This window comes from Oncorhynchus gorbuscha, linkage group LG13 (genome assembly GCF_021184085.1).
Source record: "Oncorhynchus gorbuscha isolate QuinsamMale2020 ecotype Even-year linkage group LG13, OgorEven_v1.0, whole genome shotgun sequence".
Lineage (NCBI taxonomy): Eukaryota > Metazoa > Chordata > Actinopteri > Salmoniformes > Salmonidae > Oncorhynchus > Oncorhynchus gorbuscha.
In genome coordinates, this window is record NC_060185.1 from 47,456,073 (window position 1) to 47,528,161 (window position 72,089).

Consider the following 72,089-nt stretch of genomic DNA (forward strand, 5'->3'; position numbering starts at 1 on the left):
GTAAGTCTCTAACAACTTTGCACAACTGGATAGTACAATATTTGCACATTTTTATTTTTAAAAGTCTAAGTTTTGTCAAGTTGGTTGTTGATCATTGCTAAACAGCCATAGATTTTCAAGACGATTTGAGTCGGTAACTAGACCACTCAGGAACATTCAATGTCGTCTCGATAAGCAACTCCACTTTATATTTGGCCTTGTGTTTTCAGTTATTGTCTTGTTGAAAGGGGTATTTGTCTACCAGTGTCTGTTGGAAAGCAGACTGAACCAGCTTTTATGCTAGGATTCTGCCTGTGCTTAGCTCTATTCTATTTATTTTGATCCAAAAAAAGCTCCCTAGTCCTTGCCGATGACGAGCATACCTATAACATGATGTAACCCAGTGATGTGTTGTGTTTGCCCAAAACATAACACTTTGTATTCAGGACATGAAGTTCATTTCTTTGCCATATCTTTTGCAGTTTTACTCTAGTTCCTTATTGTAAACAGGATGCATGTTTTGGGATATTGATATTCTGTACAAGGCTTCCTTCTTTTCACACTGACATTAAGATTAATATTGTGGAGTAAATACAATGTTGTTGATCCATCCTCAGTTTTCTCCTATCACAGCCATTAAACTCTGTAATTGTTTTATAGTCACCATTGGCCTCATGGTGAAATTGCTGAGTGGATTCTTTTCTCTCCAACAAATTAGTTAGGAAGGACGCCTGTATCTTTGTAGTGACTGGATGTATTGATACATCATCCAAAGTGTAATTAATAAGTTCACCATGGGATATTCAGTACCTGCTTTTTTTTCTTCATTTGTACCCATCTACCAATAAGTACCCTTCTTTGCGAGGCATTGTAAAAAATTCCTGGTCTTTGTGGTTGAATCTGTATTTGAAATTCCTGCTCGACTGAGGGACCTTGCAGATATTGTTTTTGTGGGGTACAGAAAGAGGTAGTCATTCAAAAATCATGTTAAAGACTTTTATTGCACACAGTGAACTTATTTAGGTTTACCCAAACAAAGGGGTTGAATACTTATTGACACCAGACATTTCATTTGAATTCATTTGTAAACATTTATAAAAAACATAATTCCACTTTGACATTATGGGGTATTGAGTGTCCAGTGACACAAAATTAATGTTTTATTAATTTTAAATTCACAACCAAATGTGGCACGGTGTGTGTATACTTTCTGAAGCATGACAGCCATGATATTGTTACTCATTGTGTATGTATTATTATGTTTTAATTGTCTATTATTTCTCTATAAGGCCCCCGTAAGTAAGCATTTCACTTTTAGTCCACACCTGTTGTTTACAAAGCATGTGACAAATACATTTGATTTGAGTTTGATTTGAGGTGGAACCTAAATGAGAACTTCCCCTATAGGTCAGAAATTATGTCGAAATAGGGCTGTCATTGCCCTCTGGTGGGGGCCTTTAAAGACTTGTCACTTAGCGCTCATAGAGTTGATTACTTTCAGTTGACCTGAGTTTAGACTATGTTTCCTGTCAGTCTGTCCTGTTAGTTCATTTAGTTGTTAATAGATGTACATATTGCAGGCTACATACTTGTGGTGCATTAACACCACTTTGCCCTCATCCTCACCCTGGGTATTGCATTGAATTCTCTGACCTTCGCCACCGCCTCAGAGTGCCACTTTACAATGAGGTAGGACCATTCTTGAGATAATATGATTAGTAGGGGTTCCATTGAATGTTGTTCTGAAAGTTAAGTTGAGGAGTGTTTTTCTGCTGAGTCAGATATCTACCTAAGTATACGTCCAGCCATACGAGCAGATAAATGTGCAAATCTGAAATGTACGTAATGCTGCGCTACCAGTGTACTTTGCATCTTTTATAGCAAACATTCATTAAAGCCAACACCATTTCTCAAGTCGCAACAATACCCTAATTATTGTGTTATACAACATACTAAAAAGCTATTTTTTCCACACCATTAATCTTAAAAAGTGGACAGTTTTCAGATGAGTAAGATATTGAGTCCACATGAAGCAGTGCAACAGACAAGACTCGAATGGCGATCATCTGTTGGTTTACTCAGTGGATATTGATTACTCTGGTCTACAGACCCTCAGGGAATTTGGTGGATCACGAATACCAGATGACACCTAAAGCATAGATCAAGGCATAAGCACATGAATTCCGTAGCAAAGATCATTTGCCTGCTACTTGGACCGTCTATAACATCTGCAGGCCTGCCTCCCCTCATCACACACCTCTGGCAACAACCTAATATAACTACTTGTCAATATACAACATGGTCTCAGGTTTTGGCATAGCATATACAAATATGTGTAAAACATTCCAAATGTGGCCTTCCTCTTGTACAAGTCCCTAGATGTAGCTTGCATGAAATAGCAGGTGCAGAAGTGTCTGAAGAAAAAAAAAGCCCAGCACCGAGAGTTAATCGTGTTTATGGCTTCTTCTAGAAATCAATGCACATCAGTAAAAGACCATCTGTGTTGGGAGGCTTATACTGTAAATATAAGATAACAAGACCCTCCGTTAGCACGAGGGCCTAAGAGAAGCATCCAGGAAATGCATTGGAAATACACACAAGAACATGCATATTGGGTGGTGTTTTGATAAGGCATGGTGGTAGTTGTTCTGTGAAGCCTGTGACATCTTTAGCCGTGAATTATAATGTCTGATTGTGCCTTTGTTCTCTGTGAGAGCAGCTATTCCCCTGTGGGCTTAGAGAATCTGACACATGTCTTTTCGCTCCTTCTCTATAAGACTTCCTATTACCTTGGGGTTTCAGAGGTGTCAAAAGCAGACACTGGCAGTCTGGTTGTGTGCCCCATTTAGTCTTATTTTAAGTATAAGGCCAGGCTAAGACAGAATGCTACTGTAGTTTCTTTCTTTGTCTTCTCCATAATACAGTTGAGAATCAAAATCTCAAAGTCTGCAAACCAATGCAAAACAAGGAATTATAATGTATAAAGAATAGTAATTAGTTGTTAAAAAAAAATATCTGAATTCAAGTGTGCGTTTTTTTATGGTTATTCATGACTCTATCTAGTATTAAAAAGCGAAACCATTTGGACGATCTGTTTTGTGGGGATACAATGTATATTGTTTTTTATTGTTGCCATCATTTTCAGGCTTTTAATAGGTATGTCGTGAACAGATGATTTAGGCCTGCGTGTGGTCGCCTCAGTCCTACTTCAAGAAAAAAGCAACAAACGAACATCAAAACAGGCGAGCAAGTGCAATGTACTCATTTTAGTTCAATACCGCATTGTTCTCTCAGACACATAATCAGTGTTGACTCTTTTAAAAAGTTTGACAACCAATAAAGCTCAAATTACTGCATAGTAGCAGATTTGAGACACGATGCTGCTATGCCTCCGAGAAATATTGCTGCGTTTGTGCTCGCGCATAGAACCCAGTGGTGTAGTATACATCAAAATGCATGGATAATTTAATGTATGTGTCAACATGAGTAGAAATCTGTAACCTTTAAGTCATCAATTCCAAGACATAATGTCTGCCAACGGAGCACTCTGCAACCTGAGTAACAGACACACACTCGATTTCGGGGGGTTCTTCATAACGTGATGGATGTCAACAGAATGTCTTCATCAGAGACTAACACCGACTCCCCTTTGGCCATCTCTCTTCAACACAGCCAGGGGGGCTCAGATCTGGGATTAGACTCCAGAGCATCGGGGCTGTAAGTGTTTGTATTATCTGGAGGGCTCCGTATGTCACTCAGCTGCTCTGAGAACAGTCTCCCCACCCATAGGGAGCAGAACGTGATTAAAACCAGAAAACTGAACCTGTCACTGGGGGTGGGGGGGGGGGGGGTCTGCAGGCGGAGGGCGAGGAGGCGAGACTGGGGAGTGTGGTACCCCTGGTGGAGTGCTGATTAACGATCATTATAAGGATTTTAAAATGATATTATTGTTGGAGGCTGCCTCTGCTCTGTTGCCTGGCATTGCCATTTGCAGGAGTGTGCTTCAAAGGGTTCAGCGGCACATAGGCTTTTGATAAGGGTAGCCCCTGCGCTTGTCTCATCGCAACCGCTCACAGTGTCTCATCCCCCACTCTCTTCTTCCCTCCCCTAACCCCCTGTAGCTGACAGGAAGCTGTCCTAAAAAAAAGATGCTATGAAAAAACTCTAATCACCACCAGGCTTTCTATTGGCCTGTAATTTCATACGTACAGTGGGGAGAACAAGTATTTGATACACTGCCGATTTAGCAGGGTTTCCTACTTACAAAGCATGTAGAGGTCTGTAATTGTTATCGTAGGTACACTTCAACTGTGAGAGACGGAATCTAAAACAAAAATCCAGAAAATCACATTGTATGATTTTTAAGTAATTCATTTGCATTTTATTGCATGACATAAGTATTTGATACATCAGAAAAGCAGAACCTAATATTTGGTACAGAAACCTTTGTTTGCAATTACAGACATCATATGTTTCCTGTAGTTCTTGACCAGGTTTGCACACACTGCAGCAGGGATTTTGGCCCACTCCTACATACAGACCTTATCCAGATCCTTCAGGTTTCGGGGCTGTCGCTGGGCAATACGGACTTTCAGCTCCCTCCAAAGATTTTCTATTAGGTTCAGGTCTGGAGACTGGCGAGGCCACTCCAGGACCTTGAGATTCTTCTTATGGAGCCACTCCTTAGTTGCCCTGGCTGTGTGTTTCGGGTCGTTGTCATGCTGGAAGACCCAGTCACAACCCATCTTCAATGCTCTTACTGAGGGAAGGTTGTTTGCCAAGATCTCGCGATACATGGCCCCATCCATCCTCCCCTCAATACGGTGCAGTCGTCCTGTCCCCTTTGCAGAAAATCATCCCCAAAGAATGATGTTTCCACCTCCTTGCTTCACGGTTGGGATAGTGTTCTTGGGGTTGTACTCATCCTTCTTCTTCCTCCAAACACAGCGAGTGGAGTTTAGACCAAAAAGCTCTATTTCAGTCTCATCAGACCACATGACCTTCTCCCATTCCTCCTCTGATCATCCAGATGGTCATTGGCAAATTTCAGACGGGCCTGGACATGCACTCGCTTGAGCAGGGGGACCTTGCGTGCGCTGCAGGATTTTAATCCATGACGGCGTAGTATGTTACTAATGGTTTTCTTTGAGACTGTGGTCCCAGCTCTCTTCAGGTCATTGACCTGGTCCTGCCGTCTAGTTCTGGGTTGATCCCTCACCTTCCTCATGATCATTGATGCCCCACGAGGTGAGAACTTGCATGGAGCCCCAGACCGAGCATGATTGACCATCATCTTGAACTTCTTCCATTTTCTAATAATTGCATCAACAGTTGTTGCCTTCTCACCAAGCTGCTTGCCTTTTGTCCTGTAACCCATCCCAGCCTTGTGCAGGTCTAAAATTTTATACCTGATGTCCTTACACAGCTCCCTGGTCTTGGCTATTATGGAGAGGTTGGAGTCTGTTTGATTGAGTGTGTGGACAGGTGTCTTTTATACAGGTAACGAGTTCAAACAGGTGCAGTTAATACAGGTAATGAGTGGAGAACAGGAGGGCATCTTAAAGAAAAACGAATAGGTCCGTGAGAGCCGGAATTCGTACTGGTTGGGAGGTGATCAAATACTTATGTCATGCAATAAAATGCAAATGAATTACTTATACAATGTGATTTTGTGGATTTTTGTTTTAGATTCTGTCTCTCACTGTTGTAGTGTACCTATGATAACAATTACATACCTATACATGCTTTGTAAGTAGGAAAACCTGCAAAACCGGCAGTGTATCAAATACTTGTTCTCCCCACTGTATTTGTCAGACAATATGGGGAGTGAATGATTAGTGTGCATCATCACATCCTAACAGAGATTTGCTGGGTTTGTTCCTGTGTCTTTTCAGGTTACGTTAGATCAGGTAAACAGGTTAGGATAGGTCGAATCCCCGAGCTGACGAGGTAAAAACCTGTCGTTCTGCCCCTGAGCAAGGCAGTTAACCCACTGTTCCTCGGGCGCAGAAGACGTGGATGTCGACTAGAGTGGTTGGGTTAAATGCGGAAGACACATTTCAGTTGTACGCATTCAGTTGTACAACTGACGAGGTACCCCTCTTTCCCTTTCCCTTTAACAAGAATGCGGGGGTGGGCAGGGGTTGGAGATGGGCGGGCATGTGGGAAGGATGGGGAGGGCTCAGGGGACAATTAACAGGTTTGGGGTACTCGGAGTGGCTTCACTTTTGTATAAAATAAAATGTTTTCAATTGTAATAAAAAGAAAATAACAAGTTTAGGAAGTGGTGGCGGTGACATATGTGACACCACCCCGCCGTGCACCATAGCTGTGGTGATAATTAGCAGGTGACTCAACACTAACATGCAGCAATGACGTGGGACTCGCAGAGTGTTGGATATATGGGGGCTTTCTTTCATTTTCCCTTCACTTTAATAGACCTGTAGAAAAGTTCCTCAATACTTTTCTAGACATTAGCAGACTATGTATGAGTACGCATAGGGATTCTGTGAGTGACAAAGCCTGAGCCACAGTAGACTACGCCGAAGTATTTATGTACAGGTGCTGTGGTTCCGAGTCTGCCCCTGGGATAATATTGTTACGTACAATTTCAGGAACAGTATGTTTCTCAGGGTCTGGGGGACTAGAGAATGTTCATGAGGCACTGGCAACTTCTCAACATGGAAATTGATCCACAGCTGTAGGTAGTAGACTGGAAGCTCCCAATAGATTTGGCTCCCCATTGTGACAGAGTCTATATATGTCTTCTCTCGCTCGCTTTTCTGTCTTTCGCCCCTTTTTCTACTTCTTCCTCTTTCCCTTTTTCCATCTGTTTGCAGGAATCGGTACCGTGGCCGATTTCTATATTGAATCATGTAGTTAGGAGTTACATTTCAAAACCTCTGTATCTTGCTGCGGGGCACCGACTTGACATCAGTAAGTCGTGTAAGTCCAATGTGTTTGGGGTTTTAGGCTGGGTTTCTGTATAAGCACTTTGTGACTGATGTAAAACAGGCTTTATAAATATGTTTGATTTGACATCTGTCCCATGGTAACCTCTCAGTTCTTTGTTTATGTCGATTTATGAATAATGCTTTCGCGATTGACCTTTCTCTGCTCACAAACACATTTTCTTCGAAGACAGTCTGCACGACTAACTATCATTATCTTCTGGTCCATGGAATGTTTTGGTCTTCAATAAACCTCATTGTGGTGTTATTCAGCAGGAGCTTGATACAAATGCCTGCATACATGCCTGCTGTTTTCCACATTGTACAAGTGAACACACGTGCAGGCATATTACCTCCATTGCAGGCGAGTTCATTAGAATGATTTAGTTCAAGCAGCAGGTTGAAGTAGAAAGGAAAATAACACAACACAGAATTGTATAGAGATCAACATGCTTTAGTTCTGGGTAAACTCATTACCATCTCTGCACCTTGAGGGGACTAAATGTTTTGCAGCACAACAAAAGCAGACTGCATTCAATGTGACAGCGTCAGATATGACGAGGCATCCGATAAGTGACGGATTTATGTAAACGTACCATACTCCCCTCACGGCGGCAGGTAGCCTAGCGTTTAATGGCGTTGGGCCAGTAACTGAAAGGTCGCTGGTTTTAATCCCTGAGCATACTAGGTGAAAAATCTGTCCGTGCCACTGAGCAAGACACATAACCCTAATTGCACCTATATGTTGCTCTGGATAAGAGTGTCTGCTAAATGACTAAAATGTCAGAATACAATCTCTATAGGCTCACGTTGAAGAATACAAGGTATAAATGTGTAATCCTACTTTGACATGAATATATGAATGACTGACCCTGGGCCTCTCTTACTGTATGTCACCTCCTCTCATGCATATTGCCAGCTCAATGAACACCTTGTCTGACCTCAGCCTGCCATTTCCTGATGTGCTGATCATTCTAATCTTTTAGTGTGGCCCTCTTATAGGGGGAGAGGAGGGGACGCATGAGGATCAGTCCGACAAGGTGAGGCGGGGAACGGCAAGGGTCGCCAGGTCGCAATTGTAAATGAGAACTTGTTCTCAACTTGCCTACCTGGTTAAATAAAGGTGAAATAAAATAAATAAAAGGGAGTGGATCCAGATCTACACCAGATGGATCCTGACAGTATATCTCCATACTGTGACCTGTTTGTGCCGGAGGTAAGGCAGCACAGGCGAAAAGGTACTGAAAATCCCTTGCCTTCCTTTCAGGGGAATCCTTTACAGTACCAAATATGGGAAGGCTTCGGTTGAAGGTGACCCCTTTAGATGGGTTATAAGTGAGGCTGACACCGGGTTAAGTGGGTTTGGTCAGTGAAAATGGCCAGTGCAATTGCTGTTTTTGTCCAAGATGTTGAATTCTAACACTTTAATCTGGGAAAGGAATATTAGGCCCAAGAGGTTAAAAACGTCAGATATTTTCTTTGTAATACACAGTTTTGTGATGTTACGAAGAGGGAAAATTGCTAATTTCTGAGTGCATCCACTGAATTAAATGAAAAATGTGTGATAGAATGGTATCTCGCTTGCTTTCCAAATGGCAACACTTTTCAATGTAGCAAGGGAATGTAAGAGCATCAGCCATCTGCTATCCAAGTAAGTGTGCCTTCGAGGTTGTGCCTGAAGCCTGCAGAGTACTGACATTTTGCCTCGGTAGCAGCATACCGTGTGGAAGTCTGGCGCCAGAGTCGATGCCGTCTGTACAGTGGAGCACAGTGCCATAAGCCATCACTGTGTCCTATAACGAGGGAAATGGACAGGGCAAATGGACTCCTCATTAGCCCATGTCCTGCATCATTAATTTGGGCTGTTTGCCAGACTGAGATGAATGGCACAAATTAGCGTCATTAAAGCGTTGCTGTTATTCTCCGTGTCTATGTCACTCGGACCCCTAATTGAATCTAAAGGGGACTTCTCGGCCCATTGTGGGGAGATGTTAAGAGAGGGTTGTCACCAAACAGGTCTACATTTGTTTTTTATCTTAGTCTTTTTTCAAAAGAGTGATTATGCTGAGGCTTACTGTGTCACTGCTTTAAAGTCAAGCAATCTCAGGGTGATGAATGACTAGACTGATTTGAATGGCGATATGGACCATCAAACATGAACAGAATTGATGGGCTTGCATTCTAAATGATATGTTTTTTCTTCTTTTCAGTGGGTACACTGTGCCCGTGATTTAAACTCTTGACACATTTCCTGGCATAGATGATGTACAATTGAACATGTGAATATGCTTTTGAACCTTTGAGTAAAGTGCTGAAACATAGTCCAATGAATAGTTAACACCCGAAAAGGTGTTTTAAATTGTATTTTACTTAACCTTTATTTAACTAGGCAAATCGGTTAAGAACAAATTCTTATTTTACAATGACAGCCTACCCCGGCCAAACCCTCCCCTAGCCCTTACAACGTTGGGCCAATTGTGCGCCTCCCTATTGGACTTCCGATCACAGCTGGTTGTCATACAGCCCGGGATTGAACCAGGGTCTGTAGTGACACCTCTAGCACCGAGGTGCAGTGCCTTAAACCACTGTGCCACTTGGGAGCTCGTTACTTTTACATTTACATTTGTCATTTAGCAGACACTCTTATCCAGAGCGACATACAGGAGCAATTGGGGTTAAGGGCCTTGCTCAAGGGCACAGGCAGATTTTTCACCTAGTCAACTTGGGGATTCAAACCAGCAACCTTTTGGTTACTTGCCCAACGCTCTTAAATGCTCGGCTACCTGCCACCCAAGCAACCAAGACCAAGTAAAAACACTTTTATTTGGAAATTACCTGACATTCTCTACAGAGCATAATAAAATGAACCAAACACCACATTTTGTTTACAGTTAAGAGAAAAATGAGCAATTTCCGTGAGTTATAATGTGCTGTAAATGTCAAAACTATTATGGCCATTTTACAGTAAATAGTCTAGAAATAAATAGCAGGTTCCCTGCCTCAGGCCTGATAGATGGTTTCTCTGTGCAGTGCCACACACCAGTGTGAGAAGTATTGAGTACCTGTGTGGGTGTAAGGAAAGACAAAGCTTTCAATGCCAAGACCAAGTGAAACGTTGGCACCAATTGTTCATGACAGCGGGCGAGTTCATATGGAGCCGACAAACATCTACATTTCTTTCAAAAAACAAACCAGGAAGGTAAGAATAACCTGCCTTTTGTGTCATAAAAACTAAGGATTGATTAGCTTTGACACAAATAGCAAGTTTCTATCCAGGTTGGTTATGGTTTAATATCAGTTTTTGTGTAATGGTTTCTGACAACATTCAGGACTCTTCTTTCTGACTGCTATCATGTTGAGCTCAAACGCCCTCTTTTACTGCAACAGTGAATTCCTATAAGGTTTGGTTTCTGAAATCCTTCCCTCAGGGGTAATAGAGATAACAACATGTAGTTGTAGTTATCTAACTTTTAAATCTGCCTCGTCTTAGATTGCAAGGATCACTATGAGGACATGTGATGGTGCAGGAGGAGATGGCTGCCATTTTACGGGCTCCTAACCAATTGTACTATTGTGTGCATTTTTTGTACATAAATGTTTCTGCCACCGTCTCTTATGACCAAAAAGAGCTTCTGGATATCCGGACAGCGATTACTCACCTCCTACAGGACGAAGATTTTTTCTTTAACGAGTTGGACGAGAAGGATTTACTTCAGACACCGGACAAGGCCCAAATCCCCGTCATTCGCAAGTTGAAGAGACTGAGATATCGGGGACGTAGGTCGGGGTGCCTTGTAAGGACCCGATGGCAAGTGAGTAATCCCCCTCCACCATCAGTCCTACTAGCCAACGTCCAATCATTGGATAACAAAATGGGTAAGCTCCGATCAAGACTATCCTACCAACGGGACATTAAACTGTCTGAACAACGTTATGGATAACATACAGCTGGCAAGATAGAACAGTGGTCTGTCTGTGTCTATTTGTAAATAACAGCTGGTGCACAAAATGTAATATTAAGGACGTTTCAAGGATTTGCTTGCCTGAGGTAGAGTATCTCATGATAAGCTGTAGACCACACTATTTACCAAAATAGTTTTATATTTTTTGTAGCGGCCTATTTACCACTTCAAACCGATACTGGTACTAAGACGGCACTCAACGAGCTGTATAAGGCCATAATCAAACAACAGAATGCTCATCCAGAGGTGGCACTACTAGTGGCCGGGGACTTTAATGCAGGGAAACTAAAAGCCATTTTACCTCAATTATATCAAATCAAATTGTATTGGTCACATACACATGGTTAGCAGATGTTATTGCGAGTGTAGCGAAATGCTTGTTTACATTTACATTTAACATTTAAGTCGTTTAGCAGACGCTCTTATCCAGAGCGACTTGCAAATTGGTGCATTCACCTTATGACATCCAGTAGAACAGTCACTTTACAATAGTGCATCTAAATCTTAAAGGGGGGGGTGAGAAGGATTACTTATCCTATCCTAGGTATTCCTTAAAGAGGTGGGGTTTCAGGTGTCTCCGGACGGTGGTGATTGACTCCGCTGTCCTGGCGTCGTGAGGGAGTTTGTTCCACCATTGGGGGGCCAGAGCAGCGAACAGTTTTGACTGGGCTGAGCGGGAACTGTACTTCCTCAGTGGTAGGGAGGCGAGCAGGCCAGAGGTGGATGAACGCAGTGCCCTTGTTTGGGTGTAGGGCCTGATCAGAGCCTGGAGGTACTGAGGTGCCGTTCCCCTCACAGCTCCGTAGGCAAGCACCATGGTCTTGTAGCGAATGCGAGCTTCAACTGGAAGCCAGTGGAGAGAGCGGAGGAGCGGGGTGACGTGAGAGAACTTGGGAAGGTTGAACACCAGACGGCTTGTGCTTCTAGTTCCGACAGTGCAGTAGTATCTAACAAGTAATATCTAACAATTCCACAACAAATACCTAATACACACAAATCGAAGTAAGGAATGGAATAAGAATATATAAATGAGCAGTGTCAGAGCGGCAGAGGCTAAGATGCAATAAATAGTAAATAGACCACCATAGTCCCTGTTCCCAAGAACACCAAGGTAACCTGCTTAAATGACTACAGACTCACGTCTGTAGCCATGAAGTGCTTTGAAAGGCTGGTCATGGCTCACATCAACACCACTACCCAAAAAACCATAGACCAACTCCAATTCACATACCGCCTCAAAAGAACCACAGATGATGCAATCTCTATTGCAGTACACACTGCCCTTTCCCTCCGGGACAAAAGGAACACCTACGTGAGAATGCTATTCACTGACTACAGCTCATCATTCAACACCATAGTGCCCTCAAAGTTCATCACTAAGCTAAGGACCCTGGGATTAAACACCTCCCTCTGCAACTGGATCCTGGACTTCCAGACGGGCCACCCCCAGGTGGAAAGGGTAGGTGACAACACATCTGCCACGCTGATTCTCATCACAGGGGCCCCTCAGGGGTGTGTGCTTAGTCCACTTCTGTACTCCCTGTTCACCCATGACTGCAAGGCCAATCACGACTCCATCTCCATCATTTAAGTTTTCCAACGACACAACAGTGATCACCGACAACGATGAGACAGCCTATAGGGAGGAGGTCAGAAACCTGGCAGTGTGATGCCAGGATAACAACCTCTCCCTCAACCTGATTTAAGACAAAGGAGATGATTGTGGACTACAGAAAAAGGAGAACCAAACACACCCCCATTCTTATCGATGGGGCAGTAGTGGAGCAGGTTGAGAGCTTCAAGTTCCTTGGTGCCCATATCACCAACAAACTATCATGGACCAACCACACCTAGACAGTCGTGAAGAGAGTGCGACAATGCCTATTCTCCCTCAGGAGACTGAAAAGATTTGGTATCCTCAAAAAGTTCTTCAGCTGCACCATCGAGAGCATCCTGACTGGTTGCTTCACCGCCTGGTATGGCAACTCCTTTGGCTCCGACCGCAAGGTACTACAGAGGGTAGGGCGTACGGCCCAATACATCACTGGGGCCAAGCTTCCTGCCATCCAGGACCTCTAATATTAGGCGGTATTTTCATTTACTTAAAGGCTTGTAAGTAAGCATTTCACTACAACACCTGTTGTATTCAGCGCACGTGACAAATAACATTTGATTAGATATGGTGGCTCCATTTCTTAATATTTTACAAAGAGGCAGATTGTACTATTCTAATCTGATTCTCATCAATATGTATACAGAGATGTCTGATTATCTAATGCTATATACAGTAGAAGTCTCAAACACATCATTTTCCTCTTACCATAGATAGAAATCTCAAGAGGTGCTCCTCGTTCTCAAAGCACCGAGTCGTTTCCATGGTGATAGAGCTGCCCCATGAACTCACGGCTGGGTGAAGAAGACAGGTCAATGGTGCCTGTGGTGTTTCAACAAGCATCCTGCATCAGTCTGACACACCTGTGCTGCTTGGAAGATGAGTAGGTCCCCAATTGGACAATGACTTGAAGAGTGTTCGCTTTGCATATAGCTCTCTAATGCTTGACAAAGTCCTGCAAAGGCCAATAAAGTCAATTGAACTCCTATATGTAACGTATCAGTGGAAAAATGAAGATGTCATATTTTCAATGCAAACACTGTTGTGTGCAATGGCATGACAGTACGTTGACCTTGGGTGTCTTTCGTGGTCTACCCAAAAGGACACAGTAAGCCTCTGTGAGGTTGGTTGCAAAAGTTGCACAATGCACTGTGTCCTTTTCTCTCTAACCTAAAAAAGCTGTGGTAAAATGGGTGATGTATGATACTCATCTCTATTTCTTATGTGTCAGTATGCTGCAGGGAAACCATATTTTTCTCCCTAGCTGTATTGAGTCCAGCTTGGTCAGGTATGTTTTCACTGCACTCATCTCCCCTGGCATAGAGTTTCCTTTCATTTGACCTCTCAGACTCCTCTTTTAAACTACTGTTGCCATAACAACTGACCCATTGTGATTACTAGGCTTGAGCAAGTCACCCAGCCTGAGAAGGAGTGAAACGCAGCATCTCCAGACAGATGTTCCCAGCGAGAGACAAACTTTATTTGTATGGCTTTCTCTCTTACGGGGATATTCTGGCTTGAGCCCAAACCAGATGAAGTGTCCAAATTGGAATAAGGGATTAGCTCAATGTCTCAGATAGCAATGTGTCCCCAGGTATAGAGATAATGTGGATGTGATCGATCCTGGCAGTCTTACAAGTCTACACTTATCTAGGTGATGGATTGGCAGCTCTCTGTCATGAGCTTTCCAAACACCACCACACTGGCCGTGTAAACTGAAGTCTGTTTAATCGAGTCAATAGCTGGATAGTTCAACTTAGTTTTTTTTGTGTGTGGTGTGAATAATTTTGACAGTTACTGTGATGCAGGGCCATGTCAAATCCTCTGATGTCTCAAATTAATAGGTTCTCTGAATTCAAACCCTTGAAAAATACTTAACTGGAAAACAAAAAAAATGTGTTTGAAGCATCATAAACCAACAGTTTACACCTCATTACCCAGTGTCGAAAGATAAAAGTCAGTCAGGAAAATGTTTCGCCAATCTCAATTATGTTCAAACACTCACTAAGCACATGGGTAGGGTTGCAAAGCTAATTTTGGTAATGAACAGAAATCTATGGCAATCTATCGTACCTTTGATCATTTGAACTTTTATAACTTTTAAAACGTGTAATCATATATACACTGCTCAAAAAAAATAAAGGGAACACTTAAACAACACAATGTAACTCCAAGTCAATCACACTTCTGTGGAATCAAACTGTCCACTTAGGAAGCAACACTGATTGACAATAAATTTCACATGCTGTTGTGCAAATGGAATAGACAACAGGTGGAAATTATAGGCAATTAGCAAGACACCCCCAATAAAGGAGTGTTTCTGCAGGTGGTGACCACAGACCACTTCTCAGTTCCTATGCTTCCTGAATGATGTTTTGGTGACGTTTGAATGCTGGCGGTGCTTTCACCTAGTGGTAGCATGAGACGGAGTCTACAACCCACACAAGTGGCTCAGGTAGTGCAGCTCATCCAAGGTGGCACATCAATGCGAGCTGTGGCAAGAAGGTTTGCTGTGTCCGTCAGCGTAGTGTCCAGAGCATGGAGGCGCTACCAGGAGACAGGCCAGTACATCAGGAGACGTGGAGGAGGCCGTAGGAGGGCAACAACCCAGCAGCAAGACCGCTATCTCCACCTTTGTGCAAGGAGGAGCAGGAGGAACACTGCCAGAGGCCTGCAAAATGACCTCCAGCAGGCCACAAATCTGCATGTGTCTGCTAAAACGGTCAGAAACAGACTCCATGAGGGTGGTATGAGGGCTTACAGCCCAACACCGGGCAGGACATTTGGCATTTGCCAGAGAACACCAAGATTGGCAAATTCGCCACTGGCGCCCTGTGCTCTTTACAGATGAAAGCAGGTTCACACTGAGCACATGTGACAGACGTGACAGAGTCTGGAGACGCCGTGGAGAACGTTCTGCTGCCTGCAACATCCTCCAGCATGACCGGTTTGACGGTGGGTCAGTCATGGTGTGGGGTGGCATTTCTTTGGGGTGCCGCACAGCCCTCCATGTGCTCGCCAGAGGTAGCCTGACTGCAATTAGGTACCGAGATGAGACCTCAGACCCCTTGTGAGACCATATGCTGGTGTGGTTGGCCCTGGGTTCCTCCTAATGCAAGACAATGCTAGACCATGTGGCTGGAGTGTGTCAGCAGTTCCTGCAAGAGGAAGGCATTGATGCTATGGACTGGCCCGCCCATTCCCCAGACCTGAATCCAATTGAGCACATATGGGACATCATGTCTCGCGCCATCCACCAACGCCACGTTGCACCACAGACTGTCCAGGAGTTGGCGGATGCTTTAGTCCAGGTCTGGGAGGAGATCCCTCAGGAGACCATCCGCCACCTCATCAGGAGCATGCCCAGGCGTTGTAGGGAGGTCATACAGGCACGTGGAGGCCGCACACACTACTGAGCCTCATTTTGACTTGTTTTAAGGACATTACATCAAAGTTGGATCAGCCTGTAGTGTGGTTTTCCACTTTAATTTTGAGTGTGACTCCAAATCCAGACCTCCATGGGGTTGATAAATTTGATTTCCATTGATAATTTGTGTGATTTTGTTGTCAGCACATTCAACTATGTAAAGAAAAAAATATTTAATAAGAATATTTCATTCATTCATATCTAGGATGTGTTATTTTAGTGTTCCCTTTATTTCTTTGAGCAGTGTAGTAATACATTTTTTCCCATGAGTTTCTAGATAGACAAATCAAATCAAATCAAATGTATTTATATAGCCCTTTGTACATCAGCTGATATCTCAAAGTGCTGTACAGAAACCCAGCCTAAAACCCCAAACAGCAAACAATGCAGGTGTAAAAGCACGGTGGCTAGGAAAAACTCCCTAGAAAGGCCAAAACCTAGGAAGAAACCTAGAGAGGAACCGGGCTATGTGGGGTGGCCAGTCCTCTTCTGGCTGTGCCGGGTAGAGATTATAACAGAACATGACCAAGATGTTCAAATGTTCATAAATGACCAGCATGGTTGAATAATAGTAAGGCAGAACAGTTGAAACTGGAGCAGGAGCATGGCCAGGTGGACTGGGGACAGCAAGGAGTCCTCATGTCAGGTAGTCCTGGGACATGGTCCTAAGGCCCAGGCCAGTTGAAACTGGAGCAGCAGCATGGCCAGGTGGACTGGGGACAGCAAGGAGTCATCATGTCAGGTAGTCCTGGGGCATGGTCCTAGGGCTCAGGTCCTCCGAGAGAGAGAAAGAAAGAGAGAAGGAGAGAATTAGAGAACGCACACTTAGATTCACACAGGACACCGAATAGGACAGGAGAAGGAGTAGACCATATGGTTCAAGACGAATAACCTAATTAATGAGAAAAAAAAGCATCCAATCAACAATGACATTATTATCAATTACCTCTACAACTTGTGGTATTCACTAAGTTGATAATTAGTGTAATGTTTTACAGTTTAGTCATTGTATATGTAATTTTAAAATCATCTTATTTAATTACATTTCATAGACACGGAACAAAAATATAAACACAACATGTAAAGTGTTAGTTCCATGAGCTGAAATAAAAGATCCCAGAAATGTTCCATGCGCAGAAAAAGCTTATTTCTTTCAAATTTTGTGTGCAAATTTGTTTACATCCCTGTTCATGAGCATTTCTCCATTGCCAAGATAATCCATACACCTGACAGGTGTGGCATATCAACAAGCTGCTTAAACAGCATAATCATTACACAGGTGCACCTTGTGCTGGGGACAATAAAAATCCACTCTAAAGTGTGACAAAACTGCACATAACACATTGCCACAGATGTCTCAAGTTGAGGGAGCAATTGCATTCTGACTTCAGGAATGTCCACCAGCGCTGTTGCCAGAAAATTGAATCCTCATTTCTCTTCCATAAGCCACCTCCTAGGTCATTTTAGAGAATTTGGCAGTATGTCCAACCTGCCTCACAATCGCAGACCATGTGTAACCACACCAGCCCAGGATCTCCACATTCGGCTTCTTCACCTGCAGGATCGTCTGAGACCAGCCAATCGGACAGCTGATGAAACTACGTGTTTGCACAACTGAAGAATTTCTGAGAATAAGCTCATCTGCATGCTCGTCATTCCCACTAGGGTCTTGACCTGACTGCAGGTCGGCGTCGTAACCAGCTTCAGTCGGCAAATGCTCACCTTCGATGGCCACTGGCAAGCTGGAGAAGTGTGCTCTTCACAGATGAATCCCCGTTTCAACTGTCCAATGGCAAATGGCAGACAGCGTGTATGGTGTTGTGTGGGCGGGCGGTTTGCTGATGTCAACATTGTGAACAGAGTACCCCATGGTAGCGGTGGGTTTATGGCGATGGGCAGGAATAAGCTACAGACAACGAATACAATTGCATTGTATCAATGGCAATTTGTATGCACAGAGCTCCCGTGATGAGAAGCTGAGGCCCATTGTCGTACCATTCATCCACCGCCATCACCTCATGTTTCAGCATGATAATGCACGGGCACCATGTCACAAGGATCTGTACAGAATTCCTGGAAGCTTTAAATGTCCCAGTTCTTCCATGGCCTGAATACTCAGACATGTCACCCATTGAATATGTTTGGGATGCTCTTGATCAATATGTAAGTCAGCGTGTTCCAGTTCACGCCAATATCTATTAACTTCACATAACAATTGAAGAGGAGTGGGACAACATTCCAAAGGCCACAATCAACAGCCTGATCAATTCTGTGTGGTAGATGTGTCGCGCCGCATGAAGAAAATGTGTGACCAAGTCATGTGAAATCCAGAGACTAGGGATTTCCTTATATGAACTGTAAATCAGTAAAATCTTTGAAATTGTTGCATGTTGCACTTGTATTTTTGTTCAGTGTATTTTACATGTGATAAGGCCAAAGAGAGGTGAGAGATAATTAGACACCTGTGATAATCTGAAGTCCCCAAAAAGGGCCACTAGATGTCTTGTGATGGATTACATAAAACATTTGAAAGATACCAAAATTCTGGTAGTTTACTGGTAATCTTTGAATGTTTCCAGTAACATACCCTCCCATTTGCAAAATTGCAACCCTATTCATGCGCTATTACATAATAAGGCAGGAGTTCCATGATATTCTGATGAATGTTTATTCAATTCCACGCTCTCACAACATGATGAATTTCAAAAGCAGCCATTTTGACTTGTCGACCAATGCCACATACTGCACATTGTCATCTTATTAGATGTTTGCCACAGCAGCAAGCAGATGGGTATGCTGGATGACTCTATGCATATGGTCAGGACTCTGTTTCAAAGGATTACATCACACACTTTTTTACATCAATACTTCATTGTAGATCATGCCTCACCAAACACGCCGTTGAAATGGCCAACCAAGACAACGGCGGTGCTGGCCGTGGTTGTCTCTCTGGATAATGCATTACATAACACTGACTTCGATGGAAGATGTGCATCATATGATGACTTTCTCCAGCAGCAGCGCACCTACAAAGGGCCAATCTGGAGTTGCTGCATGCATTTCTGGACTGTTAAAAGTAATCATTTATAGCTGATCCTCGAAGAAGAGCCCATCAGAATACTCTGTTTTTTAAACACACGGATGTATATCTTCGAAAAATTAAAGGATCTCGGATGTTCGGTCTCTTATATTCTCATCAGCCCTCAAGCCCCTCATCGGTTTACCAAAATAAGTAGCGGTGACAGCTTGGTTATTGTTTGAAATGCGGATCGGCCCTTTGATCTCAAAATCGAGCTCATCTATACCAACCTTGAGCTAACCATTTTGCTGCATAACGTGTTACGTGCCGTTGAAAATTATATACAGTGGATAAGAGGAGTGACTATAGTGTTCAAAAATGGATTGCTTGCTGTAATCATGACTTATTTCACCATATCTTTGTCCTAAATTACCCACTTGCATTTGTGTTTGCCATTTTATCCTGTTAAAATAGAGACTGTAAAATAGCAGTTACTGTTTTCATGCACTGACACAAAGGCTGAGTGAAAGCAGTGGAAGCTATCACCACGCTTTTCCTATTAAAAAGTAGTGCCTGTTTACGTAACCTCCACATTTGGATTGATTGTGTTTCTAGCTCCCCAGGGGTTCCTGCATGCTAATTGTCATGTTGAGAGGGTTACAAAATCCACCATTTCACCTAGTCATGGTTCCCTCCCCTCTACAATGTGGGCACCCATAGCAACAGTCCAAAGAGAGCAGTGACAGGTCAAGAGAGCCCTCTACAGGCAAAAAGGAGAATAAGCACACGTTTCTGAGTAAAATCAGAATCTGAAAGAGCTCCAGCCTTTATGAACAGACCCGGAATCTTAACTCCTGATAGGCTAACACTGTAGAGACATGCATTGTCAAACTGAAATGGTTGATATGGGAAAGCCATACCTTTGCTTATGAGAGGCTAGGTATGTATTTGATCGTATGATTGTACATAAGTTAATTGAGCTATTTGGACATTATAAAGATTGTCTCTTCAATAGAGATGTAGAATGTGTATATTTAATTCAAATGAACAAAAAGTGTGTTTAGGAGGTGATATAAGTAATAACATGTATACTCCATTTATAATCCATGAAAATACTTTCTTCCAAATATTTAGAGAAAACTAGTGTGGGTTTATGGAGCAAGTTAATCTATTGGCAAATATATGCTAGAATAAATGTATTTGTTGCTTCAATGGCATTTCCAATTGAAGTTTATATAGACCCATGCAGATGTAGAATCACCCATTATAAACAGTATTGACATTGTCACAATACACAACCATTTGCTGAATCACATTGGGTCTGAGATCTGGTTGGTATGTGGAAAAATGTCCACCTATACTGTAAGCTATGGGTGACTAGTTTGCAATGGAACTCAAAACGCACAAAATAAATAAATAAAAATGCTAAACATGGCGAGATGTCAAAGAGCCATTAACACACCTTTAAAGATGGCTGAATTTATACACATCATGCATTAGAAACCTAATTCATTTTCTCATTCATTGTTTAAAAAAATATATTTTTTTTACCAGTGTGATGGCATTGGTGAGACTGCATATCTCCGAGGAATTGTGCTAGGGGCCACACTGCTCATTAGCAATCCTCCTATCTGATTCCCAGGCACTTTTCTTTGCCCTGCAAAGTGCCAGTAATGGAATTTAAATGAGTTTCCCAGCTGAATTAATTTACCAGCGATGAATGCACACTTCTGAAGGCAGCATTTGCAGCCGGAGGTTGGGAACTAGGGTTGCCAAGGGAGTGTATTTTACTTTAGAAGTTTACCAGAACTTCCAGAATGTTGGTATCTTTCAAGGATTTTATGTAATCTATCAAACTACATCTAGTGGCACTTTTAGGTACTTCAGATTATCACAGGCGTCTGTGCCCTCTAACTGACCTTATCATCTGTCAAAATATATTAAATAATGAAATAAGATGATATACATAAAATAGAATAACAAACATTATCCTAAATATAAACCATCAACCTACTGAATACCATTGGTGTTTAATATGAGGGTTTCAGTATGAAAAATCCTATAAATCTATACACTTATTTTACTGATGTCAATATGTATTTGTTGTCCATGTTTGCCATCAAACTGGTTGCACTTGTGAAAAAAGTAAATAGTTGGACGAGTTGCAGAGGTAACTAGAAACTACCTACTAGGAACTTATGGACAATAGGGACACAGATACACAACATTAATACTATATATATGAATGCATGTTCTAAAAGTGTTTCAAGTATAAATTACCAAAGTTACAATAGATTGTCATAGATTTTCTGTTAATTATCAAAATGACTGAAGACATGACACAACATGTGAACAAGTGCATGTGGAGGAGGGCAATTAAATTGGGCAGCTCAAGGAGCGATGTCAAGTTTTTAATCTCACAGATGTCACCAGAAACCAGCTTATCAAATGTGTCACAGGCAGTGGCATGCTGCATAAATTACATATGCCTACTGTCATATGTTAAAGTTTTAGATAACGTTTTATGCAATGCATGATAAGTGTGAGCATATGTATGTCTGTATGCTAAATATACACTCAGTGACCAGTTCATTAGGTATACCCATCCAGGACAAGGTCGGACCCCTCTTTGCCTCCAGAACAGCCCGATTTCTTTAGGGCATGGAAACGTAGCTCAATTGGTATCAAGGGACCTAACATGTGCCAAGAAAACATTCCGCCAGCAACCTGTACCGTTGGTACCCGGCAGGAGTGGGCCATGGACTCATGCTGCTTACGCCAAATCCTGACTCTGCCATCAGCATGACACAACAGAAACCACAATTCCTGTTTGTGGCCCGCCTGTTAGCTTGCACAATTCTTGCCATTCTCGTTCGAGCTCTCGTCAACAAGCTATTTTCGCTCCCACAGGTCTGCCGCTGACTGGATGTGTTTTTGTTTGTCATGCCATTCCCGGTAAACCCTTGACACGGTCATGCATGAAAAGCCTAGGAGGCCGACCGTGTCCGAGATATTGGATCCAGTGCCATGGCACCGACGATCATTCCACGCTCAAAGCCACTTAGGTCACTCGTTTTGCCCATTCTAACGTTCCGTCAAACTGTTACTGAATGCCTCGATGCCCGTCCGCCTGCTTTGTATAGCAAGCCACGACCACATGAATCACTGTCTGTAGGAGCTAACCATTTTCGTGAATGGGGTGGTGCAACTAATAAACTGGCCACTGAGTGTACAGTACATAGGACATACAGACCTGTGTGTGTCTCTCCTCACATGGAATGTGACAGTGTTACATGGATCACACTGCACATTCTATATTTCACTCACAGTGTCCAGTGGGCCTCCATAGTGGTCTACAGACGACAGACATACTGAATTCTGTATCATGATGGAGTTGTGAGTCTATGGATTGGGCTACATGGATCGTGTTCTAGCTGTCATTGGGAAAACACATAGAAAGAGATCATATTTTCTGTAATAGGTGGGATTGGTACGGGTGAACTCTCACTCGGGAAGCCAACATCCATTAGACCAAGAGGGAAACCCCGTGGGCCGAGCGTGACAACTTGTCTCTGGCGGGGCTATCAATCACAACAATTCCATACATGGTTGACAAGGACAGTGTGCAAATGTCAAAGCTATTTGAAGCTTTGCCAGAGAGTGGATATAATACGGAAGGATATGAGAATCAGCGAGACCAGTCGAAAATCAAGCATTCGTGAAGCACTCCTGTCCCAAGGCCAAGAATCATATAGATGTATTATGGTTAATGTTGTGAATATTATTTTTATTTTTTATTTTACTAGGCAAGTCAGTTAAGAACAAATTCTTATTTTCAATGACGGCCTAGGAACAGTGGGTTAACTGCCTGTTCAGGGGCAGAACGACAGATTTGTACCTTGTCAGCTCAGGGATTTGAACTTGCAACCTTTCGGTTACTAGTCCAACGCTCTAACCACTAGGCTACCCTGCCGCCCCATGGGGATGGAGTCATTCATTTATCTATTATAAACTCACACATATTACAATTTCCATTGTTAGAATTAAACACAGCAAATATTGCTTTCTGGGCCATGGCCGTTAGGTATGTAAGTAGGACTCAAAGTCATCTGGCAAAATACAAACAATTCTGACTTTCATTCACATATGATCTGATAATGTGTCAGGTTTTTACGTGAGGCAGGGTAAACACCACTAGTGTTATTGGTTTCTACAGAGGGCCAGTCTGTATGTTGACTTCAATGTGGTGAGACCCACACAGACACGGGTAAGACTGGGTTTTACTTTCTTTTGAGAGGGAAATGTCTAATCCAATGTTAATAATTAGATATGGAGGTAATGTTCTGTTAAAACTAGCTGATAGGCTACACTCCAAAGAAAAGTCATTGGAAACGGCTGTCTGGTATTATTCATTAACCAAATGTTGATACTTCATTTGTACTTTTGTTCGGGTCTCTAATGAAAAAAGGAACAAGCAGGTGAATGTGTGTGTGTGTGTGTGTGTGTGAGGTTGTGTTTTCATTTTCTTCGCAGTAGAAATCTGTCGTGATAGAACTGGTAGCTGAAATCGATGGTGAACCGTCAACACATATTTGAGGCAATTACTTTTGTGCAAACACATGCTCGAAGTTATCGATACAACCAGGTCACAATTTATGGAGCAGCCAAGTTCTGCAGCTTCCTGACATGATTGAATATAACTTTGGGCTTACCCTTCATTGAACTGCAGTACAACATAAAACATTTATTGAAAAGCTGTCTTAATGTTTATGATTATGTTAATTCCGCTCATTATATTTTGGTCATTTACTCTGTATGACTTTGGCCAGTGTCGGAAAGTGCTGCATTTTAGCCCTTACACATTATCGTTGAATAACTAATGATGGCCATGAATTGTTATAATCTCCACCCGGCACAGCCAGAAGAGGACTGGCCACCCCTCATAGCAGGTTCCTCTCTAGGTATCTTCCTAGGTTTTGGCCTTTCTGGGGAGTTCTTCCTAGCCACCGTGCTTCTACACCTGCATTGCTTGCTGTTTGGGGTTTTAGGCTGGGTTTCTGTCCAGCACTTTGATAAGTCAGCTGATGTAAGAAGGGCTATATAAATAAATTTGATTTGAAAAATACATTTGATTTGACACATCTTTCAAGCAACATCGATACATAAGCATCTACAATAGATTTTTATTGAAATGACTCAATTCTTGGAGAAAACAAAATTCTGCCAGCATTTGATTGACATTGTGGAATAACAACTAATCCTTACTCACTGGTAATTGGAGTTTATATCGGTTGCAGTGATCGCGAATCGAAAGTGTTCCATCTTGTACCGTATGAATGTTATAACCAGTTTTATTCCCTCGGTATGGACAATGTATTGGAACGATAGACAAATGGACGGAGAAGATAAGTGGAAAGTTAGTATCTGATGTGTTTAGTGACACAGATAATATCATCTTTTATTGGATTGCCATGTCTGTCATGTTTTGTCATTAATTATCATGTCTTGTCCCTGTGCTTCCCCTTCTATTCGTTTCCCTCTGCTGGTCTTATTAGGTTCTTTCCCTCTTTCTATCCCTCTCTCTCCCCCTCCCTCTCTCACTCTCTCGCTCTCTCTTCTCTCTATCGTTCCGTTCCTGCTCCCAGCTGTTCCTATTCCCCTAATCAATCATTTAGTCTTCCCACACCTGTTCCCGATCCTTTTCCCTGATTAGAGTCCCTATTTCTCTCCTTGTTTTCCGTTCCTGCCCCGTCGGATCCTCATCTATAATTCACCGTGCTGTGTCTATGTTTTGCCCTGTCGTGTCGTGTTTCCCTCAGATGCTGCGTGGTGAGCAGGTGTCTGAGTCTGCTAGGTTCAAGTGCCTTCCCGAGGCAACCTGCAGTTCTCGATCAAGTCTCCAGTCTGTTCTCGTCTTTACGAGTAGTATTATGCTTTTTGTTTTGTAAAGTTTCTTACTGGATTAAAAACTCTGTTTTCGCCAAGTCGCTTTTGGGTCCTCATTCACCTGCATAACAATGTCTACCTCTACACTGGTTAATAAACAAGAAGGTTACCTTGTTGGATGATGTCTAGGCATATGGCCTGTCCAGAGCATGTATCTAGGTGCCACCTCCGGCCCCTGTAAGTCTGTTCTCCCAGCGCCCCAGCCGCCCTGAAACTCTACTGAAGAAGAGCAAGAGTAAGTTTCAACACTTAGGTTGACTTCACGTGACCTTGTTTTTTTTTTTGCGTGTTTTGTTCTGACAATCTAATTACGTTACTCTTTCTACATTCGCAATTAACATTAACACAGAGGCAGAGTGGAGGGAACAGAAGCATGAGTTGAAGCTCCCTCCTCCAGAGTGGATTAGCTACTTGGCCCTCCTCGCCATCATCTTATTCCGTCCCGTGTGGAGGGAGGGTGAGGCGGATTTTTGTGCGCTTCAGGGCCTGGCATTTGCAGGCGGTGATAAACTCTGGACTGGGTTGGTGATCCGCCTCTTCAAGGCCATCCAGGATGACTTTTGGAAACGTCCCCTGGGCCTCTGTAGAGCCACCCAGCATGCCTACCCAAAGAAAGGCACGAGCGAAGGTGATAAGGTCAATTGGAAAGCCATAAAGCTGCTCTGCCTCCCCGTCTGGGTTATAAGTCCTTGCCACTGTATTGTTTTGCATTGGAGAATGCTGGAATCGATGGCCATAGCAACACTGGGGGCTTCCCACAGTCTTTGCCCTGAGGACTATTCTGCGGACATCCAAGCACCTGCTCTACACCATGGGCAGCAGTATCCAGCACCAGATGAACAGCTCGGCCGTCAGCGACCAGATGGGTTTCATGAACAAGGTGAGGAAGGAGGTGGGTGTTATGGCGGATTTCATCCACTTCATGGAGGTGGTCGAGGGGAGGATCATCCGTGTAGTGCTGGAGATCACCCACCTGGAACGCTGCGGCCCAGACGGGGTGATCCGCACCCTGGAGGCTACGAACGTTCTGCTGGCAGGGGAGAATGTCCTGTTCGTGTCCATCCTAGCTGTGGACTGGTGGTGGGCCAAAAAATCCTCCAAAACATGACCCGCCAAACCGCACTCCTTAACACCTGCCTGCTTAACCCAGAAGCCAGCTGCGTCGATGTGTCGGAGGAAACACTGTTCAACTGACGACCGAAGTCAGCCTGCAGGAGTTGCTAGAGCGTGATGAGCCAAGTAAAGCCCCACCGGCCAAACTCTCCGCTAACCCGGACGACGCTGGGCCAATTGTGCGTCACCCTATGGGACTCCCAGTCACTGCTGGTTGTGACACAGCCTGGGATCGACACAGGGCTGGGAAGTTCTCTGCATTTGAAAAAGGCAGGCTTGATGACAACCTTGTGCCGTTCACTGGAAAGGGTCAAAGCGAGGCAGACACTTGAAAAAGGTGTCCGTTGGAAGATCTATGCCAAGAAAGTCAAGGCGCTAACAAATGAGGCATGACACGCCATGTATACCAAATGCAACCCTCTTCATGTTTATCTTATGGCAAACCATGTGCATATGAGAAGGATTATAAACTCTGTAGGGGTGACAGTCATCGTCATGGATGCAATGAATTACGGGGGCCTCTCCAAAGCTAAAGACCTTGCTGCCTGGGTGGTGATGGCCAACCTATGGCCCTGCCGTCTGAGCTGGATCCTGCAATGCTCAGAGGACCACCAGCAGAGGGCTGACACTGATGGCGCTGATGGTGATATCATCCAGGCCAAGACCTTATGGGAGGTGTTCAGTGACACCAGTCTGGAGCCCCACATGCTCAGAGATCTTCTGGAGACTGAAAGGTTCCTTAAGGTAGACTTCCAGTGTTGATCAGTTCAGACTGTGTACAGTCAACCTAGACAAATCCATTAAAGTAAAACTGGCTTGGGTTAGAGCAGGAACCAGCCTGAGAGACAGGGCCAAGTCAAAACCATCTGCGGATTGGAACAGTAATCAGTATGCGCAGAGGACATCTGCAAAGAGGTACGTTAAAAATAAGAATCTTTATGCTGTTAGAATTATTAAGCTAGTATATCATTGAGGTCAGTTTCATGCATAGATCATTATTATGGCATTTACATAACTCATTTAGCCAAGTCCATCAGTGTATCAAATGAATTTTGAATCAGACAGATCAGTCACAACAGCACCCAATGCACCCGTAAAATAATTGTTTGACAGTTTCCCTCAGTCTGCTGCTATTGTGTACTTGTTAACATGCAAAAATGGCAAGTCAGTGACCTTGAAATGTTCTGTTTCAGGAGCGATGTGTGCTAATAGCGCTCAGCTCACAAGTGTGGCATTCATAACAGCAGACTGCATACAGTACAGTCCCTTGCGAACAATCACAAATGGTGTAACTTCCCACACGCCATAACCTTTTCCATTAACCCCCGGTGCCCATTAGAATGACGACCAACCATTGTCCAATGGCACTATTCAAAATACACTCAGCTGCCAGTTTATTAGGTACATCGTTCCTACAGACAGTGAGTCATGTGGCCGTGGCTTGCTATATAAAGCAGGCTGACAGGGATTCAGATACTGTTAGAAAGGCCTAAACAGCTTTAAGCGTGGTATGATCGTCGATGCCAAGCGCACCGGACCCAGTATCTCAGAAACGGATGCCCTACTGGGCTTTTTACACAAGACAATGTCTAGGGGTTACCGATAATGGAGCGACAAAAAAATAAATAACTGTGGCAGTCCTGTGGGTGTTATGCAGGTGAATGAGGACCCAAAAGCGACTTGGCGAAAACAGAGTCTTTAATCCAGTAAAGTAAATATACAATCGTAAAGCACAATTCCACTCGTAATGACGAGAACAGACTGGAGACTCGATCATGAACTGCCGGTTGCCTCGGGAAGGCACTTGAACGTAGCAAACTCAGACACCTGCTCACCACGCAGCATCTGAGGGAAACACGACACGACAGGGCGATACACAGACACAGCACGGTGAACAATAGACAAGGATCCGACAGGGCAGAAACGGAAAACAAGGGGAGAAATAGGGACTCTAATCAGGGAAAAAGATAGGGAACAGGTGTGGGAAGACTAAATGATTGATTAGGGGAATAGGAACAGCTGAGAGCAGGAACGGAACGATAGAGAGAAGAGAGAGAGGAAGGGAGAGAGAAAAATGGGAACGAACCTAAAAAGACCAGCAGGGGGAAAACGAACAGAGGGAAAAGCAAAATGACAAGACAATATAAGACAAAACATGACAGTACCCCCCCACTCACCGAGCGCCTCCTGGCGCACTCGAGGAGGAATCCTGGCGGCAACAGAGGAAATCATCAATAAGTGAACGGTCCAGCACGTCCCGAGACGGAACCCAACTCCTCTCCTCAGGACCGTAACCCTCCCAATCCACTAAGTATTGGTGACCCCGTCCCCGAGAACGCATGTCCATGATCCTACGTACCTTGTAAATAGGTGCGCTCTCGACAAGGACGGGAGGGGGGGAGGGAAGACGAACGGGGGTGCGAAGAAAGGGCTTGACACAGGAGACATGGAAGACAGGATGGACGCGACGAAGATGTCGCGGAAGAAGCAGTCGCACAGCGACAGGATTGACGACCTGGGAGACACGGAACGGACCAATGAACCGGGGAGTCAACTTACGAGAAGCTGTCGTAAGAGGAAGGTTGCGAGTGGAAAGCCACACTCTCTGGCCGCAACAATACCTTGGACTCTTAATCCTACGTTTATTGGCGGCTCTCACAGTCTGTGCCCTGTAACGGCAAAGTGCAGACCTCACCCTCCTCCAGGTGCGCTCACAACGTTGGACAAACGCTTGAGCGGAGGGAACGCTGGACTCGGCAAGCTGGGATGAGAACAGAGGAGGCTGGTAACCCAGACTACTCTGAAACGGAGATAACCCGGTAGCAGACGAAGGAAGCGAGTTGTGAGCGTATTCTGCCCAGGGGAGCTGTTCTGCCCAAGACACAGGGTTTCTGAAAGAAAGGCTGCGTAGTATACGACCAATCGTCTGATTGGCCCTCTCTGCTTGACCGTTAGACTGGGGATGAAACCCGGAAGAGAGACTGACGGACGCACCAATCAAACGACAGAACTCCCTCCAAAACTGTGACGTGAATTGCGGGCCTCTGTCTGAAACGGCGTCTAACGGGAGGCCATGAATTCTGAATACATTCTCGATAATGATTTGTGCCGTCTCCTTAGCGGAAGGAAGTTTAGCGAGGGGAATGAAATGTGCCGCCTTAGAGAACCTATCGACAACCGTAAGAATCACAGTCTTCCCCGCAGACAAAGGCAGACCGGTAATGAAGTCTAGGGCGATGTGAGACCATGGTCGAGAAGGAATGGGGAGCGGTCTGAGACGACCGGCAGGAGGAGAGTTACCTGACTTAGTCTGCGCGCAGTCCGAACAAGCAGCCACGAAACGGCGCGTGTCACGCTCCTGAGTCGGCCACCAAAAGCGCTGGCGAATAGACGCAAGAGTGCCTCGAACACCGGGATGACCAGCTAACTTGGCAGAGTGAGCCCACTGAAGAACAGCCAGACGAGTGGAAACAGGAACGAAAAGAAGGTTACTAGGACAAGCGCGCGGCGAAGCAGTGTGCGTGAGTGCTTGCTTAACCTGTCTTTCAATTCCCCAGACTGTCAACCCGACAACACGCCCATAAGGAAGAATCCCCTCGGGATCAGTCGAAGCCACAGAAGAACTAAACAGACGGGATAAGGCATCAGGCTTGGTGTTCTTGCTACCCGGACGGTAAGAAATCACAAACTCGAAACGAGCGAAAAACAACGCCCAACGAGCTTGACGAGCATTAAGTCGTTTGGCAGAACGGATGTACTCAAGGTTCTTATGGTCTGTCCAAACGACAAAAGGAACGGTCGCCCCCTCCAACCACTGTCGCCATTCGCCTAGGGCTAAGCGGATGGCGAGCAGTTCACGGTTACCCACATCATAGTTGCGCTCAGATGGCGACAGGCGATGAGAAAAATAAGCGCAAGGATGAACCTTATCGTCAGACTGGAAGCGCTGGGATAGAATGGCTCCCACGCCTACCTCTGAAGCGTCAACCTCGACAATGAATTGTCTAGTGACGTCAGGAGTAACGAGGATAGGAGCGGACGTAAAACGTTCTTTTAGAAGATCAAAAGCTCCCTGGGCGGAACCGGACCACTTAAAACACGTCTTGACAGAAGTAAGAGCTGTGAGAGGGGCAGCAACTTGACCGAAATTACGAATGAAACGCCGATAGAAATTAGCGAAACCTAGAAAGCGCTGCAACTCGACACGTGACCTTGGAACGGGCCAATCACTGACAGCTTGGACCTTAGCGGAATCCATCTGAATGCCTTCAGCGGAAATAACGGAACCGAGAAAAGTAACGGAGGAGACATGAAAAGAGCACTTCTCAGCCTTCACGTAGAGACAATTCTCTAAAAGGCGCTGTAGAACACGTCGAACGTGCTGAACATGAATCTCGAGTGACGGTGAAAAAATCAGGATATCGTCAAGATAGACAAAAACAAAGATGTTCAGCATGTCTCTCAGAACATCATTAACTAATGCCTGAAAAACAGCTGGCGCATTGGCGAGACCAAACGGCAGAACCCGGTACTCAAAATGCCCTAACGGAGTGTTAAACGCCGTTTTCCACTCGTCCCCCTCTCTGATGCGCACGAGATGGTAAGCGTTACGAAGGTCCAACTTAGTAAAGCACCTGGCTCCCTGCAGAATCTCGAAGGCTGATGACATAAGGGGAAGCGGATAACGATTCTTAACCGTTATGTCATTCAGCCCTCGATAATCCACGCAGGGGCGCAGAGTACCGTCCTTTTTCTTAACAAAAAAACCCCGCCCCGGCCGGAGAGGAAGAAGGCACTATGGTACCGGCGTCAAGAGACACAGACAAATAATCCTTGAGAGCCTTACGTTCGGGAGCCGACAGAGAGTATAGTCTACCCCGAGGAGGAGTGGTCCCCGGAAGGAGATCAATACTACAATCATACGACCGGTGAGGAGGAAGGGAGTTGGCTCGGGACCGACTGAAGACCGTGCGCAGATCATGATATTCCTCCGGCACTCCTGTCAAATCGCCAGGTTCCTCCTGAGAAGTGGGGACAGAAGAAATGGGAGGGATGGCAGACATTAAACACTTCACATGACAAGAAACGTTCCAGGATAGGATAGAATTACTAGACCAATTAATAGAAGGATTATGACATACTAGCCAGGGATGACCCAAAACAACAGGTGTAAAAGGTGAACGAAAAATCAAAAAAGAAATAGTCTCACTGTGGTTACCAGATACTGTGAGGGTTAAAGGTAGTGTCTCAAATCTGATACTGGGAAGATGACTACCATCTAAGGCGAACATGGGCGTAGGCTTGTCTAACTGTCTGAAAGGAATGTCATGTTTCCGAGCCCATGCTTCGTCCATGAAACAACCCTCAGCCCCAGAGTCTATCAAGGCACTGCATGTAGTACCCGAACCGGTCCAGCGTAGATGGACCGACATAGTAGTACAGGATCTAGATGGAGAGACCTGAGTAGTAGCACTCACCAGTAGCCCTCCGCTTACTGATGAGCTCTGGCTTTTACTGGACATGAATTGACAAAATGTCCATCAAATCCGCAATAGAGGCACAGGCGGTTGGTGATCCTCCGTTCCCTCTCCTTAGTCGAGATGCGAATACCTCCCAGCTGCATGGGCTCAGTCTCTGAGCCAGAGGTGGGAGATGGTTGCGATGCGGAGCAGGGAAACACCGTTGACGCGAGCTCTCTTCCACGAGCCTGGTGACGAAGATCTACCCGTCGTTCTATGCGGATGGCGAGAGCAATCAAAGAGTCCACACTTGAAGGAACCTCCCGGGAGAGAATCTCATCTTTAACCACTGCGTGGAGTCCCTCCAGAAAACGAGCGAGCAGCGCCGGCTCGTTCCACTCACTAGAGGCAGCAAGAGTGCGAAACTCAATAGAGTAATCTGTTATGGATCGATTACCTTGGCATAGGGAAGCCAGGGCCCTAGAAGCCTCCCTACCAAAAACTGAACGGTCAAAAACCCGAATCATCTCCTCTTTAAAGTTCTGGTAATTGTTAGAGCAATCAGCCCTTGCCTCCCAGATAGCTGTGCCCCACTCTCGAGCCCGGCCAGTAAGGAGTGAAATGACGTAAGCAACCCGAGCTCTCTCTCTAGAGTATGTGTTGGGTTGGAGAGAGAACACAATATCACACTGGGTGAGAAAGGAGCGGCACTCCGTGGGCTGCCCGGAGTAGCAAGGTGGGTTATTAACCCTAGGTTCCGGAGGCTCGGCAGGCCAGGAAGTAACAGGTGGCACGAGACGAAGACTCTGGAACTGTCCAGAGAGGTCGGAAACCTGAGCGGCCAGGTTCTCCACGGCATGGCGAGCAGCAGACAATTCCTGCTCGTGTCTGCCGAGCATGGCTCCTTGGATCTCGACGGCAGTGTTACGAGCGTCTGTAGTCGCTGGGTCCATTCTTTGGTCGGATCCTTCTGTTATGCAGGTGAATGAGGACCCAAAAGCGACTTGGCGAAAACAGAGTCTTTAATCCAGTAAAGTAAATATACAATCATAAAGCACAATTCCACTCGTAATGACGAGAACAGACTGGAGACTCGATCATGAACTGCCGGTTGCCTCGGGAAGGCACTTGAACGTAGCAAACTCAGACACCTGCTCACCACGCAGCATCTGAGGGAAACACGACACGACAGGGCGATACACAGACACAGCACGGTGAACAATAGACAAGGATCCGACAGGGCAGAAACGGAAAACAAGGGGAGAAATAGGGACTCTAATCAGGGAAAAAGATAGGGAACAGGTGTGGGAAGACTAAATGATTGATTAGGGGAATAGGAACAGCTGAGAGCAGGAACGGAACGATAGAGAGAAGAGAGAGAGGAAGGGAGAGAGAAAAAGGGGAACGAACCTAAAAAGACCAGCAGGGGGAAAACGAACAGAGGGAAAAGCAAAATGACAAGACAATATAAGACAAAACATGACAGTGGGCGAAACAGCTCGTTGAAGAGAGAGGTCGAAGGAGAATGGCAAGAATCGTGCAAGCTAACTGGCGGACTACAAACAGACAAATAACGGCGAAGTATAACAGTGGGTTGCAGAACGAAATCTCGGATCGCACAACTCGCCATTCCTTGTCACGGAGGGGCTACTGCAGCAGATGACCACACCGGTTTCCACTCCTATCAGCTGAAAACAAGAAGCGGCTCTAGTGGGCACGTGATCACCAACACTGGGCAATTGAGGAGTGGAAAAACGTTGTCTGGAACATGACAGCGAGTTCAGAATACTTGAGTGTCGCGTGGTCAAGCAACAACAAATGCACTCCTTGAGTGACAGGAGGTGGGACTAGGTCTGTGTGGAAAGCGCCGTGGAAAGAGAGAGCGGAGGGATGACTCAAGTAGCGGAGTAGACTATAAAAATGGACGTTACACACAGCATATACCATTTAACAAACCAAACATTAAAAATACTGTTATAGAAGGTAAAGTAAAAACCCAAACCGGTATATAGTAAAATACGGTATACCGCCCAGCCCTAGTGGGGCAGCAGGGTAGCCTAGTGGTTAGCGTGTTGGACTAGTATCCGGAAGGTTGCAAGTTCAAACCCCCGAGCTGACAAGGTACAAATCAGTTGTTCTGCCCCTGAACAGGCAGTTAAACCCACTGTTCCTAGGCTGTCATTGAAAATAAGAATTTGTTCTTAACTGACTTGCCTAAAATAAAATTTAAATAAAAGTGAGATCAGACATGACCTTGGGAGAATGTGTCACTTTCAGTTCGCACTTCCTAGGTGCCATGCCAAACGCTCAGTCTCACCTGACATGTCAGTGACTGCAAAAATAATGAAATCAAACCCCCCGGAAAACATTCTCTTCAATTTTGTAACACTTTTTATATCTTTGGAAGGATTGCACTGAATCTTAAATTGTTTTAACTGTTCCTACAAATGTTCTCTAAAGTAGAGGCCTAATTGCGGTTCAATGACTGAAATGTGAATAAAGCGACGCACAATGATAACAACCTAGAATTCAATGTTGTCATTGTTTTGTTAGCAAATGGGAATTCTGTCGTTTCTTCAACTCTAGGCCTACGCAAAAAATGACCACAGCGGTCGCATCCCTTGCAGTGCCTTGCTGACACCACAAGAGTGGGCTGTGCACTAGGCCTACACAAGGTTTGGTGCATTGGAAAATACAAAGATTGACTAGACATCTCATGTGCTTGTGAACAGCTAAATACTTGAACCTATGATCGAGAGCAATAAGCAATCCTTTATGACCAACTACAATGAATAATCTGAATAACATGGAGCAGTAATAGTATAATGGCATGCATAATTTATTCACCAAATGCAAGTGCCTTTTACAAATAACAATACTCCCAAGTCCATTGTTTAGCCTACATAATACATATGAAACAATGAATGGGGCACATCACTGTCCGAGAATAGGGGTAGTGGGAGAGGAGGGGATGGTAATATCGGGGAGTAGATAACAGCTGGTGATAATGTATATTTCCTCTGAGACGGACTTGAGGTCGTCCAGAATGAGTCGGATGCTGTGGGAGGCGTTGATGATGCCGTTCTGGGAGCTGTTTAGGTGGGTTGTGGCCATGCGTATCTCCTTTGTGGCATTACCATACACCTGTTTGATGGTCTGGGGCACATCCGTGCACAGACGTGCATTGCTCTCCTGTAATTTCAGCTGGAGTAAAGTGTTGTAGTAGAGCCCTCTGTGTTCAGGCCTAGACACAACCAGCTCCTCTATCGCGGACGGAATGTCAGGGTTATCTCTGATCACAAGCAGGGGAGTTAAGTCCTTGCGTAATATTTGCGGGTTTTCAGAGCTTGCAGTAATGACACATTTACGTACTCTCTCAACCTCCCCCCCGCTGTCAGTCTCAGATGCTTCCCCTGGTACCTTTTGCCCTCCGGCTGTTGAATGTGGAGAGAGGGAGGTGATGTATACCTCATCATCTGAGTCGGTCTCTGACGCCTCGCCTTGCACCACTATCTGCTATTTGTCACTTGCCATTACACCACACCACCTAAATACACAAGATAATTGTGAAGGCCTACAGTAGAAAATATAATATTTTATGGAGAGGCACAGTCTAATGGAACAGTGAAGCATGTTCTGGTGGTATGCATTGTTTAATGGAACTGTGGCAGAATCAGATGATGCCTGGGTGCCCATCGGAATGTGCCTCCTTCCCAAATTTGGTCACTCGCCCAAATGTGTTTTTTTTGTGCGAGATTGATAACTATCGAAAGGTGCCCCCCGTTTAATCATGTTATGAAATGTAATTATTTGGCTTGTTATGTTAATCAATCTACGTTAAATCAATTCACCAATGCCAATATAGATAGCTAGCCTGCTATTATTCGGAAAATGTATGTAAAACAAATTATCATACCTCCGGTCCTGCAAAAAAGAATTACATGAGCACCCGGAAGTCGGTCAAAACACTCCCTCACTAGGGTTGACCCAAACTAAGTACTGCACATATTCGCTAATCAGTACACCTAGATGTCTGTTAAATCCGACTAAATTGAACATTGAGATGATATGTAGATCTAAGCATCTGCGCAGATCCTCACAAAGTCTCACAAAGTCTAACCACCCTCGTGAGTATGCAGTACGATTTTTGACCAATCAGAGTAGACACCGAACGACATGTGACATTTGCAACGTCAACCATATGCTGTCATTGGCCGTGTTCGACAACATCAAAATCGTAATGTATCATGGGTAAATGGTGAATGACTGATTGATCTACAAATAACAATGAGTCGTTATTTATGACAGACGGTGATTTGTAGATCAATCAGTCGGCAGTCTCCTCCACTGTCGGCTGCAATGTCAACAAACCCCATATGATCGTGCGACGCAAGCAAGCTTCCTAGACGCAGCGTAAAATATTTTGTGATGAAGGTATGAAGTGCCATCTGTAGTAGTTACAGTAAGCGCTATTTTATGGTTATTAAATTATAATAATAGTTTGTGCATGAAAAAAAATGTTGACCGGTGCACTAAGACATCGCCGCAGTGTTCTGTAAGAAATTGCATTCTTCATCGTCAGCATTCGCCGTCACGTCCACTGCAACACAGCTACTTTCAGCAGCCAGTACAAGCTCGTTAGGTTAGGTTGTCTGTGGTCAGACTGTTGATGACTAGTTATGAGTGTCTGACTGTATGGTGTGTGATGTAACGTTAGTTGGCATTTCCATTATCAGTTTTATTTTAAGTACTTCCCTGTACCAAAAGGGAAAGGCTATTGCATATGTATTTTTTTTGTCGCTGTAGAAAGCGTTATGTTCTTGTATGTGTTCATAAATTCACATCGCACACAAACTAACGTTACTCAGCTCATCATGTCTCATCTGAGTGGACTTTACGTGGGAAAGTCGTGATTTTCTGTTGGGTGAACTTCAAAGGGACTGGAGAAGAAACTCACTGTACTCTTGTGTGAATGTTGTAATGAAGATCTCTGGATTGGTTTATTTCACAATCTATTCCTGTCATTTATATCCAGTATCTATTTTGGATGCTGTTGTGACTCATATATTCTCCCATAATGAGGTTTCATATACCTAAGATTTTTTTTTAAGCCACCATTGTTCCTGTCTTGAATACTAGCTTATTATAATGCAACTTGAATGCTGCTCTTTGATGCATATTGCTACATCATTTTATTTCAGTAGAAAGTTGAACATTTATTTCAGGCCATTTTATTATAATCATTCTACGTTAAATCAATTCACCAATGCCAATATAGATAGCTAGCCTGCTATTATTCGAAAAATGTATCCCTCAGTCTACCTCTAACGTAGAGAAATGATCTTAGCCTACATTATTGTGTGGTCCTTCATCCTTTTTCCATGTGTTCTTGTTTACTCCCATCCAGGAGGAGCCCAGGGGCTGCTACCAGAGCAGGTACACCCAGTGAGGGTCGGGAGAGACCATGGACCTGAGTGAGAGGAGGCCCAACAAGTGGTGGACAGAGTCGGACACCTTCGCCATGCTGGCCCTCATCGAGCAGCTGGACCTGGTGCATGAGCTGGATAAGAAGCGCCAGCGCAACGACTCGCACTTCCGCCGCCTGCGCTACAGCCTGGCCAAGCGGGACATGCACTTCACTGTCAACCAGATACGCAACCGCTGGAAGAGCCTCAAGCACAAGTACCGCAAGATCAAGACGGCAGGATACCGTAGCCCCACTGCACGCCTGTCCGCCATCGCGTCGTTCCGTTACTTTCGTATGCTGGACCGCATGTTGGCCAGGAGGGCCCGGGTGGGGGCCCCAGTGCAAGGCATTGCAGATGGACACAATATGGTGGTGTTGACCCCTTCAGACCTGGAGGATCATACTGATGGTACTACTTTCTGGCTTTAGGATTATTATACATTTATTATTTCACATTAAATAATTGTAAAGAAGTGTATGCTTTGCGTTGGCCTGCTCTGCTCACCCTTCTACTCAGGTGATGTTGCTCAGCCCGAATCTGCGGCCCCTTGGCAGGACAGCCTGGCTCCAGCTCTAGTGGGAGAAGCAGACGAGACCAATGCCATCCCAATAGAGGCCAACGCCAGCACTCCGGGCTGGGCCTTGAAGTCAGACGAGATAATGACTTTGGGTCTGTCTGGAGAGCCACATTCAGTACCCTCTTTACATGATGGTGAGGGAGCTAGGGACCCCACTGGCTGCAGTCCACAAGAACAAACTGGTGAGTGCTTTTATAACTGAGTGGCTACATGACCATCTATATTCTATGTAATTAATGTGTTCGTTTTAACTAATATGTAATTCATCTGTTGGAATTTTACTTTGTACTTATAAATTGTTTAAAGCTTTGGATAATAAATATTACAGCGATAACCTAAAACAAATACAAGTTGTCCTGCTGTTCATTTCTCCGCAGGCACTTGTGAGGACACCAGCACCCAGATCCTCCAGCAGCTCACCATCCTGAACCATCAGCTAGGGGAACAACTCGCTGAGCAAAGGGCCTTCCACTGCAGCATGCTGGGTATGATGGACCGACAGATAGAGGTCCTGGAGCAGCTCTCCAACTTCTCCACAGGTCGCCAGGTCAAGGCCGAACCCGATGACAGTAACACTCCTATCAGCCAGCAGGTCCACAACTCCCTGGTGCGTATCTTCAGAGGAGTGGAACAGGTCCAAACCCAAGGACACCAGCAATGCTCATACAAAGCCTACCCCTCACAACCTACATCTCCCTCCTGGACAGTCTCTCTGTTGGAGGTCCAGAATGAATCACCCTCCAGGGATGAGAACTCAACTAGTGACACATCCAACCCTCAGCCCTCAGACCATGGGCGTCCTGAACCTCAAGGACCATCCCCCTCAGAGCAGCTTCCCACTTCCCCACAGAAGGGTGTTTTGCTTAACAGACTCCCAAACAAGTTCCAGCACAACTGAGTGCTCTTGAAGCTTCATTCTGACAGAGGAGAGCATACACTATTAGGAAAAATGGTTTCAAAAGGGTTCTTCAGTTGTCCCCATAGGAGAACCCTTTTAGGATCCAGGTAGAATCGTTTTTGGTTTCAGGTAAAACACATTTTTTCCATGTAGAACCCTCTAAAAAGGGTTCTGCATGGAACCTAAAAATGGTTCTACCTGAAACCCCCAAAAAAAGGTTATTCAAAGGGTTATCCTATGGGGACAGCCGAAGAATTGTTTCAGGTTCTGGATATAAACTTTTTCTAAGAGTGTTAAATATATGGGTGCTTACATTTATGAGGGACTTGTCATTTTGAGAATGTATTGTGAAAAAAAAGGTGTTTGTTGTTTTTATTCCAACTTCTCTCTTCAGTTTAATTTTGTCATGTCCAAATGTTTTAATGTACAGAAGTGAATAATCTGATGTTTTAATCGGATATATTTTAAAGTCTACAATCTAGAGAATTTTGACAAACCTTAGCGCAGATGTTTATTTACTCTAGTCAAGAAGAGAGATTCCAATTCGCCAGCAATCATCCACTGAAACTTGCTTCCCCAAATTATGTTTAAATGTATGTTTTCTTAACTCATACACATTTATGTGGAAGCTGATCAAGCAAAGGCTTTATCCAAATATCTCTTCTTTTCTAAATGTTCCTTTTCCTAAACATATTGGATATTTTGGTGACTTAATTTCTATATTGAAGACTTGTTTTAAACAGGGACTTTGTAGAACTCCATTTGCTCAGCTGTTTGCATAGTCTTGGATACACATGGCTGCTTTAATTTAGGCCAGTGAATGTGTTTTACTTTGCTTTAGCTTTGCTGAAGATGAGAGGTACTGTAGTGTGTAAGTGCAATATGGTAATGAAGTCTACATTTGAAATCTCACAAGAGATTCATCCCACATCATCCATCACTTAATTTGTATCTTGGAATTGTATTACTACATCTTGGCAGTACTGCAATTTGGCATGTTTTGCTTGTAATTTGTTACCTGTCTTAAGCAATAATTTTGCTAGGACTGTTTGGGAGTGGGGAGGGGGGAAACTGAAAATGAGCTGTTATTGGCAGAGAGGTTTGGAATTTGTGCTGCGTTCAGTACATTTTTACGTTCTGGGACATTCAATTGAATGAAAATGATGCTGTACTGAACGACTAGGCAAAAACTGGGAGGGGTTGGGGAACCCTGTCAACATGGCCATTTTCAGGCAGTCTTTTCAAACAGCTCTTACATTAAAAGCATTATCATGATTTTCACAATTTCACAGTATTATTCCAACCTCATAGTGTGAAAATATATATAAGACACTGGAAAATCACGTTTTTGACCTCACTGCTACTTTTCTCTCAAAGTTATTTTAATACATGACTTCCAGCTTCAATCAGAGCTTGTATCAAGTGTTATGCAGGTGAATGAGGACCCAAAAGCGACTTGGCGAAAACAGAGTCTTTAATCCAGTTTAAGGAAATAGCAATACTCCTAGACAAATCGGAGCGGTAAATAAAGCATAAAAACAATTTCACTCGTAATCACGAGAACTGACTGGAGACTCGATAATAAACTGCAGGTTGCCTCGGGAAGGCACTTGACCGTAGCAGACTCAGACACCTGCTCACCACGCAGCATCTGAGGGAAACACGACACGACAGGGCGATACAAAGACACAGCACGGTGAACAATATACAAGGATCCGACAGGGCAGAAATGGAAAACAAGGGGAGAAATAGGGACTCTAATCAGGGGAAAAGATAGGGAACAGGTGTGGGAAGACTAAATGATTGATTAGGGGAATAGGAACAGCTGGGAGCAGGAACGGAACGATAGAGAGAAGAGAGAGAGAGAGGGAGAGAGAAAAAGGGGAACGAACCTAAAAAGACCAGCAGGGGGAAAACGAACAGAAGGAAAAGCAAAATGACAAGACAATATAAGACAAAACATGACATCAAGTCCATTGATATTGAGTTATTTAGTGTAATGTATTTGATGCACCTTGACATTAAACCTAATCCAAATGAGAACAATAAAAAGAGGCATACTTGTGATGATAGTCTTATTTATGGACTGAAACATGCCTGAAAATGTTATTGATACTATTGTATTTTTAAAAGTGAAGAATGAAATATTCACTGTAATGGAAGGACTGGTTTCATTTATGAATTGCAAATCTAATCAGTAGTTTTAGCCATTGTGGAATTAGAAATTAATGTTGCAATGTACATTGTAGGCCTACTTCAAAAGGAAAATATGATGTACATTTATTTTAAATGCAAGCTTTTTTTGCAGATCAATTATTTGAGCTCCCGTTTTCAGCATCAGACACTCCAAGATCTCCAAACTGTTTTGTAGTATACTCTAATAATTCAAAGCAATACCAGATTCCGGAATACCAATATACCTTTATCATAACATTGAAGCTGTAACAAAAAGTAGCCTGAAATGAGAAAATATTCAATAAAACATGAATTGTGTTTCTTTTTACGTTTTATGTGTTCCTAGACTGAAAATGTGCATCACCTCACATATTGCGAACATATCTCTGTCCTCATATAACCTGTCAAATTAAAAGGACATGTATTGAAATTATGTTATGGTCTTAAAATATGAATAAGGGAATTTCACATAAACTGGGAAGGGTGTGAGCTGCATGAAGAAACAAACTATTTGCATTGTTGTCCTAGCTGGTGACCCTATTGACCAATTCATAGTGTCTGATTGTTTTTTCTTCTAAACAAAACATTAAAGAAAAATGTTTAGCATTTTCTCCTGTAATCAGTTATCCAGCTATTTGTCCTTCGGCACGACGAAGCAAAGTTGTGCCTCCTTCGCAGGTTCCGTAGTCAGGAAGTAACGCTTTGTTTACATCGTGAGCAATTTAGCGGAAAGTAACTCAAACCAGAGCTGTAAAATAGGTAATCTGTTGGATTTACATGCGTTAGTAATATGTGATCATATTTATTGAACGTAGATAGCAAATTATATTTTAAATCAGAAGAAAGCATTGCCCGCAGTTTCAAGCACTAGCTAATGTTAGCTAGCTAGATGTTCTCCACCAGTGTACCAGGATCATTTAGCTTGCATGTTTTAAACGTTTGTCAGTCAGGTAGAGAACGTTGCCTAGCTTTTCGTATTAAGATTTTTATTTTATTTCAGACATGGCCGACGACGTACTCTTTGAGTTCCTCCACATGGAGATGGTGTCCCATATTTACAAAGATCAAGCCTCGAGAGGGGAGATGGACAAGGTAAGTTAAGCTCGTAACGTCATTAGACAGCCACCTGACATACCCACTCAACATTGTTTGAAAGCTTAATCATCATCAAAAGGTGTGTTTGTATATTGTTGTCACATCTAGCTATTTGTTTTTTTTTCTACACAGGATAGGGCAACGTGTGTGTCCACTCTGGAAGGCATGGGCTTCAGAGTAGGACAGGGGCTTATAGAAAGGTAGGACAACCGTTTTCACTATTGCATATGCCCTGTATTTCAGTTTGACCTAAGTTCCACCTTTGAGTACTTTAGTATCACTTTACCTGATTGAAATGGCAATATATGTAGGCTAACCTTGTGTGTTTCCTGACCCTCCAGGTTCACAAAAGATTCGCCCAGCTTCAAAGATGACTTGGATGTCATGAAATTCATCTGTAAAGACTTCTGGATAAATGTCTTCAGAAAGCAAATTGACAACCTTAGGACAAACCACCAGGTGTGCCCATAAAAATAAAAGCACTTTAGATTAGGAATTCAGCTGCTGATATACTACACTACTTATGGCCTTCCTCCCAAATATTCATGGCGTGTCATGTTTCTACACAGGGTACTTATGTTTTGCAAGACAACAAGTTTGCGCTCTTGACACAGTTTTCTAACGGGAAGCAGTACCTCGAGGAAGCTCCAAAAGTAAGACATCCAATCTTTTTTTTAAAGTAGACCCAGTCATTTCTCATTTTACAACAGTGGTCTTAAATCTTGGTTCTGGGGACCCAGGCTGGGAACACACTTGTTCCAGCCCGGCACTAACACCAGGTTAAACTTGATAAGTTAAAGTATGCCTGTTAGTACTTGGATGGAAAAAATGTTTGCCACACCCTATTTGGCCCAAGGTTTAACATTATTCTAGAATATTCAGCCAAATAGATTGAAATATAGGCCTTCTGTGATTTAACTCGAATGTAAATGTTCAGCCGTAACTGTCTGGTATATTTTGCAACAGTATCTGGCATACTCCTGTGGATTGGTGAGAGGAGCTTTGTCTAACTTGGGAATGGATTGTGTGGTGACAGCTGAGGTCACCCTAATGCCCTCATGTGAGTCTCTTTTATCATCATCATCATCATTTATCATATACCATCATACTACACCAAACATTACCGATACTACAGAGATGTTTCAAGTCAGAGAGTGTTCAGTGACAGGTACTTCCTGTAAAGGTTGTTAAGCAGTCCAGGGCAGGACTTTGGCTAGCTGAGTGACAAACTCATCCCTTGTTAGTAGATTTTATTTCACTTCAAAAACATTATCTAGCTTCGAGACGACTTCTTAAAAAGCTCAATGTGTCTTTATTACGTAGCCGTGAAAGTAATAAAATTACACAATTCCATATGTCAAAAACAACTTTATTTCAAAGGAGTGCTGCACTGAGCAAGCACAGCTCGGCAACTTCAGACGATCAGGTGTTTCTACATAGTTAGCTTGGCGGATATGACATGCTAAGCTAGCGTTTAGAAAGCGCCATTAGAGGCACCTCTTTCTATATGGGCCCTCTGAGCAGACTATTTATCAGCTTGGTTCAGAACCTGAAGCACTTCCGTGATTCCTTTTCCATTATTAAAGGAGCTACATGTAATATTTTTGTGGCCATCAAATCTCTTGTCAAATTGACTGAGGCTGAGTGATTTGTGTAAGTACCACGCGCTAACGGATTGATATTGGTTAGCGTGCCGCTCAGGCCCAGTTAATTTCAACAACAAGAGCTGGTCAGTCTTTCGTTGACCAATAAGAAGGCTGCATGATTCAAATGCAATTTGGTGTGGGCCCAATCCACTATTACTGTAGATACTGTATCTTAAAGGCATTTTCTGAAATTACAATGCCAAAATATTACATGTAGCTTCTTTAATGACAAGGTACATAATATGTCCATACTTTGTCAGACGTTTGTCTTTTTAAGTAATATTACCACCTTTTGTGTTCCCACACAGGTAAATTCCAGGTCGTGATTCAGAAGATTTGAATAGGACCCACCTCTTTAAAATGTTATGTTCATCTGTGACAATAAAATAATGTGAATGTCAACCCCAAGGTCCTTAAATGTCATTACATTGAAGGTGGTTTACTACATATTATTTTTGTATTACATTATTTTTTCTTTAGAAAGCAATAATAAATTGTAAAGAATTACACACTTATTTGAGTTTTATAAACATACTTTAAAAAAAGCTTAATGTAGTCACCAGATATTGATTCCTCTATTTAATTGTCTTTAACAGATTTATTTTGTATCCTAACATCAGTTTCATGTCTTTGTATATTAACTAGAATTAACTAGAAGGTATTGCAGTTAGTCTGTTGTAGGTATCATCTCTGTTGTTGAGGGAAATCAAATACGAATTGCATTTTTATTCTCAAATGATTTTCATACTTATCCCATGTCATTTCCTTGGCTCTTTGTTGACTGCATTTGCTAAAGAAACAACAAATAGTTGTTGACAAAATAACTTTTTTTATGCCACTAGAGGGTAGTCTCTGCAATATACTCTTCTCGACAGCATGCCTGTGAATGGAATTGGAGTGCATTATCATTTGAAAAGAGAGCCCAGTTGAACATTATAGCAGTGATATCCAGCTCCCCAGTTGTCTCTTTCAAACTTTGTGAATCATGTTATTATCTTGAGATATGATCTTTCTGCTTTACCCTGCATCAAGAGAAATACATTTAAGACCTGGATTGAAAATGTTGTTTGTACAAAATAATACATTAAAGGAGCGATCTGCAGTTACTACATCCATTTTTGGACTTATAAATTCATGATATGCACCTTTTTTTTAAATTATTTTTAGAAAATAACTTATAAATGCGTCATGAGCTTAGTTCACCTGTCTTACCCCCTTCAGAACCCAACATATAAGTTTGTTTTACTCCAATGTTTGTAAATAAAGTACATTTAAAGAAACGGTATATAGCCTCAACATGGTTAACACTATAAGTTGGGATGGTCATTGCTCTGTCTAGGACTTTCAGAGTGGTTACATTTCTCCAACCCATCCCTCAGCTTTTTCCAGAAACGGGGCTGGAAGGACGCTTTGTTATTATTACAACTGCAGATTGCCACTTTAAAACACAATTTGAAACATATTTGTTCAAGTTTGGTAATACTTACTGAAACAGGAAGTTACCTCATCTCTTACTGTTCCATGTAAATGTTTTATGGATTGAAATGCATCATTCTGTTCTGTTTACGATCATCAGTGCCTCAGGCTCTAGAAAGGCTGTGTTCAGCTTTCAGCATTTCAAAGGGAAAGCTAAAACCTCTGTGTTTTGTATGAAATTGTGCTTCAATACCCACTGGACAGGATCAATCTATTTGACACAAAATGTTGTAATGGTCAACTGCATATTGTTTTGAAGATCATGAGTATAAATACAGAGCAGCAGAATTAGGCTAGGTTAGATAAATTATCTTCCTAGTTTTTACTTGTCCCGGGACATTTAAGAGGAAGGAGGATGTATGTAGGCTATGTGACTGGATTGTGTCCCAGATATTCATTCCCTTGTGATATTTGCTTCATTCATTTCGACATCAGACTTCTTTTTTTTTACATTACAAATCTATTTGTATTCGACATGGAAACCTCTCCCTACCTCTGATGATAGGTTTTATACCCTTTTCAAAGACCGTGTCCTCTTCCTGATTTTGACATATCAGTCAAGTCAGGTTTATTAGTGCTCCCCTAAAACAAGCTTTTATTAGACTGCTACGGCCTGTTATTTAATGAACTGTAATATTTTGAGTTTGGCTCTGGTTCAGGTTACCTCAAAGTCCTGCCTTGCCCTTTTAAAGGAAAGCCATTCTTAGGATAAAAGGATTTATGTCAGTACCTCCAAGACCAAGCCTTGTGTTTGCCCCCCTCAACATAGTCAAAAGGTCGATCATTCCTTCACATTTACACGTCTTAAATCGCAATATCCAAGCGCAAAGTCACCGACGCCATCCCTTCGGTTAAAGGCCTTTTTTTCCCTTGAAAAGAAACAAATACAGAATGCTTTAGCTTTAAACTAAAGGTAGACAAAGGAGAACGTAGGGCATGACTACCTGGGGTGAGCCATTCACAGGCTCTCTTTGTGGAGAACTTTTACTTTGCCACAGGGAGAAGTAAATAAATGCTCTGAGCCAGAACTCCAGCTGTCTCACTTCTCCTTTCTAAAGCCATAAAAAAAAGAGGCTGGAGTGAGGTGGTGTCTGCTCCGTCACTCTAAAACAGAGAATTAACTATGGCCAACTTCAAACGCCCCGTCTGGTCTGAATGTATGTTCAAGTAAACATCCTCCACAGTTCCACCTCTTAATTCTCCTCCCCTCCCCCCATTCCTTTCTTTTAGGTCTGATGCAGTTCTCTGTTTTATTTTGGGGGTTTTCGCAAACATAACCATCTGTGCTGGAGAGATTTCTTCCCTCAAATGTTATTTTTTCCCCTGTGTCGTGTACCATTTCTGTTAAATTTCTACCATATAGAGTTGGTTGTAGTGAATGTATTTCTGTAATTCCAGGAAACCAGTTCAAAGACCTATGCAATTTCTACTACCATGGTTGTTGTGCTATAAAAGTACCTGTGCTTTAATAGCTGTATGGTCTTTAAATGTTTTTCTTTTCCTCCAAATAAAGATAATTGTTTGAACTCTTCAATATATTCATCGTGTCCACTGTGAAAGAAGTGGCAGTGTCTTGTGATATAGAAGTTAGACTGATTCAACATACCGAAAGCTGATTTTTAACCACTGTGAGGCTGGCAGTGGGTCAGATGTAACACACAGTGACCCTCTTGTTGTCCACGTTGCGTGGTAATGTTTGCAGAATTAACTTTTGTCATGTTTGCAGCACTGACATGTTCAGCAGCACCAAGCTCTTCTTTTCTGACCATGAAAGGGAGTCCTGGGAGAATTGAAATGAAGAAGGGAAGAGTGTATGAATTGCCCATAAACATTGTGCATGTCATAACATTTACACAACAAAGTCAAAGGGACAGAGACTATCTGGCTGACAGCATCAGGATCCTCCTCGCCAAACCCCAGTAAAATGGTCTCTGTCTCCAGAGCTTGATTGTGCTGGAGCAGTAAGAGTGTGGATTAGATTGGGCAGGGAGCCTGCTGCTACCCTGCATAGTGCTACATGGCGTTCCCAGGCCTTCCCTGCATCACAATGTGATCAATAAAGTTACAGGACGGGAAGAAAATTGACTATTTTTGTTTGGACTGATTACGAAAATGCCCTTGTCCCACCACCCCTCCTGCATCTGTCCCCGCCCCCTTCCCTTCTCCTCCCCCTCCTTCACCAGTAACCTCTTCACACACACTCATTTATCTCTTGAATTGGGAAGATTTAATCTAAGTATGGGAACCAGAGCCCCGAAAACCGTCTGCAGCTGGGGAGTGAATGAGTGAACACAGTGCTTCTGACACAAAAGCAGCCCCCCTTCCTATACCCACTGCCCCATAGCTGCTGGCTTGACTGATTTGTGATGCTGTCACAAGTTCTCATGAATCCACTCTTTGCTCATGGCAAAAGAGAGCTGCAGAGAGGATTATTTTCTTGCTCATACCTATGTTTTCACACATCTCATCATATTCATTGTTTCTGCATCTAATTGTATTTGTTCATACTTCTCTCCCAGTCACACAGTACTGACAATTTAAAAAAAATAGTTTCAGGTTTATTCAATTAAACAACTAAATATTTCACAAATACTCATCTATATGAGTTACTATTATTTGTAAATTCAAAATGTTGAACGCTACTTCAGAGAGACTAATTCTGCAGAGTAGTTTATGGTATGCAGAAAGATTTATGTTCTTCAAAACAGCTTAACAGTGTTATCCTGTTTGCCACGTAAAGGGCTATAACCTCCGTCATTGCTCGAGGTTTACCTCAAACTGTTTGACATTTGCGCTCTCCAGATAACTTCCCCCCCTATTGTTTCTCCTATAAATCTCCCAGGAGGTTGGAATGAGGGAATGGGTGGTGGGTGAGTATGGGGCCCATATCTCCAAGAAAGTAACAATAACTTTTAATTTACCACTCTTTCCTCAGAAGGGAAGATATGATCGTTTCTTTGCGGGTGAGAGAGGAAATCTGGTTACAATACCAGGACGTCTGGGGAGATTTTTTCTCTTTTGCCGTTAGTGAAAGGATTCGTTTTTTGTAAGAGCTTGTGGCTAATCACTTCCCCCAGATAAAGCCCCCCTCTTGATTAAAAGACAGGCAGAGACCATAGGAGGTTATCAAGGGGATATGAAGGCAGGTCTTTGAAGGGGGGGAGTTGCTACCTGACCACTGAGCTTTGGAAAAGATTGTGTGAACTGGGGTTAGTGTGGCAGTTCACTAATCAAATGGTTCTGTTGCTGTTACAAAAACCTGTCCGGCCAAACTCCTGTGATGTCAGACATCACTTCAGGCTATTCAAATGGGTAGATTGGTCTCTGGATTATTTGGGATTTCCATTGCTAATTTCAGTTAAGATATTGTTAACCAATTCCATCACTGATCCCCCCCCCCCCCCCCCCCACACACAAATCTTGATCATCTGATGCATTTTGGGCCAACCAGTCACATGTAGCCTACTGAGCCTATTCGAACTGACGGGATTGTTTTGGCTTTCCACAAGCTGAAACGCTAACAGTGCTACTGCTAAGAATTGACAGGCAGATTTGTTTAGAATCAGATTGTTTTCCTGAATCTTAGCTCTCGCACTGGAAATAAAGTTATCGTCGTCACGAGCCACACTTTGTATGTGCCTTGACAAAAGACATGGGACGGTTTGTTTAGGATGAACTGGGGTGGGGTCGTGTTAGTATCCCCCTCCCAGGATTAAAGAGCACCTTTCTTTCAAATAACCTTAAGTGCTACTCTCTCAACTCCCAGTCACACACACACACCCTCCCTGACATGACTCCGGTGCCAAGGTAATGCAGGCAGACCTTGTGGGTTTTGGGTTTCTCAAGGCTAACTCGATGGATTGTTTGGGCAAATCTGACATTATCGCCATGATTTCCGTCCACCAAGAAGACAATGCCCCAAATGCCACTGGCTAAGAAAGCTGTGTCCAACTGGTATTTCATTAAAATGCCCATTTATGCTGTGCTGTTGGAGAGGGACGTCTCAAAGCATTACAAGGGCGACTTGCAGTTTGACATTACTGGCTCTGGGAGGCTATGTCCTTAAACTATTCATTAAACACAAGGCCTGATGACAAAACGAACTGTCTACATCACCCATCCAATGTTCTAAATCCTGGAACCAAATCCATTTACTCTACTTACATTACTCGATGTAACATTTGTTCAAGCTCTTAGTGGTTGAAAGTAATTAAACGTCTAACCGGACTTTCTGCTTCTCATCCCCAACCTGCATGGTCATAGTACTTCAGTCAATCACCAAACCAAACCTACAATGTGCTTATAACCTCAATCAAATCACCCCAACTCCCTCGCACCGCAGCACACTGACTCGGTGCCGGGAACTCCTTGTATATAGCCTGTAGATAGGCTCGTTATTGTTATTTCACTGTGTTATTTTGCTGTGTTACTATTTTCTTTGAATCGATTTGTTCATTTTGTTACCTTTTAACTGCATTGTTGGGAAAGGGCTCGTATGTAAGCATTTCATGGTCAAGTCTAACCTTGTTTTATTCTGCGCATGTGATTTTTTTTTAAAACTTTTTTTTTTTAAAGTACTGTTAGTGTAACGGAATGTACAGAATGTACAATATACTATCAGGCCTCAGTATGTGTGCAGTTTGTAATCATGCTATGCTGTCTTGGTAAGTTCTCATACTATTTGTTGCCTAACTTGCCAGCTTTGACCTACACTATATAGATTTTCCACAGGCCATAGCCACCATGGTTCACTGCGACAGGTCCTCCCCCTATAGTCAGGAAAGGCTATGGGGTTACAGGTTGCTCTCGGGATCAAACCCTTAGACAGACAGATTCAAAAGGAGAGATTGGGTGGTTCTGCCTTCTCACCTTAAACCAGGTCATCATGACAGAAATGCAGGTGTTTGGGCTTGCTCTACCTTAAAAGCAACGGTTTGATTTAAATCAAAAGAATACCTATTTGTGTATAACCACCAAAAGATGTCCTGTTTTAATATCTCAGCCTAATAAAAAGTGATCACACATATGTATACTGTATGCATTTGCATCAATATTGTAGTTTGTGTTTTATTCGCAGAGCAGCACAACAGACACCCTGTCCCTGTCTCTTCTCTTCTCAGAACTGACACAGTCCTCAATAGAAAGCCACATCCACTAAACCCATGGAAGAGTTACTCTTGCTTATCCTTCAATGTTTACCTAATGAAATGTCGTGTCAGTGGTAATCCGTGCATTCGTGGCCAGTCGACCCCACCGAGTCCTTCACAGCTGACCCTATGTCATCGCTGCTGAGATCCAATGGGCTACCCCAAAAATAATGACCTCTTTGTCCATCCCCTGTACCTCCTCCACCCCTCCCACCTCTACCCATGTGGCCTCTCCCTGGTTACAAGGCATTTGTTTGCCTGTCTTTGGCTCTAATGGATGCCTTTTGCCTTCCATCCCTCTCCCTGACTGGCCTTGTACCTTTGCCCCCTTTGTGCGGGAGCGCCACAGCGTTCTTCGTGTTTAATTGAATCAACAGGATTTCTGTTATGAGGAACGGAATGGTGGGGGTGGGGTGGGGGGGGGTGGGGGGCATGTCAGGGGGCAAAGGTGAGGTCGTCACCTCTGGCCCCTGTGCGGTACCTGCTGGGCATGCCCGATGGGTGTCAAGGCCTCTGCACTGGGCTAAATTAAGCCTGTGTGTATTTTGATAGCTCTAATGGGACACAGATGGATAGAGGCTAGCTGTTTTTCTAGTGTAGGGTCAGCAAGGAGAAAGATTATTACCATGACCCGAGTGGGGTTTTTGTCTTCTGGCCACACTGATTAAACAATGGCAGTGGCTTTCCATAGAAAATATGTGACCCAATTACGATCCGTATTTGTCATTAGGAGTAATTGTGGTTTAACATCATCTGTTTTAGTGTTAATAGAAAGTTTGAAAAGCTTGAATAACTATTGAGTTTCCTTTGCAAAAATAATATTCCGACCCTTAAGTAGCAACACTTCACATTGGGAAATTAAACATGTCACCATGCTCACCAACATGCGGTTGATGGAAAAATTATTTTCCCATAGGGTCGGCCTTGCTTGGCCTTAACAGTGAGGAAATACAGAACCAAACAACACTCTGAACAACAGAAGGCCAACAAAGCAACCAAACCGACATATGGCTGAGAGACCATAAAACCACATGATTTACATGAAGGCAGAAACCTGGAAGCTGGGGAATGGTTAGTCAGCTAGCGGCCTGTTGAGGCCTAATCATCTCCACATTTTCTGACCCAGAGCCCATCTGCCTTACCTCTGCCAGGGGGGCGGCTGGAGGTTTGGGTGGAGCGCACACCCCCCTCTAACACCACCCCCTCCCTATCAGCCTCTCTTTCTATACCCTCAGGATCCACAAATCAGCCCAGTAACCAGATGATTTGTCAAGTGGCCTTAAGGAGGAATAAACAACAGAGCCTAAAGAGAGGGTGAGGTGTGGGCCTGTTTAAGATTTTGGAGTTGTTCAAATGGTGACCTGGGTAGTGCTGGGGGCAGAAAAACACAGGATTGTGGGGGATGGGGTTTGACTCCTTTTCTAAGCATACCCTCAGTTATACATTTTGTTTATCTTTTTTTATTTTTTTTATTGCTATTGCGTGAAAGTCATGCAGATGTAATACCAAACTGTGATGCTTTGGGGAAAAGTGCTGAAATACTACAAGGAAATTCCATCAGTCTTAGATGCAGATAAAGAAATATAACTCTCTCGCTCTCTGTCTGTCTCTCTCTTCCTCTCTCACTAATTACTCTAATAAATGGTCAAACGTCTTCATGAAAGAACAGTCTGTGTTCTCTCATGGTAGTATGACATCTGATTCCTCCCCCAGCCCCCATGTGATTGTACTGATAACAGGGAACTCTGATAAGATCATATCATATGTCATATATTCTCTGCCATCCATTTCCACTCCGAACCAGCCAATTTGCTCCCCTGTGGACAGACATTGTATTGCAAAAAATACCAAGCACCGAGAGGAAGTTTTGAAAAGCTTTACAATTGGGAGCGATGGGGGATTGGAAACGCACAAAAGTTGTGTCACAGCCATTTATGATACTTTGCATATCTATACCTCATACATGCCTAGTTAAATAAAGGTTAAATAAAAAATAAAAAACATTCCATCGGTATAACCTCATGCATTCTTTCTGGTTGACTGACGGTAATAGTACTCTATTTCAAGCCTCAACTAATACCTTATCACAATGGAAAGTGTAAAAAAATGTCATAGTAAGAAATCCGAGTATCCCGTCTTATCAGTATTAATTCGGTTACCCCAAAAAACGAGAGGTAAAATCCAAGACGCCTGACAAGCTACTTTTACCTTCACAGCGGGAGAAATATACAGGAAGCAAAAAGGCATTTCATTCAATACGACCCCATTTCCTTCAGCAGTGAATACAGGTAACTGCCAAAATAAAGGAAACACCAACATAAAGTGTATTAATAGGGCTTTGGCAGCTTAATAGGCCTCCAGAACAGGTTTTGCAAGCATACAGTGGCTTGCGAAATCACTCACCCCCCTTGGCATTTTTCCTATTTTAGTGCCTTACAACTTGGAATTCAAATATATTTTTTTTTTGGGGGGGGGGTTGTATAATTAGATTTACACAACATGCCTACCCCTTTTAGGATGCAATATGTTTTTTTGGTGTGAGACAAACAAGTAGTAAGACAAAAAAACAGAAAACTTAAGCGTGCATAACTATTCACCCCCCCCCAAAGTCAATACATTGTAGAGACACTTTTTGCAGTTATTACAGCTGCAAGTATCTTGGGGTATGTCTCTATAAGCTTGGCACATCTAGCCACTGGGATTTTTGCCCATTCTTCAGGGCAAAACTGTTCCAGCTCCATCAAGTTGGATGGGTTCCGCTGGTGTACAGCAATCTTTAAAAGTCATACCACAGATTCTCAATTGGATTGAGGTCTGGGCTTTCCAAGACATTTAAACGTTTCCCCTTACACCACTCGAGTGTTGCTTTAGCAGTATGCTTAGGGTCATTGTCCTGCTGGAAGGTAAACCTTAGTCCCAGTCTCATATCCCTGGAAGACTGAAACAGGTTTCCCCTCAAGAATTTCCCTGTATTTAGCCCCATCCATCATTCCTCCAAATCTGACCAGTTTCCCAGTCCCTGCCGATGAAAAACATCCCCACAGCATGATGCTGCCACCACCATGCCTCACTGTGGGGATAATGTTCTCGGGGTGATGAGAGGTGTTGGGTTTGCCCCAGACATAGCATTTTCCTAATGGTCAAAAAGCTTGATTTTAGGCTCATCTGACCAGTGACCTTCTTCCAAATGTTTGAGGAGTCTCCCACATGCCTTTTGGCAAACACCAAACATGTTTGCTTCTTATTTCTCTTCCTTAAAGGCCAGCTCTGTGGAGTGTACATCTTAAAGTGGTCCTATGGACAGATAACCCAGAAAAAGCTGCAAAGCTCCACAGCAGAGATTGGGGTATCTTTGGTCTCTTTGTTGCGTCTCTGATTTAACGCCCTCCTTGGCTGGTCCATGAGTTTTGGTGGGCGGCCCTCTCTTGGCAGGGTTGTTGTGGTGCCATATTCTTCACATTTTTGAATAATGGATTTAATGGTCCTCCGTGGGAAGTACAAAGTTTCGTATATTTTTTATAACCCAACCCTGATCTGTACTTCTCCACAACTTTGTCCCTGACCTGTTTGAAGAGCTCCTTGTTCATCATGGTGCCACTTGCTTGGTGGTGCCACTTGCTTGGTGATGCCCCTTGCTTAGTGGTGTTGCAGTCTCAGGGGCCTTTCAGAACAGGTGTATATATACTGAGATCATGTGACAGATCATGTGATACTTAGATTGCACACAGGTGGACATTATTTAACTAATTATGTGACATATGAAGGTAGTTGGTTGCACCAGATCTTATTTAAGGGCTTCATATCAAAGGGGGTGAATACATACAGTATGCACGCACCACTTTTCCATTTGTATTTATTTATTAAACAAGTTATTTTGTTAATTTCACTTCACCAATTTGAACTTTTTTGTTTATATCCATTATATGCAATCCAAATAAATCCACTTTTGCAATGCACTGTACATTCTACAAGTGTCTGGAACTCTATTGGAGAAATTACATAATTTGAGGTTTTGTTGATGATGGTGGAAAATGCTGTTCAATTGGGTTGAGATCTGGTGACTGAGACACACACCCGCACCCTTTAATTCCACTATGCTACTTTGAGACCTCTTTCAAAGTCACTGAGATTTCTTCTTCTAGCCCTGGTGGCATTTGTATGCATGACTCTAAGCATGATGGGATGTTAATTGAACCTCTCTAATTCAGAGGGGTTGGGTTAAATGCGGAAGACACATTTCAGTTGAATGCATTTCAGTTGTGCAAATGACTAGGTACTAGGTACCCCCTTTCCATAATTAACTCAGGAACCACACCTGTGTGGAAGTACCTGCTTTCAATGTACTTTGCAGACCTCGTTTACTTAAGTGTTTCCTTTATTTTGACAGTTACATGTACATTGAGTCATTAACAACTTTTGGTCAATACCATTTCTTTACAATTCTATATCATTTATTTCCCTCATTGAGCATGGCCCTCAGCATGCTGCTGTAGTTGGATTCTTTCCTTTAAAAGAAGAGCCCCCTCTACAGAGCAGTGGTGGTGGGCTCTTTGTTCACATGAAGGATAATCACAATCACTGTGCTCAGGCATGCACAGTCAGTCGCTCCTCAGGCGGCAGGCCAGCCCTAATTAGAGCAAGCCCTAAAGTTTATTATGATTGGATGGCCGTAGTGAAAGGAACAGGAGACTGAAAGAGAGGGGGAAGGGGAGGGGGCTTGTTCACTGCGAGCAGATGTTCAGCAGCGTCCAAATATCTCCCGGGCCTTCAGAAAACCCCTCACCGGCATAGCTGTGCAGAACTCTCGAGCTGCATTCCATTCTATGGGGTTTTGTACAGCATGCCATGTTTTTTCCTGTTTTCCCTCCCTACACCCCTTCCTCCCATCTCCCTTTATGCACCCACATTTCCATGCTTTTGAATGGCCATTAAAGAATGGCCATAAAGGGGGCCAGCAGGGGCAGGCTTTGAAAGCGTATCTGCCTGATGTGATGTAAGATAGGGCCCTCGGCGGGGAGCGGGACAGAGTGGACCGCGTGTGGAACACAAGGGCCTTCCTGTGGGGCCAGCTCCGAAAAATAGAAAACAGGCCCTCTGAGAAATGGGGGGGGGGAAGCACCCTCTCCCCTCTCATATCCAAAGATAAAAAGAAAAGGTTTTCCCCCTCTCTAACTCCATTCTCCCATGAGTAAGGGGTTTGGAGACAGGTTGTTACAGATGGTGTATATCAACATAAAGCCAAGGCTAAATTGATATACTGCCTCCTCACACGAGTAACCGAAAATGTCCACAGAACTGAAGAGGTCAGTATTGTGGCGAAATGATTTTCAGTGACCTAAAAAGCGTCACTTGACTAAAATGTTGCTCTAAATGCTCTGAAATTATACTCTATTAGACAGTTATTCATTTTTCTGCCAATACTGCATATTGTGTGTTTGTTCCAATGCATTGTGGGAAAGTGTTTCGTGCCCTTACTGGTCCTGTCGCTCTACTAGGCCTTTAACAACCAAGCTGACCACTTGGATTGGGTTGTCAAATAGAAGCCATTTGGAGCCCTCAAACTCATGACCTGCCATACCCTAATGCTCTTTCAAAAACTCCACTTTTGTGACGAGCATGCTGAGTAGGTCCAAACTCCTCATGTGGTTTTGCAATTACATCTGGCCACAGAATTCCAGTGAGAAGGACCACCAGAAATCAATCTTTCTCCATCCTCCCATGTGCTTTATCTCACTGCATGCACTAGATGGCACATCCTCTAACAACAAACCTGAGTGATTCTAGATAACTCATCCATAACCCCTGGACAAACCTTGGAGTATTGCCAATTGTTCATTAGCTTGTATATGGTTGTGGTTCTCTGGAGACCTGATCTGTTGGTCAAGCCATTTGTTTGTGTAGGGGTAACCAGACTCCTCTGCTCCAGGACTGTGGCTGAGTAAACTACCCCCCCCCATATCCCCTCAGCCTGTTCTGTGTCACACACTCTCATGCTCACAAACCCAGACACTTATATAAACACGCACACACCAACACCTTGGCAAGAGAGGTTGTGGTGGGGAGGACTTACCTGTCATTCTGCCCTGACAGAGTGAATACCTCTCCCCTCAGGAAGAGAAATTGTTTTGGCTTGTCTTAAGTGGAGGTGTATCACCTGGTCCTGGCATCCCCTCAGGATCTCTCTGGCAGTTAACTCTATCCACAGATCTAACCCTGCTCTCTTACAGAAAAATAGAGGTCTTTAGACACAGCGCAACATTAGAATCCATAAAATAGTACACTACTGTTGGTTATCATCAAAGCTCTGGTATAGCCACTTACAGCATTTTCACCTAATCCGACATAGGTATCACATACCACTGTTCACTCACAGCATTGTGATACAGTATTTCAACTACTGCTTTGGCTATCTGAGTACAGATGCATGATGTAGAACAGTGGACCTCAGTGTGCGACACGTAATAACACGCAATGGGGTGTGCACTTCATCACCTGTAAATGAAATCAAAACAGATTTACTGTGGCGAGGACACACAAACGGGACAACCCGCTGTCACAGGGCAGGGCAGGCTGTATACAAACAGCCCAGAGCGGAGGATTATGGGAGCTAGCCTGAAAGAGTGGGCTATAGGTGGTACGCCTCTGATTCCAGGCCCTGACTGTTGTTGTTTGTCTCATTAGCAATGAAGTAGGACTACGACTTGAAATAGGCCTCACAGACCAATGTGAAGGAAACACACCGAAGGGCCTAGGGACGCACTAGATAGAGCTGCCAGAGTATAGAACTGACTGAAGGACTGTCATGTCCAACCTAATTGGAACAGAATACTCAATATTTCCAGAAATATACTCAAGCAATAAGGCCTGAAGGGGTGTGGTATATAGCCAATATACTACGGCTAAGGGCTGCTCTAAGGCATGACCCATCGCGGACTGCCTGGATTCAGCCCTTAGCCATGGTATATTGGCCATATACCACAAACCCCCGAGGTGCCTTATTACTATTATAAACTGGTTACCAACGTAATTAGAGCAGTAAAAATAGCTTATCATACCTGTGGAATACCACAGATTTCAGCCAATCAGTGTCCAGGGCTCGAACCACCCAGTTTATAATGTCTGATATACCACGGGCATTCAGCCAATCAGCATCCATGACCCTGTCACGGCCATTGAATGAAGAGGACCAAGGTGCAGCGTGGTGAGAGAAAGAGGCAGACAAAACCAATAAACACGACAAAACAAACCATGAAGCCTAAGGCTATGTGCCATAAACAAAGTCAACTTCCCACAAAGACAGGTGGGAAAAAGGGCTACCTAAGTATGGTTCTCAATCAGAGACAATGATAGACAGCTGTCCCTGATTGAGAACCCTACCCGGCCAAAACATAGAACTACAAATAATAGAACATAGAATATCCACCACAAATCACAACCTGACCAAACCAAATAGAGACATAAAAAGGATCTCTAAGGTCAGGGCATGACAGACCCAAACTACCTGGTTTATAAAGACAAATAAACCTGGCCATTTTGCATCGCAAATGTGGAAAGTGTTTTTACAGTAGATTAATAATGTACTGTATATTGGTGGGTATTACACTTGAAATATGAGTCTATACTTTAATAAAATAAAAACATTGGGTTTGGCGTTACATTCCCCACGCTTTGCTATTGTACAAATTACATTAGCATGACACTGTCTAACTGAGAAGTGTGTGAAGCAGCCTTTTCATGTAACACGAAGGATTGTGATCCTGTCAAGTCAGTCTTTGTTTTTAGTCCTGATGCTGGGGGCAGGGATTTTCTGTCATAGTCCCATTATTGGACCTCCCTCAACAGTGTGAATAGCATTATGCCAAAATGCCCATACTCAGTGAGGCAATTTATTCAAACCACCTGTGGCATTTAGCCCCTTTAAGCAATTTCCCTTGATACCCAAGTCGTTTTTTTCAATACCCTTCAGTTGAGGTTTTACCTTCCCATGGTTCTTCGGTTGCTGTCTGACTGCACGTTGTGTAATAGTAACCACAGCTAAAGTTTTAGCATCTCACATCCAACACGCACGCACACACACACACACAACACACACACACACGTGTTGATCTGTGGTTCAATGTTGGCATGAGTGATGAAGGTGGTGGGGAATACGTTTGCGGTAGGGCTCCTCAGTGCCTCCTGACACTGTTGTTTAGCCCTCTCCTCCCTAAACAATCACCCTTCACCCCCAATATCCCTCCCCCAGTTCCTTCCATTCAAACCACTCCCCTTCACCTCGTCAACGGGGGAGGAAGGCATTGTTAACCCAGAAACACATTATGCACTAAAGCCCTATTAACCAAGCTGAGCTAAAGGGGACAAGAATGCACCTCCACCTCTTCTCCATCCCTTCTCTTCCTAGCCACACAACACTCAGCCACTCCCCCTGCTTTTGGACAACATTGTGTAAAATATAGAAGCCCCTAATGCTCTACACACATACTCTAATGGTCTTTAGACCAACAGGTTTGGAGTTCTGGGCTGTGAGGTGTTTGCATTTGTCGTGGTCCACATAATCTATTCTACAGCTAGCACACTGGTCAGCTAGCACACTGGTCAGCTAGCACACTGTTTTTTCTGTCCTCTTTCAATGGAAACCAAACAACTTGATATTTAAACGGTTAAAATATTGCAGAATCACAATTGTATTCAATTTCCTATTCTTTGCACGTGGCTCCAGAATTTGAAAACAGGCGCTCTTCTTCGTCTTGCCATGGCACATCTCAGTAGATATTGATAATGGGTAATGGACGAAATAAGACATTATACTTGAATGCGTTACATTCAATTATAGTAATGGCCTGTAATTTCTTAATTGTTGCGAAAATGTTATTTTTGTTGTGTCTTTCAAGTTACTTTTAGAATTGATACTGGGGGATGGATAGAGCCTGTTTGGACCTGCTATAGTTTCCCTAATCTCATATAGAGGATCATTCATTAAAATGTGCTGCTGTTTCTAGAGGGCACAAACCATTGAGCTTTGGCCATAACCAAAACAAAACCTTTCTTTCTGCATTGTCATGAGTTCATGTTATGTTACTGAAATACCTTAAGTGCATGGACATAAGACCTAAGTCAGCTTGTTCACAAGTACCCTTGTGTCTCCAAAAGCCCCCTTGGCCTTACTTAACCCTCTGTCCACCCCCCTTCCTCCTTATCGGTATTAACTCCGTTCCCCCAACAAGGGAGAGAGCCTTGTTAGTGCAATGCTCAATATAGCAAAAGGGGACTATAATGAGAAACAACAAGTTGTCACTGACGCAGCGGACTAAGGCACTGCATCTCAGTGCAAGAGGTGTCATTACAGTCCCCTGTTCGAATCCAGGCTGTATCCCATCCGGACGTGATTGGGAGTCCCATAGGGCAGCGCACAATTGGCCCAGCACTGCCCGGGTTTGGCAGGCGTAGGCCGTCATTGTAAATAAGAATTTGTTCTTAACTGACTTGCCTTGTTAAATAAAGGTAAAAAAATATATAATAATGATAATAATAAGTGAGATAGGGAGAATGGGATAAAACTGCAATTGATAGTATCCAGCAACAGTTTCTCTAAAATTATGTTTGACCTACTGAGAACAGGGTCACATACGATCTGTCTGACAAACTTCCCCTTCACCATCTCCACTCACGCTAAGTCTGGTTGGATTTTAGTCTGCCATCCCTGACTGTGCTATCTCTAAACCAAAGTTCCCGATGCTGGCTGCACCCAACGTGTGACCACATCACCCCTGCCTGCCCTCCGTCACCTCCAGGCAGCATTGGCTTTAATGTCTGGATCTCTAGCCTAGGGGTGAAAACATTCAACACCTTCCACCTCTGAAATCAAAGGCCTTGCTCCAGGAGGTCTGTCGTCTCTTTCTTTTTGAGCTCCTGGGTGACTGTGAGTTGGGCCACAACCCAGTGGCTGCTGCTGCTGGTGGGCTCGGCCTGGTCTAGATCCCCTGGTCCCTGGTCTCTTTCATCTGACCAGGACATAACTCCCCGCGATCGTGACATCAAGGTACTTCAAGATCCTCCTCCTTATGGACACACCCACAGAAGGGGTTTGAGGTTTCAATTTGGTGAGCCTTGAGGAGGAAACTATATCTTCATGTGTGTTATGAGATTTCCATAAGTTAATCATGTGGGCCAGACGCCACAATTGAGAACATTTGTGACCATAGCATTAGCTTACTGGCCAATGTGGCCATGCATTGAATGAGCACGTTATGGACACAACTTCTTGTTGTATTCATTGCACGTGTGTTTGGATGGTATGCAGAATGCTGATATATTACATGAGGTACTGTTACTCATTACAGTGCACTGACATTAGTTTGAATTGCTACATTGTTATTGCATCCTATCATCTGCACATTCATATTTGTGTGAATGGAAACGCGCAGTACCTTCATCATCTTGTCCAATTTGACCAACAATATGTGCTTGGTGCCTTCCGTCTCCATTGAACTACAACATATATTTGGCATCTTTCTAAATTATAATCACTCAAAATTAAAATGTATGAAAACAAGTTGTGCTTTGGGTTGTAAAAGAGAGAAATGGTATGCAGTCCAACATTGTCCATCAATCAGTGTGCCTCAGATTTGTTGTTGTGATGTGACGTGCATCTCTCCGCGACGGGTAAGTCAGCGCTCGTCCGTGCTTTGCTTGGCTGACAAGCACGGAACTACTAGGCTGAGCGGTAGGCGGGCCATACAGAGGGGAATGAGAGTTGGTGCAGGGGTGTGGCTGTGGTATACAGTGAAGCCTTAAAACCACACGTGGACCAGCGCGAAGGTTTGTAGTTCGCACAGAAAACTTTGAAAAGTTTGCTTAACTGGAGTTAGCAGGCTTTCCCGTTTGTGCAAGAGGGAATCCCATCTCATGAAAATGCCATCATACGCGCTTAATCAATTTCTTGATTTGGAAGAGGTTATGTGCAAGGTAATTTGGTTATTTTTAAACCATTAAAAACGAACTAACTAGCCAGCTAACGATGACTCGTGTCTGGCAGCAAGTCTTGATGTTGCTAGCGTTGCACCAATCAACGGATGATTAGCACAATATAGCAGGCTACCGTATATGCAAATAATGTGTAGTTTTGCTAATAATGCTACCTAATTATTTAAACTTGCCAACAAGTTTATTTCGAATGAATACCGGCAGTGAGTAATTTGCAATGCAGGTTCAGTCCCCAGATAGGTTAGTGGCACAGATCGATGAGAACATCTTTGTTAGTGGTGTCATGTTTTGTTAACTAGCTATGTTTTTATTTGACAATGTGCGCCCGACTAACTTACAAATGTAGGTATTCGTGCAACTGCCGGTGACGCGGAGCATCTTGTCATTCATTCATTGACGTGCGTTTTTAGCTTGCTGCACTGTTTGAGTATCACTGGAAATGACTCCACATTGGTGGTTAACGTGAGTTACGTCGATTGTTCTTTTGAACTACACAATCGTTTCCAAATTAAGATTGGTGCTTTCAATGCCCAAACCAACTGTGGAGTGCTGGTTATCCATGTGCATTTTAAATAAGTTTTAGTGCGCGCTTCAAAAGTCAACGGCAGGTATTTGCTAGCTTACAGTACATTAACATTGTTCTGCTAAAGTAACTGAATCCAAGCAACTAACTAAAGGTAATATGAAAACTGAAATTGCATTAGCTAAAATCACCCACAACAAATCTGAACTGCTTGGACAGTCCAGCTTTTCTTGCACTTTAACGATTGTCCATTTACAAAGTAAGTCTTACAGCACCTAATTGTAGATGGTCGACTGAATTGAACTCTGCCGTTAACGTTGCTTTCAAAAGACCAAGTATCGCTCTTGTTAACTTTAGTTTACTCATGTTAGGCCTCTGCACATGGGCCTATAGAACGTCTGTTTATTGATGTGTTATTAAGTTTAGCTGTTTCATATATATTTTTTTTTATGTAGACGCGGATCCTCCAGATAACATAAAACGGCGTTCTTGACATGACTGTAGTCTTCAGGCAACAGAACATGTTGTGAAAATGTAGATGTCTGTATAACTTTTTGTATTTTTTTTTTTACTGTCTCTATCCAGCATCTTCTGAGCCTGGACCTCCGGGATGCATCCAAACAGTCAACTTTCCCAGTGAGACCTGTTGGTTACAATAAGCCCCGGGCCCCCTGTTCCCTCTCTGCATCTAGCTCTGCCCTCTCTACAGACTCCACAGAAGGTGCAACCAAGACCTCCTGCCACTGGGGGCAGAACACAGATGCCTCACTTCCATCCAGATTGAACAAGATGTCATTCTGGGCTGAGCGCTCGGTCAGCATGGTGGACCCCAGCACGTGCACCCTAGGCTGGGCCTCTACAGAACCTAAACAGCCCCCAGCCTCCCCTACTGGTGGCCCTGTCTCTGGGTCTCCCACCTCTTCACGCTATAAGACTGAACTGTGCCGCACCTTTGCTGAGAGTGGCATCTGTAAGTACGGGGGGAAGTGCCAGTTTGCCCACGGCTTTGATGAGATGCGTGACCTCAACAGACACCCCAAGTACAAGACAGAGCCTTGTCGCACCTTCCACACCATCGGCTTCTGTCCATATGGCATCCGCTGCCACTTTGTTCATAACAACGAGGACGACCTGGGCCCTGCCAGACCTGGCCCTGGTCCCCAAGCCCCCCGCTCCAGACGACCCCCTCTGCTTAGGCAGAGCTTCAGCTTCTCAGGCGTCCCCTCTGCCCCTCCACAGCCCCTGAAGCACTCCCACCCCTTCCTCGTGCCTCCAGTTTCCCCTCATACCTCGGCTGACATCACCGACCTACTCTCCCACACCTTCTCTGAGATGGACTGCGTCTTTGAGCCGGCCTGTGATCTCCAGTCTCAGTTTCTCCCCTCTCCTGACTCGGGCTGTTCCCTCTGTGGACTGTCCCCTGTGCCTTCCCCCTTCCAGACCCCCTGTACCTTATCAGAGGGCTGTGGCCTGCAGCAGAGCCAGAGTCCCCCCTGTGGCCCTGCTCTCGGTGCCAGAAGCCTCTCCTACACCTCACTGTCAGACCACGAGGGTGGATGTGGCAGCTCAGCCAGCAGCCTCAGTGGGTCTGACTCCTCTGGTCCAGATGGGTCTGGTCGGCGGCTGCCTATCTTCAGTCAGCTGTCAGTGCCTGACGAGGGCTTCAGCGGCACTAGCTTCTTCCTCTAGGTATGCTGGTATCCTCAAACCTTCCCCAACCAGTGTGACTTGTCTTGTCCATTGAAAGACTTGTGTATTTTTTAAAGAACCTTACAGCAGTATGCTGTTACTGTACGGCAGATGCTTGACAAACGAATGTGCTTCAGTTAAGCTTAAGCGAAATTGAGCTGTACAATTTGAGTTGGAAGTCAACAAGGCAAGGTGCCGGAGTTGCGTTGCACTGACCATTTTATCAAATTGTGTGATTGGTGCTGGAAGTCCTAATTTCCTGCCACCTCACTAGTCATGTAAATGCCAGTTTGAGGAGCAATGAATTAATCGTATAATGTTAAAGCCAAAGACAAGGATAGAAATCAATTTCTGCCAGGCTAGAAGATTTCCCCCTATGAATGTTGGGTGACTAATGTTGTGATATTTTGTATACTGGCAATGGTCTTTATTATACACTGTTCTTCTGACTGGGTTTAAATGTACCTTTTCCAAAAACCCAGTTTAGTTTTTTCAAATGACTTCAGTGCCTATAAACTTTTTTTTTTCTTTTTTTTTTTTTGGAAACTGCAATTTCCATTGTTTGCAGGGGGACCTTTTTCTGTTTTTAGATGAAAGCTTATATCAGTTTCCTAACTTTACTTGGCAAGTTGGCTTGTGAGAATTAATAATTGTTTTCTCACTTGCTTCTGCGATCTCTGTAAATATGTTTTGAAATTGTATGTAGATGTTCTGAAGACTCACCCAAGGGTACAGTGTGTATCCCCTGTGTGGTGGACTCTGCATGTAATCCCTGACTTTTAGCAGAAAAATAAATGGAACCGTGCTATGATTAAACTGGGTTGCTGTTGAAATCTGATTCTATTGAGTTGGACCTAAACTGCACCTTGTTCAGTAGATTCAATTGCAGTGTCTTTCTAAAAGTGCTTTGGAGATCAAATGGTAGTTGGTTCTGAGTGGATGCTCTTTTTGCAATCCGTTGTATTTAAATGCCTTTGACAAATGTTTCAAGCTTGTTTTAGTGTTAATGGGTATTTTAGTAAATTAAGTTTTAATTTATTTTTTATGTATTTATAGAACTTTTGGGGTTTTGTATTTTTTTTAACCTTTTTTAAATTAAACATGTTTAGTCCCTTACAATGATTGTATTTTCACTGTCTTCAAGGTGTTTGGGGGAACTTTGTACGTAATGTTTGCGTCTGAAATGCAATGCTGAATTTGTCATGCCATCGAGGGTTTGAAAATATTATCGACTGTATTCACAAAATGAACATGCCTCTTCAAATTGTGAAGTGGCACATTTGAGTAACTCTTGGTTTGGTTGTGTCCTGTTGCGTTAACCTGGTTATAGCCCAAAAACTTTCTTTGGAACGGTTGTTTCAATATAAAGCTGCTCCACAAAACACTACCCACAGCTTAATCTGTAGGCTACTGTAACAGGGGACTACTCTTTTAGGTTGAATACGTTCTGTTATTCAGAAGTGTTTGTGTGCGCTTAGGGTGGGGGATAGTCAAGCGGCTCAGATTTCATATGGAGATAAGATGTCTTTTGTTTCGTCCCTGATCTCTACACCCCTCTGCTTACTCCCTGAAAAGCAATGAAGCTGAATTCCTTCAGATGACAGCTGACGCCTGGCTCAAACAACTGCTGTATCGTTTGCGTGGCTGCTATTTTAAAGATGACAAAAAGCTAATAGTAGCCAATAGTGACACCATTTCTATAGTGGAGTTGCTGTTGGAACAGTTACACTTCTGCTTCCATTTTCACAAAGAAAATACTTTTCAATTATGTCAAATGAATTTCCAATATGTTTTCTCCCCCTTTTGTCGCCCTCCATTTCTAAAGAGTCAACGCAGCCAAAATTATCGGCGCATAATAAAAGGAACCCTGAACCCACAGCAGTTCAGTAATGAGAAACTTCTAGTTCATTTCCTTGTCAGTGCGACAATGGGATGACTGCCATTGGGGAAGGGGTGGCCGGGAATGGGTTTAAAAAAAAATGTCTGTTCTCCGTTGTGGGGATGAGGGGGATTCTCCCACATCGCGCCCAGTGAGTTTGTACAATGGCAGGCCCATTCTCACACAGCCACGGATCATCTGGAGGCCGGAGCAGATGGCTGCATTCATGGGGACCACGGGTCAAACATATGCTCCTGGATAGAAAGGAATATATTTTGGAGGGAGGGGAATGTGTCCATGCCTCAGCACTATATCCCATAGAGGTGAGGGGAAGAGGTCTAAACACATGAACGACTACAGAACGTTTCCCAGTGGTTTCTCTGAATGGCCTAGTGTAACATGAACTTGTGGATGCTGCTGGTGTTTTTGTTGGGAAAAGTTATTTCCAGTTTATGCCTACTTTGTACCTTTTTTGTGTTATCATTGAGAAAGTGTCCTCGGCGCATGTTGACATGCTCCGAAAGTGTGCTGAAATGTCTGCATATTTACAAGCCGCGGAGGCGCTAAAAACAAACGGCGTTATTTACTGATGTTTGTTTGATCAGAACAACTATTTCCACAAAACGTTTATCTAAGGCTGTTCCCTCAGTTGAAACCCAACTCCTGTTTCTGTTCAAACTCATATTTTTTGAGCTACATTTAAATACTGCATTGTTGGGTCTGGAGCTTGAAAGAAAGGCATTTCACTGTACTTGTGCAAGTGACATTAAAACTTGAAACAGATCCAATTCTTTTCAATTCAATTATTTGTTTGCACATAAAATAGCAGTAATGTTGTTCGCCACCAGAGGTCAGTAAATGCATGTTTAATCTAATCTGCACTGCTACAGATTCTGCTGTGCCTTAGGCCTTCAGGAGAAAATCAACTGCATCTAAGGCTCAGCATTTACCTGTCACCAATGCAAAGCATACACTTACTGTTGTGTATATAATTGAGATATGATCATTTGCATACTGCCGGTCATGGTTCAGTGAACTTTGCATGTCCACAATAGTATGTTTCTGATTTCTGGGGGATATTTTGCATAATGGACAGTATTCCTACTTGCTCTTGATCTGTTTATGGCACATTACAAAATTATTTAAATATCTAAAAGGTAACTATTTTAGTAAAGCATGTTTAAAGAATATATAATTTTGAAATTCCTCACAACCCAACAAACTTTTTTAGAACACTTTTGTAGGTGCTCTCAAGTCTCACACTTCCTCTTTATAACTGTACATACGCTCCACCAATGGAATTCACGAAAGGGTAAAACAGCGTTGTCATGACTGGTACTAAAAGCAACACCCGGCCTCTGACCTTTAGCCATATATGTCTTTTTGCTACTTCCTGTCCTGTCACATGATTGGTCGGTATGTCGGTGGTCGGCGGTCCTCTGAGCCCTGTCCAGTTGGCGCTCACAGGACCCCATCGCCTTGGTTTCACTTCCTCTTCCTGCTCCCACTGCAGGCTCACAAAACAGGAAGTGGCCTAGGTCATCGCCATAGCTCAGCCAAAGATGGTGGATAAATGAAGATGGTTTACTCAGGCTGTTTACCATTGCAAAAAAAGTGTCCATTCCTGTCTACCAAAGGGGTTGGCTTTCCCATAGACATGATAGCAGCTGGGTCTGGTCTACTTAGTTCATTGACTTCCAATGAAACAGAAAAAATGTGGGAGAGGGATTTCTCGCTACCGTCTCTGGCTCAGCCAATCGCAATGGCCTGGTTTTATAGACCATTAGGATAAACAGGCTTCGCAGCAAAATGCTGTTTGACCATCAGTCAACACACTGTAGTCATGGCTGGAGGTTAGAGTCATCTTTTTCCGAGTCGACTTTTGTGTTATTTCTTTATTTCCTTAATGCCTTGATAGAGGATGGTGCTGCCCAACAAAATACCAGAGGCAGCTTCCAGGTTCATTTGAGTGCTGAGTGTCAATAAGTTTGGCCCTTTTTCTGCACCTTGAAAATAATATAACATGGTAGGTACCAAAGTTGGGCCAGTGTTTCTCCTGGGACCCTAATTAGTGCTGAACCAGTAAACAAAATACACCTTAGACCACTGAAGGTGAGAGCTTTGACCTGAATGACCAGTGTAGATTATGTGTTGTGTTGTTGAAGTCCACTATTTGTGTGAGAGCGACCATTTAAGAGACGAAATGTTTGGGTTTTGGTCAATTGTACTGAGAAGGTATGCGTTGAATTTGGTAATCAGTGTTTGTTTATTTAAGTTTGACAAATTCACAGATGTTCATTTAAAAACCTATGCCAGTGCAGTAATGCAATTTATTACACGTCTTTGGAGAGAGTCAGATGGGGGTCCCAGCAGGGTTTTGATTTCAGGCTCAATATCAAATCATTTCTGGGTATCAATTATAAGTACCATACTGTGATGGTTTTCAATGAAAGTGTTAGAAAATAGCTTCTTAGCGAAGAGCAGTTTCTCAAGCAAGAATCTTGATAGGAATGTCTGGGAGAGGTCTGCGTGGGGAGGGAAAACTGAAAACTAGCCGTTATTGACAGAGCGGTTTGGAACTCTCTTTGTTATTGGTCTAATAATTAAGGTTACGTATGTAACCACGGTTATGTGAGCTCTATGGATCACTGATATATTGGTATCACTCTGTGACATCCGAGGTGAGGATTTAAAGATCTACTCCCGTTTACATGTCACGGCTGGGGTCCGCCCCTATATACAGTGGGGCAAAAAAGTATTTAGTCAGCCACCAATTGTGCAAGTTCTCCCACTTAAAAAGATGAGATATGATGAAAATTACAGGCCTAGGTACACTTCAACTATGACAGACAAAATGAAAAAAATTTATATTTTTTAAATGAATTTATTTGCCAATTATGGTGGAAAATATGTATTTGGTCACCTACAAACAAGCAAAATTTCTGGCTCCCACAGACCTGTAACTTCTTCTTTAAGAGGCTCCTCTGTCCTCCACTCGTTACTTGTATTAATGGAACCTGTTTGAACTTGTTATCAGTATAAAAGACACCTGTCCACAACAACCTTGATCCAGTAGATCCACAATTTAAGTGTACCTATGATAAAAATTACAGACCTCTACATGCTTTGTAAGTAGGAAAACCTGCAAAATCGGCAGTGTATCAAATACTTGTTCTCCCCACTGTATATACTGTACTCGATACCATCTACTGCATCTGCATATTCTTCATCCCTTTACACTTGTGTGTATAAGGTAGCTGTTGTGAAATTGTTAGGCTAGATTACCTGTTGGTTATTACTGCATTGTCGGAACTAGAAGCATTTCGCTACGCTTGCATTAACATCTGCTAGCCATATGTATGTGACAAATAAAATTTGATTTGATTTGTGTGGGAACCCGGTGAGGGCTAAATTACCCAGTACCTCTGCGAAGATCTGGACGATGCCCTGGGAGACCTTATGTCGTGACCCGCTTGGAAGAATAGGAACCTGGTAAGGGATAAATTACCCAGTACCTCTGCAAAAAAAAACAGGGAAGCACCGTGTGGGAACAACAGGCATTTCTTTTTTTCACCAACTGCAATATTACCTAGCAGTAAGAACAGCACCATATGATGGAGTAACTCCAATGTTATGTCTCAATGTAGTGGAAGACCCCCACGATACTCTTCCACTCTGCAGGGGAAAGTGTAAGAAAAAACCTGCAGAGAACCAGCAATTCAAAACACACTTATAAAACAAGCCAGTTGGCAAGTTGTGTAAGGTAGTTTACGGTTTGTGTAAATTACAGTTTGTGGCAGCAAGAGCCACCATACTAATGGATGCCCACGGAGTCGTAGTGTAATGCTAACAAAGCACAAGTACTACAAACCACGGGCAGGAGACACATAAACCAACACCTATAGCATGGGGAGCAGCATGTTAAAACAATTCACAACACACACATAGAACAAGCCAGACGGCAAGTTGTGTAAGGTAAATTACAGTTTGTGGCAGCAAGAGCCACCATACTAATGGACTCACACGGAGTCGTAGCGTAATGTTAACAAAACACAAGTACGACAAACCACGGGCAGAAGATACAGATCAACCACGCATTGAGTGGCCTTGTCCCCAGCTGCTCCAGGCTGCAAACAGCCAGTGAGTATATTTCCACGCAAGATATTACACTTACATGTGATTTACTAAATGAACTTTAGAAGTTTGTACCTCAAATCATACGGACGTCCGGCGAGAAAATTAAAGAGAACGTGTGTCGCGGCCATGGGGTCTGTATATAGGGGCGAACCCCAGCCGTGACACAGGTTTACACGGGAGTAAATCTGTAAATCTACACCTCACCGCGGAGTTATATCAATATTGAAGTGTTCCAATATAGTGAAACATAACTAATTTAAATAATTTACTCTGGTGATTTCCCCCTGCATGCAAAAACTCCATCCCTTGATTTGACTATGCTGGGCCTTTAAAAACCTCTTTTGGCTGAGACGGGCTAAGATCCCTTTAATGGGATCGATTTGACAACAAGCCAGTGAAAGTGCAGGGCGCCAAATTCAAACAACAGAAATCTCATAATTAAAATTCCTCAAACATAGAAGTGTTTTACACCATTTAAACTTGTTGTTAATCCCACCACAGTGTCTGACTTCAAAAAGGCTTTTTGACGAAAGCACACCAAACGATTATGTTAGGTCTGCACCGAGTCACAGAAAAACACAGCCATTTTTCCAGCCAAAGAGAGGAGTCACAAAAAGCAGAAATGGAGATCAACTTAATCACTAACCTTTGATGATCTTCATCAGATGACACTCATAGGACATCATGTTACACAATACATGTATGTTTTGTTGGATAAAGTTCATATTTATATCCAAAAATCTCAGTTTACATTGGCGCGTATGTTTTACCTCCAAAACATCCAGTGAGTTTGCACAGAGCCACATCAATTTACAGAAATACTCATAATAAACATTGATAAAAGATACAACTATTACACATGGAACTTTAGATAAACCTCTCCTTAATGCAACCGCTGTGTCAAATTTCTAAAGAACTTTATGGAAAAAGCACACCATGCTAATCTGAGTACAGTGCTCAGAGACCAAAACAACCATATAGATATCCGCCCTGTTGTGCAGTCAACAAAAGTCAGAATAGCATTATAAATATTCACTTACCTTTGATGATCTTCATCAGAATGCACTCCCAGGAACCCAGTTCCACAATAAATGTTTGTTTTGTTCCATAAAGTCCATCATTTATATCCAAATACCTCCTTTTTGTTCACGCGTTTAGTACACAATCCAAATTCACGAAGCGTGGGCAAGTCCATGCGAAAGTTCCGACAAAAAGTCATATTACAGTTCGTAGAAACATGTCAAACGAAGTATAGAATCCATCTTTAGGATGTTTTTAACATAAATCTTCAATAATGTTCCAACTGGAGAATTTCTTTGTCTAACTCTCACGTGAGTGTGCGTGACCAGCTTGCGCCACTCTGCCAGACCCCTTACTCATTTAGCTCCCATTCCCCCCGCTTTCACAGTAGAAACATCAAACAAGGTTCTAAAGACTGTTGACATCTAGTGGAAGCCTTAGGAAGTGCAATATGACCAATATCCCACTGTATATTAAATCGGCGATGAGTTGAAAAACTCCAAACCTCAGATTTCCCACTTCCTGGTTGGATTCTTTCTCAGTTTTTTTCCTACCATATGAGTTATGTTATACTCACAGACATCATTCAAACAGTTTGAGACTTCAGAGTGTTTTCTATCCAAATATACTAATTATATGCATATATTAGCAACTGGGCCTGAGTAGTAGGCAGTTTACTCTGGGAACCTTATTCATCCAAGCTACTCAATACTGCCCCCATCCATAAGAAGTGAAAGACAAACTTCACTCTATATATTTTTTTTTTCATTAGTCCCACTCTTGATGCAGTCCTAAAATGTTTTGCTGTCAAGTTGTCACAATATTGGACTTTCAAGAAGCAAAGTGTCAACGGCTACATCATCATGTTGTGTATTTATATTGTTATTACTATATTATTTATGGTTTATGTTTAAAATGGAGTGACTAACTCTCTTCTTTCATCAGAACTTTTGTTTCTCACTGTTTTTGGCAACCCAAAGGAAACCTGGTGAAGAACCGTGGACAAGGAGTTGAAGGACAGTGGCCTGTTATGGAAAACCATTTTTTAAAAAGTCAAAAGATGGGCAGCAGTGGCGCTTTCTCGTGAAAGCCCTATGTTCTATGTAGGAACAAAGAGGATTAAGTAAGTACGCTTTCGGTCAATTGTTTTGTAACTCGTTCATCAACCATTTCTAGTCGTGCGAAAGCCCTCTACCACTTTAGGTGTCAGTTCTATGCAGTGAAAGTACAATAATGAGAATATTTTCTCAATGAAGGTGTGCATAAAAGTTTTGCGATGTCCAGAGGCCTGACAAAATGTTATGTTGAATCTTTCATAGCAAATCCATACAGCTAAATGATTGCCAAGACTAATATTATTACAACGAGTGCTTTCACTTTAACCAAGTAGAAAGAAAACAACTACTTCATTTCCATGGAATATAATTTCCAAGAAAAATCTTGTCAGTATTCACAGTTATACGGTTGACCTGTTCACTTATAAATACCAGCTAAATGATCTGGTGGGTATTGCTAGGGATACGGGCCTGTTGAGAGAAAATGGAAAGCTTCTTTTCCACAGAACTCTACGATATTCCGCTTGAATAGATAAGTGAGTGACGTTTCCTGGATGACGCAAACCTTTTTTTTTGCAAACATTTGCAGTTTGAGAACTTCATGGGAAGAAGGCGGGTGGGGTGGGGTGCATGCTGTTGTAAATCAGGGATAAATTAAGTCATAGTGAATTGAGATGAACCATAGAATGTCTGTTTGAGTTAACTTGTCCATGTGGTGTTAGTCACTCATGTCACTGCCCAATTATTCTATACAGCCACTTCAGCCAGTGTTTGCAAGCGCATGGTAGAAAATGGCAGCAAACTCACAGCGAGTGAATAATATTGACTTATTTTGCAACCCAACTGAAGTTCAT

The 72,089-nt window shown here is 43.3% G+C and overlaps 3 protein-coding genes and 1 pseudogene across 4 annotated transcripts; 3 read left to right on the forward strand and 1 right to left on the reverse strand.

The window, feature by feature from the left end:
* Positions 1–34,285: 34,285 nt before the first annotated feature.
* LOC123993036 lies at positions 34,286–35,001 on the reverse strand (annotated as a pseudogene).
* A 693-nt stretch (positions 35,002–35,694) lies between these two features.
* LOC123993035 lies at positions 35,695–39,948 on the forward strand. Of its 2 annotated transcripts, none has more exons than XM_046294776.1 (4): positions 35,695–35,929; positions 36,875–37,343; positions 37,452–37,694; positions 37,890–39,948. In XM_046294776.1, exons 2-4 carry the CDS (start codon positions 36,932–36,934, stop codon positions 38,408–38,410), a joined length of 1,176 nt encoding a protein of 391 aa, XP_046150732.1. In that variant the 5' UTR covers positions 35,695–35,929; positions 36,875–36,931; the 3' UTR covers positions 38,411–39,948. The 2 variants fall into 2 exon arrangements, with proteins under 2 accessions (XP_046150732.1, XP_046150731.1); XM_046294775.1 differs by having other exon boundaries at positions 35,695–35,901.
* A 1,266-nt stretch (positions 39,949–41,214) lies between these two features.
* On the forward strand, positions 41,215–46,333 carry trappc6bl (trafficking protein particle complex subunit 6B, like). Its single transcript, XM_046294777.1, has 7 exons — positions 41,215–41,344; positions 41,586–41,677; positions 41,813–41,880; positions 42,022–42,139; positions 42,250–42,333; positions 42,647–42,740; positions 43,635–46,333. The coding sequence occupies exons 2-7, from the start codon at positions 41,588–41,590 to the stop codon at positions 43,664–43,666; spliced, it is 486 nt and encodes a 161-aa protein (XP_046150733.1). The 5' UTR covers positions 41,215–41,344; positions 41,586–41,587; the 3' UTR covers positions 43,667–46,333.
* A 14,440-nt stretch (positions 46,334–60,773) lies between these two features.
* Positions 60,774–64,263, forward strand: zgc:114130 (uncharacterized protein LOC570332 homolog). Its single transcript, XM_046296475.1, has 2 exons — positions 60,774–60,914; positions 62,041–64,263. Exons 1-2 carry the CDS (start codon positions 60,855–60,857, stop codon positions 63,142–63,144), a joined length of 1,164 nt encoding a protein of 387 aa, XP_046152431.1. The 5' UTR covers positions 60,774–60,854; the 3' UTR covers positions 63,145–64,263.
* The last annotated feature ends 7,826 nt before the right edge of the window (positions 64,264–72,089 follow it).

Excerpts from the sequence above, each read along its gene's own strand:
- zgc:114130 (XM_046296475.1), top strand. The coding sequence starts at position 60,855 with ATGAAAATGCCATCATACGCGCTTAATCAATTTCTTGATTTGGAAGAG. Across the intron at positions 60,915-62,040 it reads TGGAAGAGGTTATGTGCAAG|CATCTTCTGAGCCTGGACCT; the intron begins GTAATTTGGTTA and ends GTCTCTATCCAG.
- LOC123993035 (XM_046294776.1), top strand. The coding sequence starts at position 36,932 with ATGGACCTGAGTGAGAGGAGGCCCAACAAGTGGTGGACAGAGTCGGAC. Across the intron at positions 37,344-37,451 it reads CCTGGAGGATCATACTGATG|GTGATGTTGCTCAGCCCGAA; the intron begins GTACTACTTTCT and ends CCTTCTACTCAG. Across the intron at positions 37,695-37,889 it reads CAGTCCACAAGAACAAACTG|GCACTTGTGAGGACACCAGC; the intron begins GTGAGTGCTTTT and ends ATTTCTCCGCAG.
- trappc6bl (XM_046294777.1), top strand. The coding sequence starts at position 41,588 with ATGGCCGACGACGTACTCTTTGAGTTCCTCCACATGGAGATGGTGTCC. Across the intron at positions 41,678-41,812 it reads CGAGAGGGGAGATGGACAAG|GATAGGGCAACGTGTGTGTC; the intron begins GTAAGTTAAGCT and ends TTTTCTACACAG. Across the intron at positions 42,741-43,634 it reads GGTCACCCTAATGCCCTCAT|GTAAATTCCAGGTCGTGATT; the intron begins GTGAGTCTCTTT and ends GTTCCCACACAG.